The sequence below is a fragment of the Arvicola amphibius genome, chromosome 4 (assembly GCF_903992535.2).
Source record: "Arvicola amphibius chromosome 4, mArvAmp1.2, whole genome shotgun sequence".
NCBI lineage: Eukaryota > Metazoa > Chordata > Mammalia > Rodentia > Cricetidae > Arvicola > Arvicola amphibius.
This window is the reverse complement of record NC_052050.1, coordinates 107,920,729-107,992,817: the sequence shown is the minus strand read 5'-3', so window position 1 is coordinate 107,992,817 and position 72,089 is coordinate 107,920,729. Positions and strand designations below refer to the sequence as shown.

Sequence of the window (72,089 nt, the reverse complement as noted above, 5' to 3'; positions counted from 1 at the left end):
GAGCCTTCTGTAAAAAAAAATCCATACTGTTCTAGATGATGGCATAAACATGAAAGATAAATCATAAAATCCAATAGGAAATAGGAAATGTATATTCTGGAAGACTTCTATAAATGATCAATGACCAAAGCTAAGAGTGTGTATAAATGGCATTGTCATTGTGAGCTTGATAGACACGGGTGCATATGTGAGTATCGTTACTCCCGAATCTTGGCATCCAAACTGACCTCTTCAAGAGGCAGATGTTAAGTTACTAGGAATTGGACCCCTACCTCAAATGAAACAAAGCATGAGATGGGTCGAATGCATAGGGACAGAAGGACAAAGAGGAAAGCTGAGACCATATGTGGCTAATATTGCAGTGAGTTTAAGGGGTAATGATCTGCTGCAGCAGAATACCCAGATTAACATTCCCGTAGTTCCAGAAACTCATAATTTTAGGAAGGATTATTATAAGGTTCTATATACAAAAGTCACCAGCCATTCAGGCTGTACAAGAACACAAAACAACTAGCAAACTTTTAGAGGTACCAACAGCCCTGCCTTTAAAGTGATTAACTGAGAAACCAATATGGGTTCAACAGTGGCCATTAATAGAAGACAAACTGTAGGCTTTAGAGCAGCTGGTACAGGAGAAACTAGATGCTTGTCATATTGAAGAATCAACCAGCCCCTGGAATTCTCCTGTATTTGTTGTTAAAAAGAAATCTGGTAAATAGAAAATGTGACAGATCTATGAGCTGTCAACAACGTTATTCAACCTATGAGCCCTCTACAATCTGGAATTCCTCTGCCTTCTCTATTACCAAAAGGATGGCCTCTTATAGTTATTGACTTAACAGATTTGTTTTTCACTATACTTTTACAAGAAAAATTTTTAGAAAAAAATTTGCCTTACCAGTGACTACTTATAATAATTCACAACCTACTAAAAGATAACAGTGGACTATCCTTCCACAGGAAATGCTCAACAACCCCATCCTATTCCAATACTTTGTAAGTCAGCCACTGGAAATAATACATAAAATTTTTTCTAAATCTATCATTTACCATTACATTGATGGCATTTTGGTATCTAATTCAAACATAGATACTATAGAAAGAATGTTTGAAGAAGTAAAGAAAGTTTTGCCAAAATGGGGATTACAAATTGCTCCTGAACAAAATACAGAGAGGAGATTCTGTCAATTACCTAGGTTATAGAATAGGTTTACAGAAAATTAGAATTCAAAAGGCACAAATTAGGAGAGACATGTTGCAGACTCTTAATGACATTCAAAGATTGTTAGGAGACATTTCCTGTCTATAACCGGCTGTTGAGATAACATCTGACCTAATAATTCTTTTAAACAAAACCTTAGATAGTAACAAAGACTTAAACAGTCTCAGAGAAATAATGACTAAAGCAGAAAAGGAATTGATTGTTGTTGAAGAAAAATTACAGGAGGCACATATGGATAGGGTGAATCCAAATTTTAATTGCATTTTAGTCACATTGCCTTCCAGAATTTCCCCTACAGGTATTTTAATGCAGAGGGATATTAGCTTATAATGGATCTTTTAAACCATATAAACCAAGTAAAAATTAAAAACTTATGTGTAAAAAGTCTCTGAATTAATTATAAAAGGTAAATTGAGATTTTGTCAATTAGTAGGTATAGACCCAGCAGAGATTATAGTGTCTTTTACTACTGATGAAATAAAAAAGTTATGGAAATACAATGAACCATGGCAAAGTGCTTGTGCTAATTTTTTGAAAGAAATTAATAGCAATTATTCCAAAAGTGATAGACTTAACCTTATAAAGAGAACTTCTTGGCTTCTTCCCCAAATTGTATATGATTCTCCAATGACTGGAGCCTGTACATTTCATACTTATGCAAACAAATCAAGGAAAGCAGGTTATAAATTAGAAGATTTAAGAAAGGTGGAACAAGCCTGGTCTACAAGAGCTAGTTCCAGGACAGGCTCTAGAAACTACAGGGAAACCCTGTCTCGAAAAAACAAAATAAAAAAAAAAAAAAAGAAAGGTGGAACAAAGCCCTCATAATTCTGTTCAAAATGCAAAATTATATGCTATTTTCATGGTGCTAAGGGATTTTAAAGAACCTCTTAATATAGTTACTGATTCACAATATGTAGAAACATTTATCTTGCATATTGAAACAGCTGAATTTATACCTGATGATACAGAATTGACTTCATTATTATTATTCATACAGGTTCAACATATAATCAGGAATAGGCTTTGTCCCATATAGATAACACACATCCAATCTCATACAGGTCTTCTAGGTCCTCTAGCACAAGGTAATGCAGAAATTGATCATTTACTGATTGGAAATGTGTTGAAGGCCTCAGAATTCCATAAGAAACATAATGTCAATAGCAAAGATTTAAATAAAGAGTTTTCTATTACATGGCAACAAGCTAAGGAGAGTATAAAGAAGTATCCTACTTGCTCTTTTTATAACCAAACTCCACTATCTGCAGGGAACAACCCAAAGGGTACTCAAAGGAATGAAATCTGGCAGATGGATGTGTTCTACTTTGCAGAATTTGCAAAATTAAAATATGTACACCACACCATTGACACTTATTCAGGTTTTCAATGGGCAACTACTTTGAGCTCAGAAAAGGCTGATTCAGTAATCACACATTTATTAGAAGTTATGGCCATCATGGGTATACTTGCACAAATAAAGACAGATAGTAGCTCAGCAAATATATCTAAGAAAATGAAACAATTTTTTGCTTATTATAATATAAAGCATGTTACAGGTATACCACACAATCCTACAAGTCAAGCAGTTGTAGAAAGATCAAGTCAAACTATAAAGGATATGTTAAACAAAAAGAAAGGGATGTAAATTAATACCCCTAAGAAATAGATTACTCAATGCTTTATTAACCTTGAATTTTCTTAACGCTAATGAGAAAGGAACAACAGCAACAGAGGCATTGGATAATAGAAAAGTCTTCTGAATTAAATCAACCAGTGTATTTCAAGGATGTGTTGACCTCACAATGGAAGCCAGGAGATAAGCTATATTGGGGAAGGGGTTTTGCTCTTGTTTCCACAGGAGAAGAAAAACTATGGATACCATTGACATTAATAAGGATTCACTTTGAAAAATAGAAATCTCTTGATAAAGAAAAATTACAGCTCATCCACAATGGTGACAATCATACAGGTGGTAAGGAAACCATATAGGATTGGGACAGGGTTCTGCTCTTGTCTTTACAGGAAAATATACATCTTCAAAAATTCAAGAGACTGTGGATGTTTGGATGCTGACAGAAGGAAAAATAACTGTCCAATAAGGATCATCAAAAAAAAAGGATTATTACCTGTAAGGACAGGTAATCAAAACATATATATTCAAATATATATATATATATATATTTATATATACACACATATATATTTATATGAATATATAGAGTTGGCTTTGGAGTTGGACAACAGCTCTGTCCTCTAAATTGAAGCATGTTGTTAAAAGAAATATTCAGAGTTTTTGTATCATGTCAAGAACCATCTGGTATGGGACAGAAGAATTTAGAAAAAATTTTACTTTTCTTCATACCTAATTTTGTCTCTATCGTACATTTCATTGAATATATATGTTTGTATACTTCTATATAAATAATATTTAAGTTTTCCACAATGAACAATGAATTTTCCTGTGGGAATCTTTGAAGTTTCCAGGAAGAAAATGGGGCCCCAACCACAACTCCACCTGGTTGATATGACGTCATGATGCTGATAGCACTACTATAAGACCTGTTTTGGATACCAGATGCTCAAGATGGTTCTAACTTGGTTAGCTGAAATGGTGCACTTTTTTTTACAACGTTCTGGCCAGAACTCCACATAGGAACCTCAGAAAAACCCTACCAAATACTCAAAGACTATTTGCAATTATACTAGACAGTAATCTTGGAACTTAACCATCATTTTACTTTCACAGGATCCCATAGAAAGAACATCACCTCCATGACAGCTTAAAGTAATTTTGGAAGATGATGTCCCCTCTCCCAACAAAGTTTGTCCTCAGGGTTAGGGACATCATTTAGGGGATGATTATAATTGTTATAGGGTTAGGGGTTGGGGGAAAATTATGTAGGATCAGGCATCTCTTTGAAAAAAAAGAAAGGAAACAAGATGGGATAATAGATTAGTGTGAGCTTATTCACATTAATAATAATAGTGCGTAATGGAATGAATACTTGTGAGTTATTCTTTATAGACAATTTATATGGCATAGATTCTTGATACTGATACAAACTTAAATTATATTGAATATGTTTCTATTTTGTCTACAATATTTGTATAGCTAGGCAAAGTTATTTTGTCATATTGTATAAATGCATGCTTCTACCTCTGCCCTAGACATTTTTTATATTGATATAATTTTAGGATATATTTATCATATTGCAATATACATTTCTACCTCTGATAAAAAATACTTATACATTTTGAGATCATTGTCCTCATTTGTTGCATAGTTGTTTAAAGATTGTTTAATATTCCAATATGAAGTCTTAGTTTTTAAGTTACAAGGTATTAAGATTCATAGGTCAATAGTCATCCATGTTTGTCATACGTATAGTTAGACTAATCATGTTCTTTAGATACACAGAGATTATATTCTGCATGGATAGGTAATCTTCAACCACTTCAAAGAGCTGTAGAATATGACCTTTAAATAATTTAGGGTACCGTTGATGTGAGACATGGATTGCTCCTGGCCACACTGATCTATTCCTGAGAGAATGTTGAACAATAAAGACACTTCACTTGGAGCTTATTTTCTTCTTGGCAAAAAATGGCCTTTGGGCAAGGAACTGCCCACACCTCGACCACTGACAAAAAGCACAGTGTCCCGACAGGACAAGCAGGATACAAGAAAAAAAAACTGTCAAATCTTGCCAAGACAGGGATAGATGGTTTTGAAAAATGTCCTGCCTCTGAAAATGGTCTGTCAGTTACTCTAGGCCTTAGCCAAAGTTAGTTGCTCCAATGTTGCAAACGAGACTTTGGGTGATTGCCCAGGTAGCCAGTTGTCTGGCTGGTATATTCCCAAAAGTGGGATTGCTGGGTCCTGGGGTAGGTTGATCCCGAATTTCCTGAGAAACCGCCACACTGTTTCCAAAGTGGTTGTACAAGTGTGCATTCCCACCAGCAATGGATGAGTGTAGCCCTTACCCCACAACCTCTCCAGCACAGGCTATCAATGGTGTTTTTGATTTTAGCCAATCTGACAGGTGTAAGATGGTATCTCAAAGGTGTTTTGATTTGCATTTCCCTGATAGCTAAGAAGGTTGAGCATGACCTGAAGTGTCTTTTGGCCATTTGGATTACTTCTGTTGAGAATTCTCTGTTCAGTTCAGAGCCCGATTTTTTAAATGGGTTAATTAGCAGTTTGAAGTCTAGTCTCTTGAGTTCCTTATATATTTTAGAGATCAGACCTTTATCAGTTGCAGGGTTGGTGAAGATCTTTTCCCAGTCAGTAGGCTGCCTTTGTGTTTTAGTGACAGTGTCCTTTGCTTTACAGAAGCTGCTCAGCTTCAGGAGGTCCCATTTATTCAATGTTGCCCTTAATGTCTGTGCAGCTGGGGTTATACGTAGGAAACGGTCCCCTGTGCCCATTTGTTGTAGAGTACTTCCCACTTTCTCCTCTATCAAGCTCAGTGTGTTCAGATTAATATTGAGGTCTTTAATCCATTTGGACTTGAGTTTTGTGCATGGTGATAGATATGGATCTACTTTCATTCTTCTACAGGATGACATCCAGTTATGCCAGCACCATTTGTTGAAGATGCCCTCTTTCTTCCATTGTGTACTTTTGGCTCCTTTATCAAAAATCAGGTGTTCATAGGTTTGTGGGTTAAGATCCGGGTCTTCTATACGATTCCATTGGTCGACTTCTCTGTTTTTATGCCAATACCAAGCTGTTTTCAATACTGTAGCTCTGTAATAGAGTTTGAAGTCAGGGATGGTAATGACTCCAAAAGTTCCTTTATTGTATAAGATTGTTTTGGCTATCCTGGGTTTCTTGTTTTTCCATATAAAGTTGATTATTGTCCTCTCAATGTCTGTGAAGAATTTTGATGGGACCTTGATGGGGATTGCATTGAATCTATAGATTGCTTTTGGTAGAATTGCCATTTTTACTATGTTGATCCTCCCAATCCACGAGCAGGGGAGATCCTTCCATTTTCTGGTATCCTCTTCAATTTCTTTCTTCAAAGACTTAAAGTTCTTGTCAAATAAATCCTTTACTTCCTTGGTTAGAGTTACTCCCAGATATCTTATGCTATTTGTGGCTATTGTGAAAGGTGATACTTCTCTGATTTCCCTCTCTGCTTCCTTATCCTTTGTGTATAGGAGGGCGACTGATTTTTTGGAGTTGATCTTGTAGCCTGTCGTGTTACTGAAGGTGTTTATCAGCTGTAAGAGTTCTTTGGTGGAGTTTTTGGGGTCGCTTATGTACACTATCATATCATCTGCAAATAACAAAAGTTTGACTTCTTCCTTTCCAAATCGAATCCCCTTGATCCCCTTATGTTGTCTTATTGCTATTGCTAGAACTTCAAGCACTATATTGACGAGATAAGGAGAGAGTGGACAGCCTTGTCATGTTCCTGAATTTAGTGGGATAGCCTTGATTTTCTCTCCGTTTAGTTTTATGTTAGCTGTTGGCTTGCTGTAAATAGCCTTTATTATATTTAGGTTGACCCTTGTATCCCTATTCTCTCCAAGACCTTTATCATAAAGCGGTGCTGAATTTTGTCAACTGCTTTTTCAGCATCTAATGAGATGATCATATGTTTTTTTCCTTCAGTTTATTTATATGATGGATTACATTGATAGATTTTCATATGTTGAACCAGCCCTGCATCTCTGGGATGAAGCCTACTTGATCGTAGTGGATAATTTTTCTAATGTGTTCTTGGATTCGGTTTGCCAGTATTTTATTGAGAATTTTTGCGTCGATGTTTATGAGTGAGATTGGCCTGTAATTATCTTTCTTGGTTGAGTCTTTGTGTGGTTTAGGTATCAGGGTAACTGTAGCTTCATAGAAGGAATTTGGCAGTGACTCTTGTGTTTCTATATTATGAAATACCTTAAGGAGTATAGGTATTAGGTCTTCTTGGAAGTTCTGGTAGAATTCCGCATTGAAACCATCTGGTCCTGGGCTCTTTTTGGTAGGGAGGTTTCTGATAACAGTTTCTAATTCTTCGCGACTAACAGGACGATTTAGAGCATTTACCTGGTCCTGGTTTAACTTTGGTATATGGTATTTATCTAAAAAACTGTCCATTTCTTTTACATTTTCCAATTTTGTGGCATACAGGCTTTTGTAGTAAGATCTAATGATTTTCTGAATTTCCTCTGTGTCTGTGGTTATGTCCCCCTTTTCATTTCTGATCTTGTTAATTTGCGTGTTCTCCCTCTGCCATTCGATTAGTTTGGCTAAGGGTTTGTCAATCTTGTTGATTTTCTCCAAGAACCAGCTTCTTGTTTCATTGATTCTTTGGATTGTTTTCTGTGTTTCTATTTTGTTGATTTCTGCCCTCAGTTTGATTATTTCCAGTCTTCTACTTCTCCTAGGTGAGTCTGCTTCTTTTTTTTCCAGAGCTTTCAGGTGTGCTGTTAAGTCACCAATGAGTGCTTTCTCCGTTTTCTTTAAGTGGGCACTTAGTGCTATGAACTTTCCTCTTAGCACTGCTTTCATTGTGTCCCATAGGTTTGAGTATGTTGTGTCTTTGTTTTCATTAAATTCAAGAAAGACTTTAATTTCTTTCTTTATTTCTTCCTTGACCCAGGTGTGGGTCAGTAGTTGACTGTTCAGTTTCCATGAGTTTGTGGGCCTTCTGGGGGTAGCATTGTTGTTGAATTCTAATTTTAATCCATGGTGATCCGATAAGACACAGGTGGTTACTAATATTTTTTTGTAACTGTGGAAGTTTGCTTTGTTACCAAGTATATGGTCAATTTTCGAAAAGGTTCCATGAGCCGCAGAGAAGAAGGTATATTCTTTCCTATTTGGGTGGAATGTTCTATAGATGTCTGTTAAGTCCATTTGGTTCATTACCTCCATTAAGTCTTTCAATTCTCTGTTAGGTTTCTGTCTGATTGACCTGTCCATTGGTGAGAGAGGAGTGTTGAAGTCTCCAACTATTAGTGTGTGTGGTTTGATGGCTGCCTTGAGTTCTAGAAGTGTTTCTTTTACATAAGTGGGTGCTTTTATATTAGGGGCATAGATATTCAGGATTGAGACTTCATTCTGAAGGATTTTTCCTGTTATGAGTATAAAGTGTCCCTTTCCATCTCTTCTGTTTGATTTTAGTTTGAAGTCAACTTTGTTGGAAATTAGTATGGCCACACCCGCTTGTTTCTTAGGGCCATTTGCTTGATAAACCTTTTCCCAACCCTTTACTCTGAGTAGGTGCCTGTCTTTGTGGTTGAGGTGTGTTTCTTGTAAACAGCAAAATGTTGGATTCTGTTTTCGTATCCAGTCTCTTAGCCTGTGCCTTTTTATAGGTGAATTGAGTCCATTGATATTAAGTGATATTAATGACCAGTGGTTGTTAACTTCAGTCATTTTTAGTAGTAGAGTTTGTGTGTTTCCCTTCTTCTAGTTGTGCTGGTGAAGGGTCGCTAGATGCCTGAGTTATTGTCGGCGTTGTTGGACTCCTTGGTTTGTGATTTTCCTTCTATTACTTTCTGCAAGGCTGGATTTGTGGCTGCGTATTGTTTAAATCTGTTTTTGTCCTGGAATATCTTGTTTTCTCCATCAATGGTGAATGCAAGCTTTGCTGGGTATAATAGTCTAGGCTTGCATCCATGTTCCCTAAGTGTCTGTAGCACATCTATCCAAGCTCTTCTGGCTTTCATGGTTTCCATTGAGAAATCAGGTGTAATTCTGATAGGTTTCCCTTTATATGTTACTTGACCTTTTTCCTTTGCAGCTCTTAATATCTGTTCTTTATTCTGTATGTTTTGTGTTTTGATTATTATATGGCGTGGGGATGCTTTCTTTTGATCCAGTCTATTTGGTGTTCTGTAGGCTTCTTGTACCTTCATAGGAACATCCTTCTTTAGGTTGGGGAAGTTTTCTTCTATAATTTTGTTGAATATGTTTTCTGGGCCTTTGAGTTGTAATTCTTCTCCTTCTTCTACCCCAATTATTCTTAGGTTTGGTCTTTTCATGGTGTCCCAGATTTCCTGAATGTTTTGTGTTAAGAATTTGTTAGATTTGTTTAGTTCTTTAATGTGTGAGTTTATTTCCTCTATAGTATCTTCAGAGTCCGAGATTCTTTCTTCCATCTCTTGTATTCGGTTGGAAATACTTGTCTCTGAAGTTTCTGTTCGTTTACTCAGAGTTTCCATTTCCAGTCGTCCCTCAGATTGTGTTTTCTTCAAAACCTCCATTTCATTTATCAGGTCTTGTACTGTTTCCCTTACCTGTTTGATTGCTTTTTCTTGTTTTTCTTGTTTTTCTTGGGTATCTTTGAGAGATTTATTTATTTCGTCTACCTTTTTGTTTGTCATCTCCATTTCTTTATGGCAGTTTTTTACCTCCTGTTTAAGGTCCTCTATTATTTTCATAAAGTACTGTTTAATGTCGGTTTCTGGGGTAGGGTGTTCAATTCTTGTTGTTTCGGGATGTCTGGCTTGTGGTGATGTCATGTTGCCTTTCATGTTGTTGGAGGAGCTCCTGCATTGGCGCCTGCCCATCTCTTCCTTCAAAAGGAGCGCGGAGGTGTTTGGTGTCCCCAAAGAATGATGGATCCTCCTGCAGACTGTGAGGTCCCCTTGCAGGCCAAGCTGCTCTCAGACAAAGGCCTACCTTGCTCTGGGCAGTCAAATGAAGGAGGGGACCTCCCACTGGCCTGGGTGCACTCAATTCCAGGTCCCCAGAGCCCAAACAGGCTGAGCTGTGGGATTTTGTGGCCCCAAAGACGGGAGGATGAGGCAGGGGGAGGGGGGGAGGATTCTGGGTGCAAGCTGGGAAGGGACAGGAAGAGAGAGGCAGTATCCGGGGAGAATAACCCCTGCAGGAAGAGCAGGAAGTGTGCTGGTGGCAGGGGGAGTTGTGGAGAGTCGGTGGTCCCTCTCCGGGCAGCTGCCGCGGTTCGGGCACTCGCTCCTCACTCACCCCAAAGAATGATGGATCCTCCTGCAGACTGTGAGGTCCCCTTGCAGGCCAAGCAGCTCTCAGACAAAGGCCTACCTTGCCCCAGGCAGTCAAATGAAGGAGGGGACCTCCCACCGGCCTGGGTGCACTCAATTCCAGGTCCCCAGAGCCCAAACAGGCTGAGCTGTGGGATTTTGTGGCCCCAAAGACGGGAGGATGAGGCAGGGGGAGGGGGGGGAGGATTCTGGGTGCAAGCTGGGAAGGGACAGGAAGAGAGAGGCAGTATCCGGGGAGAATAACCCCTGCAGGAAGAGCAGGAAGTGTGCTGGTGGCAGGGGGAGTTGTGGAGAGTCGGTGGTCCCTCTCCGGGCAGCTGCCGCCGTTAGGGCACTCACTCCTCACTCACCCCAAAGAATGATGGATCCTTCTGCAGACTGTCAGGTCCCCTTGCAGGCCAAGCAGCTCTCAGACAAAGGCCTACCTTGCCCCGGGCAGTCAAATGAAGGAGGGGACCTCCCACCGGCCTGGGTGCACTCAATTCCGGGTCCCCAGAGCCCAAACAGGCTGAGCTGTGGGATTTTGTGGCCCCAAAGACGGGAGGATGAGGCAGGGGGAGGGGAGGAGGATTCTGGGTGCAAGCTGGGAAGGGAAAGGGAGAGAGAGGCGGTATCCGGGGAGACTAACTCCTGCAGGAAGAGCAGGAAGTGTGCTGGTGGCAGGGGGAGTTGTGGAGAGTCGGTGGTCCCTCTCCAGGCAGCTGCCGCGGTTCGGGCACTCACTCCTCACTCGCCCCAAAGAACGATGGATCCTCCTGCAGACTGTCAGGTCTCCTTGCAGGCCAAGCAGCTCTCAGACAAAGGCCTACCTTGCTCCGGGCAGTCAAATGAAGGAGGGGACCTCCCACCGGCCTGGGTGCACTCAATTCCAGGTCCCCAGAGCCCAAACAGGCTGAGCTGTGGGATTTTGTGGCCCCAAAGACGGGAGGATGAGGAAGGGGGAGGGGGGGAGGATTCTGGGTGCAAGCTGGGAAGGGACAGGGAGAGAGAGGCGGTATCCGGGGAGAATAACCCCTGCAGGAAGAGCAGGAAGTGTGCTGGTGGCAGGGGGAGTTGTGGAGAGTCGGTGGTCCCTCTCCGGGTAGCTGCCGCGGTTCGGGCACTCACTCCTCACTCACCCCAAAGAACGATGGATCCTCCTGCAGACTGTCAGGTCCCCTTGCAGGGCAAGCAGCTCTCAGACAAAGGCCTACCTTGCCCCAGGCAGTCAAATGAAGGAGGGGACCTCCCACCGGCCTGGGTGCACTCAATTCCAGGTCCCCAGAGCCCAAACAGGCTGAGCTGTGGGATTTTGTGGCCCCAAAGACGGGAGGATGAGGCAGGGGGAGGGGGGGGAGGATTCTGGGTGCAAGCTGGGAAGGGACAGGAAGAGAGAGGCAGTATCCGGGGAGAATAACCCCTGCAGGAAGAGCAGGAAGTGTGCTGGTGGCAGGGGGAGTTGTGGAGAGTCGGTGGTCCCTCTCCGGGCAGCTGCCGCGGTTCGGGCACTCGCTCCTCACTCACCCCAAAGAATGATGGATCCTCCTGCAGACTGTGAGGTCCCCTTGCAGGCCAAGCAGCTCTCAGACAAAGGCCTACCTTGCCCCAGGCAGTCAAATGAAGGAGGGGACCTCCCACCGGCCTGGGTGCACTCAATTCCGGGTCCCCAGAGCCCAAACAGGCTGAGCTGTGGGATTTTGTGGCCCCGAAGACGGGAGGATGAGGAAGGGGGAGGGGGGGAGGGTTCTGGGTGCAAGCTGGGAAGGGACAGGGAGAGAGAGAGGCGGTATCCTGGGAGAATAACCCCTGCAGGAAGAGCAGGAAGTGTGCTGGTGGCAGGGGGAGTTGTGGAGAGTCGGTGGTCCCTCTCTGGGCAGCTGCCGCGGTTAGGGCACTCACTCCTCACTCACCCCAAAGAACGATGGATCCTCCTGCAGACTGTCAGGTCCCCTTGCAGGCCAAGCAGCTCTCAGACAAAGGCCTACCTTGCCCCGGGCAGTCAAATGAAGGAGGGGACCTCCCACCGGCCTGGGTGCACTCAATTCCAGGTCCCCAGAGCCCAAACAGGCTGAGCTGTGGGATTTTGTGGCCCCAAAGACGGGAGGATGAGGCAGGGGGAGGGGGGGAGGATTCTGGGTGCAAGCTGGGAAGGGACAGGAAGAGAGAGGCAGTATCCGGGGAGAATAACCCCTGCAGGAAGAGCTCATCTCCATTTCTTTATGGCAGTTTTTTACCTCCTGTTTAAAGTCCTCTATCATTTTCATAAAGTACTGTTTAAGGCCGGTTTCTTCTATATCTTCTGGGGTAGGGTGTTCAATTCTTGTTGTTTCGGGATGTCTGGATTCTGGTGATGTCATGTTGCCTTTCATGTTGTTGGAGGAGTTCTTGCATTGGCGCCTGCCCATCTCTTCCTTCAAATGGAGCCTGGCGGCCCTTGGTGTCCTAGACCAATCTTTGCTGTAACTGAATCTGGTTGGATCTCCCCAGTGCCAGAGCAGGACCTATTCCTTGCAGCACAATCTGAAGAAGCCCGCATTCCCTTGCAGGAATCCTCAGACCTGCCTGGAGGCCAGAGTCTGACCCCTTTGGATGGATGGCCTTAGCACAGGAGCAGGACACCTGAAAACACTAGGGAAGGCTTGGGAGAGGCAGGGATGTGAGAAACAAAGACAAGCCTGCAGAGAGAGCTGGGGGAGGGGGTCTGTGCTCTCTTCCAGGGCATGTTGCCCCAGGGTCCGCACCCACTCACTAGTCCAGATGAACTCCAGGGCACAGGATCAGGGATTCCAGGCAGCCCAGGGATGCAGCCCTTACAAAAGGGCCAAGGTGGGGGCAGGGCGGGATGGAATATCACACAGTGAACCTAGCAGCACACTCTGAAGGAGCCCGCACTCCCTTGCAGGAATCCTCAGACCTGCCTGGAGACCAGAATCTGACCCCTTTGGGTGGATGGCCTTAGTACAGGAGCAGGACACCTGAAAACACTAGGGAAGGCTTGGGAGAGGCAGGGATGTGAGAAACAAAGACCAGCCTGCAGAGGGAGCTGGGGGAGGGTGTCTGTGCTCTCTTCCAGGGCAGGTTGCCCCAGGGTCCGCACCCACTCACCAGTTCAGATGCACTCATGAATATCTTGCATATCACCATAGAACCTTCAACTGGCAATGGATGGAGAAAATGACAGAGCCCCACATTGGAGTACCGGACTGAGCTCCCAAGGTCCTGATGAGGAGCAAAAGGAGGGAGAACATGAGCAAGGAAGTCAGGACCTTGAGGGGCACGTTCACCCATTGAGACGGTGGGACAGAACTAATGGGAGATCACCAAGTCCAGTTGGAATGGAACTGATGGAACAGGCGACCAAACTGGACTCTCTGAATGTGGCTGACGGTGGAGGAGGACTGAGAAACCAAGGACAGTGGAAGGGCTTGGACTCTACAGCATGGACGGGCTCACTGTGAGCCTTGTCAGTTTGGTTGCTCACCTTCCTGGTCTTAGGGGGAGTTGGGAGGACCTTGAACTTAACATAGTGAAGGGAACCCTGAGGGCTCTTTGGCCTGGAGAGGGAGCGAGTGGGGGTATGGGTGGAGGGGAGGGGAGGGAAGGGGGAGGAGAAGGGGAGGAAATGGAAATTTTTAATAAAAAAAATAAATAAAATGGCATCTTGAATTTTGCAGGCAAATGGATGGAAATAGAAAACACTATTCTAAATGAGGTAACCCAGACCCAAAAAGATGAACATGGGATGTACTCACTCATAATCGGTTTCTAGCCATAATTAAAGGACATCAAGCCTATAATTCGTGATCCTTGAGAAGACAGTAACTAGATGAACCCAAAGAAAAACATACAGTTATCCTCCTAGATATTGGAAGTAGATACGATTGCTGGGCATAAATTGGCAACTTGGGGGTGGGGTGGGATGGGAGCAAGGGGAGATGGGGAGAGAAAAGCGTGAAGGGGAGGATGGGGAGAGCTTGGGGGAATGGGATGCTTGGGATATAGGAAGGGTGGATATGTGAGCAGGGAAGCATATATCTTAATTAAGGGAGCCATCTTAGGGTTGTCAAGAGACTTGACTCTAGAGGAGTTCCCAGGTGTCCAGGGAGATGCCCCCAGCTAGTTCCTTGGGCCGCTGAGGAGAAGGAGCTGGAAAAGGCCAGATCCTATAGCCATACTGATGAATTTCTTGCATATCACCATAGAACCTTCACCTGGTGATGGATGGAGATAGAGACAGAGCCCCACATTGGAGCACCGGACTGAGCTCCCAAGGTCCTGATGAGGAGCAGAAGGAGGGAGAACATGAGAAAGAAAGTCAGAACCGTGAGGGGTACGTTCACCCACAGAGACGGAGGGACAGAACTAACGGGAGATCACCAAGTCCAGTTGGAATGGGACTGATGGAACATCTGACCACACCGGACTCTCTGAAAGTGGCTGACAGTGGAGGCTGACCGAGAAGCCAAGGACAATGGCGATGGGCTTGGTCTCTATGACAAGGATGGGCTCTGTGTGAGCCTTGTCAGTTTGGTTGCTCACCTTCCTGGACCTGGGGGGAGTTGGGAGGACCTTGAACTTAACATAATGTAGGAAACCCTGATGTCTCTTTGGCCTCGAGAGGGAGCGAGTGGGGGTATGGGTGGAGGGGAGGGGAGGGAAGGGGGAGGAGGAGGGGAAGAGATGGAAATTTTTAATAAAAAAAGAGAAAAAAGCAAAAAAAAAAAAAAACAAAAGGGGGCGGTGCTGTAGGAATTCCTACCCTTAGTAGCCTTTAAGTTACCCGCCCAAAACTTAAAAGCTTTTATACTATATATGATGATGTAAAGTGTGAGTCTGACCTCTTTACCAGCTGTGGAATTTAATTCAGTTGCTGTTCCTCGTTCCAGCAGAGGACTGTGATCTGTGAGTCTAGCCCTAAATAAATAACCTCTATTATACTCAACTCTGAGCTAGTATGGGATTTCTTTTAAGCATCCTTCTTTAGCTAATATATGCCAATTAAAACTTTTAGATGTTAAACGGTATTGCTGATATAATCACACATGCCTATGACAATGTAAGGACCTATTTATACTGTCTTCAATAATGAGTAGGAGCACACTGCCATTTTCATTCATACCTAAGCTTCTTTAAGGCTGCAGTGGGTTTTGTTTATTTTTTTAATTCTGGCCTTTTATTTTAAGTATCTTTCCAAGGAAACTGTAACATGAAATTATTTTAAACATGAGTTAACTACATTGTGGCCTATGCCTGTTTTCACCTCTTAAATGCTTAATTTTAAGCTGGGAGGTAGTGGCACACACCATTAATCCCAGCACTTGGGAGGCACAGATAGGTGGATCTCTGTGACTTCGAGGCCAGCCTGGTCTACAGAGTGAATTCTAGGACAGACTCCAAAAACTAGAGAAACCCTGTCTCAAAAAAGGAAAAAATGCTTAATTTTATTTTATTGTTTGCTAAATGAAAGAGGTCAGTTACCTTCCTCCTAGTCCCATCCCTTGTGCCAGCTCTGTGGTGATAAATACCTGGAGACTGGGGAGTCTCTACTTTGGAAGGCTGCAATGTTATAAAGTAGACAAACAGGAAATGACATATAAGGACAGAAGTCATAAATGAGGGCTGATAACACTCTCAGAAGGAACTTCAGTAAATTCCATGGGGAGGGACTTGGCAGTTGTCACACACTTACGTTCACTAATGGCCTCCTTGCTGTGGGGACAAGTGAGCTGCTCTACATTGCTCACAGTGCACGTGAGGACCAGCATTATTTAGACAGCCCACAAAACTAGATAACCCTAACTTACAAATGAGTCAACAAACGTAGTAATTTTTTATGATGATGGTGCTATAGGATAGACTACAATAGGACAGAAGAAGTGATGCATGTTTCAGTGTGTGCGCACCTTGGAAATATTTGGCCAAGTAAAATAAGCCAGTTAGAAACCCCACATATGTATAGATATAATCTTAGGTTTAACAGACAGATCTATGGGCAGAGTTGGCTAAGGCGTCTGGGTGGAAGAGTAGTAAGTGACTGGCAGCTGTTGGGTTTGGTGCTTCCTTGGAGTTGACTAAATTACTCATTCTAATGCCAAGGACAATTGCACATTGTCTTAGTTAGGGTCACTATTGCTATGATGACACGCCATGATCAGAAGAAACTTGGGGAGGAGAGGGTTTGTTTGGCTTATGCTTCCACAGCACTCTTCATCACTGATGGACATCAGGATGGGAACTCACACAAGGCAGGAACCTGGATGGGTGCTGCTTACTGGTTTGTTCCCCATGACTCAGCCTGCTTTCTTATAGAACCCAGGACCACCTGCCCAGGGATGGATCCACCTACAGTGGGCCCTCCTCCATCAATCACTAATTAAGAAAACGACCTAGAGGCTTGCTTATAGCCTAATCTTATTGAAATACCTTTTCAATTGAGGCTCCCTCCTCTCAAATGATTATAGTTTGTGTCAAGTTGACATAAAACTGGCCAGCACACACATCTCTATGAATACACTAAATGTCATTTAATTATCATAATCACCAATATATTTTTATTATTGAGACAGGGTCTTGCTAAGTTTCCCAGACTGATCTTGAGATCCTGAATAGCTGGGATTACAAATGTGTCCCATCACACACAGTTCCATAATTATATAGTTTAATATCTGTTTTTGTGCCTATGGGATGGGGATCTGTGTGTGGGTACACATGTCCACACATGTGTAAATGCACTGTGCATGACTGAGGGGATCTGTGTGTGGGCACACATGTTCACACATGTGTAAATGTACTGTGCATGACTGAGGGGGATCTGTGTGTGGGTACACATGTTCACACATGTGTGGGTGGCACTGTTTGTGCATGACTGAGGGGGATCTGTGTGTAGGTACACATGTGTGGGTGCACTGTCTGTGCATGATGAAGGGGGATCTGTGTGTGGGTACACATGCTCACACATGTGTGGGTGGCACTGTCTGTGCATAATGAAGGGGAATCTGTGTGTGGGTACACATGTGTGGGTGCACTGTCTGCGCATGATGAAGGGGGATCTGTGTGTGGGCACACATGTGTGGGTGCACTGTTATGTGGTTATGGAGGCCCAGGCCTGACACTGGGAATCTCCCTGGATCAGTGTCCACCGGATTCTCTGAGGCATCATCTCTTGCTTCCACCCAGAACTCACAAATACAGGGTAGTCTGGTTAACCACCTTGTCCCAAGGAGCCTCCCAGCCACGGAATTACAGGCAACCATCATGCCCACCTCAAAGTATGTGTTCTCGGGAGCGCTAAGCTTCAGTCATCACAGCTGCACGACAAACACTTTGTCCCCTGAGTTATTTCCACAGTCGCATAATCATACACTGTGAACAGCTGGCCTGTGTGAGAACAATCTCAGTGTATAGAGCTGCTGTGTATCATTAGTTCCTACATACAATGCTCTCAGAACAGTGTCTGACACACAATAACCGCTGCTCAAAGACTGGCTTGTTATCATTGATGTCAAATAACAACAAGAGAGCACTTTTCGCTTGCCAGATTAGAAAATATTAAAAGCTTCAGTATCACACAGTAATGGCTAGAATATCTGCAGTTGGAGTCTCCTTCACTGTACGTGGAAATGTAAATTTTGTTGTCTCATGGCTTTGCTTATCAAATAATAAATATTCATTTTTTGGTTAAATAATTTAAGAGAATGTCTCTCTGCTTCTTCTGGCAAGGCTTAAATTTCCAAAAAAGACCTAAAGAATTATTAATATGTGTCTGGTTAAATAAATGATTTACAGTCATATGAAGAAATGTTATGAGGCTGTAAAAAGGAAACAGGGAATTTGTTCAATGAATTTACCTTTAAGATATAGTACAAAGTAAGAAAAATTACAAGGCTTATGGTGGTTTGACATTACTGTAGAAAGTAATTTATGTATGTGATAATAGATGTTTACACACACATTTATATTCATATTTATGGTTACATTTATTTGCATGGAATTTATGAAAGAAAACAAAAGGGAACTAGTAGGTTTTGGAAATCTCAGGTCAAAGAAAGACTTCCATTTGGTGCTACTTGCTTTTGTATTGCTTGAAATTCTGGCTTTAGTAAAAACATACTTTTTCTTTTGTTGAGACAAATTGTCAGGTAGCTCAAGCTGATCTCAAACTCACCAAGTAGCTGAGGAGGATCTCGAACTCCTGATTCTCCTACCTTTACCTCTTGAGTGCTGAATTATAGGTATATGTCATCATACTTGGTTCATGTGGTGCTGAGGATGATACCCAAGGCTTTGTACTTGCTGGGTAAGCACCCTGCCAAGTAAGATACAGCCTCATAACCAACAAAACATCACTTTTCAAAAGGGAACATAAATTAGAAGAAAGAAGAAAGAGAACTCCAAAGCAAATGAAGTGGTGTCTGGTCACACTTTCCTCGGTGGCACTGACTCTCACATTGACGAGGGACTTCTCATGTTCCACATGCCCTTCAGCGCTATGAGAAGAACCTCACCAGGCATAGCTCCCTCCTCACCACTTATGAACTCACAACGGGAACACAAGCGCTCCATCAACAATACTAGAGCTCATGTACAGGAGTTGTGGGCCGTAGTGGTAACTTGACTGCAGCAAGAAGATCTCAAGCTTTAAGAGCAGACCGACAGAGTGTCCTCATGCTGCGGCTGCTGCTGGACAGTGCAGGATGCTTTCTGCTGTGGTAGCTGAAGAGCTCTCGGTTTGGAGCTAGATAATAGATCTTGAGACACAGAAGGTACTATTCCTTCCCATGCCTACTTAATTTATCCATTTTTCACTAGGGGTAAATCACTGGCAAGTTTATTGTTCGTTGAAATGCCCAAGAGAGTAATTGCATCCTTGGTTATAGCCTCTTAATGTTGAACATTATTAGCAGAATATATAGTCTTGTGATGACATAGGAAGACTAACTTTTTAACATGGGCCTCATGTTCAATGACACTCTACATGCATTGTTTCAAGGCCTGGCACAGTCTTTCTTTAATTGAGTGACCCAGTGCAGAGTTGTTGCCAAATGCATGGCGATGACGTGACGCTGACGGGAAGTGTGCTGTAGTTACCCAGACTGTCGTCATGGTGACGGCTGATGCCCTCACTTCATCCAGTCTCTTTGATGCATCATTTTTTCCCAAGACAGGGTTTCTCTGTAGCTTGGTGCCTGCCCTAGAATTTGCTCTATAGCCCAGGCTGGCCTCAAACTCAAAGAGATCCGCTTGTCTCTGCCTCCTGAGTGCTGGGATTAAAGACATGTGCCACCACCTCCCGGCCCGGATGTATCTTTGAAAACAAATCAATGTGTATACTAAGCAAAGAGGAAAATGCTGGGTGGATGTCGTGACCCTGCACTAGTCTTTTAGTAAGATCTATTTGTCATTGCCACAGCTCTTCAAACCCACCAGTGACGTCTATCTTCCATGCTTAACTCCTTCAGTTATACATAGGAACACTGGATTCTGCTCACCCTGTGGAAAACATCATCATCGTGCTGCAAGAAGATATAGATGTGGAGAGAAGCAAGTTTTGTTAAACCAAATACTGAATTATTATGGTTATATATTTCACTTTATTACTTTCTTGTAACACTAAGAATAATATAAATCATCTGTGCACACATGTACATGTGTGCAGATGCACTTGCCCAGGGCTGTGCAGTAAAGGGCTCACATAGAACAGAGCCATCTTTTCCTTTTGTTCTCCACCTTAGTGGTGTCTTTCACTGAATCTGGAGTCCCGTTTCATCTAGAACGGCTGGCCAGCTGCTCCCGGGTCACCCTGTTCCTTCCCCTTCTGTGCAGTCCTGGAGTTACGGGTGTGTATCATCACATGCAGACTTTTATATGATGCTGGAGAGCTGAACTCAGGCCCTTATGCCCACACCTCGGCCCACACAGCAAGCACCTCACCCACTAAGCCATCGCCCGAGCCCTATCTTAAGAATTTTAAGAGCACCCTCAAGTCTTCTAAATATACAGGGTTGATAAGATATATCCCATCTGGAAATTTGACTGTCTCTGTTTTCAGATAGCTGGAGTTGACTCTGCTATAGACAAAGCCCACAGGTACAGTCACCATCCTGGGTATCACAGGAGACACAGCCCACAGGTACAGTCACCATCCTGGGCATCACAGTAGATACAGCCCACAGGAACAGTGGCCGTCCTGGGCAGCACCGTGTAAGATGGAGCCATGCCACAGAATCTCAGGTGCTCGTTGTTACAGATTGCTGACGGAGCGCTGTACTCTGACAGCTTCACCAACTGTAAGAGTCCCTAGAATTAAACTTTAGGATGAATGTGTTCTAAGATACTGGAGGCAACTTTTACCTGTTTACTAGAAAATTTCTGTCAAGGCTTAAGTTACTTGAAGCAATCTTTTAAATTTAAGTTCTGATATGATAATGCGTAAATTTTAATCACAGAGCAAAAGCCTTGTTTGTTTGTTTTGTTTTTTTAATAAGGTTGTCATTTAAATGTGTTCCCCTTGACCTTCACGTGTATAGGAGTTTACACTTTGAATTGTGGCAATAAAACCCCATGTTCCTAAGGAGTCTTTATTTGGCATTCTACATACTGTGTTTTGTTTTACTTTCTGTAAAATTTACAAGGAAATGTTACATGTGTGTGTGTGTGTGTGTGTGTGTGTGTGTGAGAGAGAGAGAGAGAGAGAGAGAGAGAGAGAGAGAGAGAGATCTCAGTTCAAAACAACGAACTTTTGATATTTTTAGGAAAATAAATAGATGGAACTGGAAATCACTATGCTAAACAAAATAAGCCAGGCTTAGAAAGACAATCACTATGGTTTGTTTCATATACAGACTCTATCTTTAAATATACATCTCTCTCTGTGTGTGTGTGTGTGTGTGCGCGCGCATGTGCGTGTGCGTGCATGTGCACCATTAACTTATAAGGAGATCATTAGAGGGGAGGAAGAGATTTTTAAAAAAGGGAGAGAGGAAAAGAGAGGGTAATAGAATATATGAGACATGAAAGCAGAAGGGGGCACTGTTTGAGGGGGTAAGAGATCAATAAGAGACAAGAAGGCAAGAAAGATAGCAGCAGGGATGGAGAAAAATTGAAATAAATGATAATTTGCATTAAATCGCTATAATAAAATCTATTTGTATGCCAAATTGAAGATGTATAATAATCAAGTCAAATGTGTTCTAAACTTTTTTTGAGATGTGGTAGTGCAAACATCAAGTCAGCAGGGGGCGCCACAAACACCTCCTTTGCTGTGTGGGCCAAACTCTGCTGACCAGGGTTTTGGGTGGGGTCTAACTGTGACATCATTGTGGGAAGCATTTGTGACTTTGTGTATTCATGTTATTAAGTGAGCTTCCTTTACAGACTTTTTTAGAAAAAGGAAGGAATCTGATTATAAATGAACATGGGCTAGAAACTGTCGCTAGTGAGACAGCCTTTTCAGTTCTTATGAACTGTCTCCTAGGAAAGACTTATGGATGCTTGTGGGCCACTGTGTGGGTTTTGGGAATCCAGTTCAGGACCTCTGGAAGAGCCCCAGGGCTCTTAACCACTAGGTCAACACTCTGGCCCTAAAATACTGTCACATTTCTGAGTTTGTACTTACATTTTCTCTGTTATCCCTGCTTTCCCGTATGAAATGCCTGGTGAGCTGTGAGCGCAACCCCAGCACTGACGCTCTGCTAACTATTTTAGAATTTTCACCACATTTCAGCTTTAACAGGGAAAACACAGAATAAAACCCGACCTAAAGTATTCATCTACAAAAAGTGTACTTCCCTTGATGGTTTGCAATTAAAATATTAAAATTTAACATAGCAAATACATTACCTTTATCTCCTGGGACTGCCAAAGTAGAGGGAGTGCACTCTGTGACTTCAGGATATTGTTATTTAATCTTCGGGGAGTTTCATTTTCTTCTGTCTGTAGTATGGGGAAATTACTCAGCTCTGTTACAACTAAAATCATTAAATGCATAAGAGGGTGAAAATTTCCCAGTGTGCAAATAGCAAGCCATCAGTCAAAACCATGACAGCCAGACAGCCAGACAGACAGATAGACAGTGGCTCTTTAAATCTGGAACTGCAATGTTTTGTCAGCTATACATATTTATTTTTGGTTTTTACTTACATCACTTTTGACTATAGCAGGTGTCAAAGTGCTTTACCCTAAAGATATTACTTCATTAACATTTTAAAATGCTCAACTTTAAACACCTTTTTTAGTCTATGACAAAGCAAAAGTCAATTTTAGAAAAAGCTAAGCCTCAAGCTATGCATGGTCAAATAACTTTGTGGAGGTTTGGGCATCAGACTCAATGAATGCACACAGAATCCTCTCCTGGAGCTCATGTGAGCCTCTGCAGGGAGAACCGGGGCACCTGACCAAGGCCAGCACAACCAATCATGACGGAATGTGGCCGCCACACCCATCTGCCCACCACTTGTCCCCTGGAGAGGAGCCAGGCTGTCGTCTGCTTTCTTCTACCAGGCTGAATTCTGTGTTAGCTCTTCCTGGAAATTCCTGCGCTGGGTTAAGCAAAGTGACAATCCAGGCCAGTATAAACCAGATTCACACTTATCATCAACTCTGTGTGTGTGTGTGTGTGTGTGTGTGTGTATCAACAACTATATATATCAACAACTATATATATATACAATACATAATACCCATATGTAATATTCAACCACATATATGCAATATCCAACTCTTGAGTGTTTTTTGTGGTTAGTTAGCCAGAGAGATCATTTTGGAAATGCATTATAAGCATCAGATACCCCTTTATTAATCTTATAAAATCTTACAGTTCTCTGAAAGTCACATGCAGAGTTCGGTTTGGAGTCCTATCAAATCACATTCATATTTGACGTGTGGGTATTCTAAATAGAGTGGTAGGTGTTTCTGCACTTCTGTTTCTATGTCTTTTACTCCAATGCCATGTTTTAAAACCTGAGCTTCCTCTATACTTCTCTTGGAGATTGGCCACATTCTAGTTATGCGCCCTGGCATATCTTCTGCCATCTCCAAAGTTGTTCGGTGGGGTTTTTTAGTCTATGACAAAGCAAAAGTCAATTTTAGAAAAAGCCAAGCCTCAAGCTATGTATGGCCAAATAACTTTGTGGAGGTTTGGGCATCAGACTCAATGAATGCACACAGAATCCTCTCCTGGAGCTCATGTCAACTTTCAAGATTGGCTGGAAGCTTTGGAGCTGGTAATGACTGTTGACCACACACTGTTTAAGGATTGCAATGCAGGATGATACTGAGAAATGGGGACAAAACTCATCTACTGCATGTTTAGCTTGTATTTTATAGTTCTGAGAAAACTTGAAAAGTGGGCTTATATTAAAACTTAAGGTGTGTGTGTGTGAGTGTGTGTGTGTGTGTGTGTTACAGAGAGTCGAGATCAATAAAGGGAGCCTGTTGGAGGTTCTGATTTTTTGAGGTGGCTTCTCATCGTTAAGGTGGGGAGTTCAATGTTTATTTTCTTTCTAGTCAGCATCCTTTTCATTTAAAAAGATATATGTATTCCAAGTTTTGGGGCAGAGAGACATAGTATACGATGCAATTTTATCTTCTCGTTCTACATACATGTACTAATGCACTTTGCAAAAGCTCAGTGTTCACCTGTGCAGAGTACAACTCAGTATTAATGCATCTAAAAAGTTGTACAGTGGTAATCATAGTGGAATTCAGACTATTTCTGTCACCCCCTTTCCCCAACGCTCCCTATCCCTTGACCCTGGGCCATCACTAATTTGTTTCCTGTCTGTAGATAGGTTTGGAATGGTGCAATGCATGTCTTTTGGAATGGCTTCTTCCACTGAGAATACAGTATAGCTTACAATATTTGACCATGACCTTCTGCCTCTGAAGATAAAAGTTACTCTTGCGTTTCTTGCTGAATTAGAAAATAGAGTACAGTTTTCATAAAAGGCAAAAATTAGAAACTAGTTAACACAAGTGGGCCTGTTCTACCACAGAAGGAAATCCGTATTGCCAACGTTAAAAACCAGACTGTGAAAGCAGCAGGCGCCGAGCAGTGTACGTCACAAGGTCCCTTTGGGTAAGGGGGCAGAGGGTGCGGTGGAAAGGAACTCCGAATTTTAACAAAGATGATCTATCAAAAGTGGAAGGAAGGAATCAAAGTGTTGGGCAGCTATCTTTTAAGAGCAAAACTTCCTCCCCTCGAAAAACTGATCCTTGAATATTTAACGTAAATCAGCATAAACCCCTTCTCCGTGTCTATTGGGGTCCCTGGGGAGCGGGTTCCTCAAGGGTAAGCAAAGGAACTTAAATCACAAGCAAGCTTTCCCTCTTGCCCTTTCCCCTTCTTCTCGCTGGCACCGCCGAGCCTCGCTACAGTTTGCTCAAATATTTGGAAGTGAATTTAGAGTCCTCCCCCCAACTTATGATTTTATAGCCAATAGGTGATGAGGCTTATTTGCATATTTCCAGTCACTTAAGCAGCAGTGGAGTGGAAACCGTGTCAGACTAGATTCCTCCTCCTTCTCGGAGGAATTCTGCCCCTTCCAGCTGCCCTGCCCTCCTCTCCCTTTAAAGGTTGACTTGCCCGGCGGCGCTCTACTGCGCTCCAGCCCTCTGGCGCCTCTCGCTCACCCCCTTGCTACTCCGATCCTCTCCCGCCGGTCTGCTCGCGCCGCGCAGTTCCCACAGCAAAGCAGAAGGACGCGCCTGGAGATGGAGAGCAAAGCCCTGCTCCTGGTGGCTCTGGGAGTGTGGCTTCAGAGTTTGACCTCCTTCCCCGCAGGGGTGGCTGCAGCAGACGGTACGTTTTGCGCGCCAACACGCCTCCACCTGCAGACCCGGCGGGACCGCTTCCTCTCCATCTGAAGATGGGAAGGAGAAAGTTGGAAGTGGCGCGCACTGGGGCTCCTGGGCGCAGCAGGGAAAGGGAGTCCCGGGAAAGGTGCCTGGAGTGGAATTCAGGAGAGACTCAGCTCTGATCACCTGTGGCGACTCCGGGTTTCCCGCTTCTCTCTCTCTCTCTCCTCTCTCGTCTCTCCTCGTCTCATCCTCTCCTCCTCTCAAATCTCCTCTCCTCTCTCGACATCTCTCTCTCTCTCTCCTCTCTTCTCGCTCTCCTCCTCTCTCCTCTCTTCCTCTTCTCTCTCCATCGTCTCTCGCTCTCTCTCTCTCTCTCTCTCTCTCTCTCTTCTGATTCCCACTCTGTCTCTTGCTCTCTCCTGGCCTAGGCCATGGCAGGGAAGGGTCAGGGTTGTGACCGATGCGACTGGGGAGGCGTGGGGGTCGAGCGGTGCAGTAGCGACACAGCTGAAACCTCCCCCATAGGGAGTGGAGAGTTGAATGCAAGGCACGCGGGCCAAGGTGGCTCTAACTTGGCTGGGACCATGGGTCAGACTCCTTCGGAGACGGGAAGAGTAAGCCGAGTATGGTTTCATTAGGGGTACGGGTGGAAGGACGCGTTGTCTGCATCCCGGCTGCACAGGGCATTGTCTCTCTCAGCGCAGGGCTAGAGCAGGGAGTGGGAGTGTGCAGTGGTGCACACAAACGCGGGGCGCTGAGTCCCAGGACCCAGCGTCCTGCATGCATTTCTGCGCCGGGGAGCGCTCCGGTCTCCAAGCTCTTGCGCTCCGCTTAGCTCAGTATCCAAGAAAACCCTGCAAAGGGCGGATCCTTTGGTAAACTCTGGGGCTTCTGGCTTGGAGGTTGCCTGTTAAACACTCTATCCTTCAGCCTTCCAGGAAAGGCTCGCCCGAGGCGAGGCGTTCTGCTAGCTGAGAGAAAGCGTTTTTTTTTTTTAGATTTTAATTAATTAACTAATTAATTAATTAGTTAATTAATTAATTTTAGCGTCTCAGGCACAACTGCTGTCACAAAGCCCGTCACCTACAGGTGACAAGTTACAAGGCTTCTTTTTGCCTAGAGAAAAAGACTAGGGTCAGTTGCGATTTTCTTTATGGCCTTGAAGTCGAGACCTGCCCACAGCTGAGAAGCCTTGTAATTTGAACCTTGATTGAGCTAACAGAGCAGAGACTCAAAATGTAACTGAACCCAGTCATAAAAGGAGGTTGGTGTTTCCTTGTGTTGCTGCTGGTGGAATCGCCACAAGGGTGGTGTCCCCTGGAGGTGCTCTAAAGTGGCACGTCCACAGCCTAATTCCAGTCTTAGTGGAGTCTGGGACTGCAGCTAAAACCGAACTTTATTTCTGCATATAGTTGTAAATGTCTTTGCTGAGTTATCAAAGACAAGAGAACCCATCATGGGAGAACGGCAAGGAAGATAAGAATCTCGGGTGTTTGGGAGCACCTAGTTGTGCCTTTCCTGTGGCAGGTTGTCTTTCTGCATAGTTTGCCATTCTGCCTGAGAAACTAGGAGCAAACTTTCAATTCCTATTCCAGAAAGCACATCACAGTATAAAACTGGTTTTACTGTAAACTCCGTCGGGGTCTTCCACATCTTCAAGTTTTGCTAAGGTTTCCTTAGAAAGTCTGGACCCAGCTTCTCAGCTACTTAGTGTGTCATCCTTGGGGGGTCAGCTGCATGGGTTCTAACATTAGGAAAACTGGCAAGACTTAAAGTGCCTGAGGTCCTAAATTATACTTTAATTTAAAGGGACACCCAAGTAATTGTGCAATAATTTTGGACTTTAGCCAACCCCCGATTTTCCTGCAATAAATGTATTAGGGAATATTAGGCCGAAGCAGATGTAAAATTATTCTCTCTGATCATCTTTCTGTTACCTCTACCTCATCGTGTGCTTCTTCTTCTAGCCCCTTCTCTCGTAAATGGATCACCTAGGGGTAAGACCAGAAAGGCAAGGCGCAGTTTGGAGTGACCCCAACTTCCCTTTGGGCTCTGAGAGCTTCCTTGTTCCCCTCCCCTGCAAACAGTGTGTGTGTGTGTGTGTGTGTGTGAGAGAGAGAGAGAGAGAGAGGCATTGCCCTGGAGTGCCTTCTTCCTGGAGACTGCAGCCTCTCCTGGCCCGAGTCAGGAGAGTGGAGAGCTAAGAGAGTGCAGAGAGGAACCTGCTCCGAGCTGTCCTCTTTCAGAGTGCTCACTTGCAGGCTAATATCAGAGTTAAATAACTGGTAACAACAGCAGAGCAGCAAATGCCACTGGAAGAGAGATTGACAGGGGAGTGGTTGATTAATAGATGCATTGAGAGGTGGGGGAGTCAGTGGGGAGAAGAGTCGCAATGGAAAGACGTTCAGTTTCTTTCACCGAGTGTATTTTTAGCACAGCTTCCTTCTGCTGCTATGTTGTAGAGGAGACCGTGATACTCAGCTGGCTGTTTCTGTTCTGTTAGATTGTCCAACACGTGATGTTGGCCTTTCCTTTTTCGTCTGTTTCCACATTATTACCACCAAGGCTGCATCTTTTGGTTTGCTTGTTTTGTTTTGTTTAGTTTTTTGAGGCAGAGTTTCTCTGTGTAGCTCCAGCTGTCCTGGAACTTATTCTGTCAGCCAGGCTGGTCTCGAACTCATAGAGATCCACCTGCATCTGTGTCCTTATCCTGGGATTAAAAGCATGTGCCACCATCTCTCTGCTGGATGCATCCTTTTATCTGGGAAAATGTTCTGGCCGTCAGAATGGTGGATGGTGCTGGATCTGTGTCACATATTGTGAAGAAGAATTCAATATAAGCATCATTATTCTGCAGGTCAGGAAACATCATTTGATTATATTAATAACTTTCCCTGCCTTCCCTCTCCCTCCCTCCCTCCCTCCCTCCCTCCCTCCCTCCCTCCCTCCCTCTCTCTCTCTCTCTCTCTCTCTCTCTCTCTGTGTGTGTGTGTGTAGACTTTGTATCCTGATAGGAATTTGTCACAGGAGGTCCTTGTCACACCCACTCTTTGCATAGTTCAAACTTTTCCAGTTTCTGGAGGAGTAAATAATAGATTATAGCTTACTCTGAAACTAAGAGTTTATTTATTTTTTACAAACTGATCACGGTTTCTCCTCTCCTCCCAGTCTGTCCCCCACCTCCCCTTTGTGCCCCCCCATCAACTCCTCTTCTGTTTCTATTCAGAGAGGGGCAGACCCCCATGGATATGAACCAGACAGAGCATAAAGTAGAAGGCTGAATGAGGAAATTCATTGTGAGGTTATCCCAAAAGCCAGCACAAGAGTCAGAGGCAGCCCCTGCACTCACTGTTGGGAGTCCCACAAGACCAAGCCACAAAACTGTCATGTATATGCAGAGGGCTTAGGTCAGTCCCATGCAGGCTCCCTGGTTGTCAGTTCAGTCTCTGTAAGCCCTTATGAGTCCAGGTTAGTTGATTTTGCCGGCTTTATTGTGGTGTCCCTGACCCCCTGGCTCTTACAATCCCTCCTCCCCTTTTTCTGGAAGGTTCCCTGAGGTCTGCCTAATCTTTGACTGGGGGAATCTACCTCTGTGGAGCTTATAGTTTAAATGAAAGAATGGAACAGCCTTCTTTTGGCTTTGCTTTTGTTTTGAGGCAGGGTCTCACTATGTTATCCTGACTGACCAGATATTGGGCATGTAGACCAGAATAGCCCTAAACTCACTGAGATCCACCTGCCTCTGCTTCCAGAATAATGATATTAGATGTGTGAGCTCCCATTACCAGCTTAGAGTGCCATTCTTCATTTGGCCTTCCCTCAGACCAAATCTTGGTATGATAATTCAGTCAGACTGTTAGCATAGCAAGCATGGACTTTCGCGGTGTGAGCTTAAAATAACTGGACTTTTCTTTGTTGTCTCTATCCGCAAAGAAAAAGTAATTTCATATTAACTGTGCAAGAATTTTGAATTTCAGTTAAAAATCTTCATTTGAATACCTACAGGAGGACCCTCCACCCAGCTGTTCCTTACGCAGGCCACAGGGTCTCCTTGAGCAATGCCCATACTCACTGTTCACAGACGTTTGTTACCCTGCCTTTAGGTATTACGGGATTTTTGTCCTAATTTTGGAGCAAATTCAACATGACATTTAGGTAGTATTTCTTCTTATTACTCAATTTAAAATGTTCTTCTTTTCTGTCTATAAAAGGTGCAAACACCGATTTGTTAGGTGAGCCACAAACAGTGCCAGCACCGAGGTGTCTAAGCACACTCCTGGAGGCGGCCGGGACGCAAAGTTGGTGTTTGTCTTTCCCACACCAAAAATGACCGATTCATTCACGGAAATTATTTTCTTTCTTTTTCTTTTTGCAATCCCGCACCCTACAGTGCTGTGCCCATCTGAGAACAGGGGATTGATAGATGTCATGCTTCAGGAGAGAGGAGAGGCCAGGATGCATTGTGAATACGGCCGAGTTCTGACTCTGTGCACTTGCTGCTTCTTCACCTGCTAGCTTTGCTCTGTGGCCAGTGTCACCGGTCCCTTCCTCAGAGCTCAACACTGCTCCTTTTATGACAGTAGCAAGACCTCTCTACCGAACCTTATCCTTCTCTATGGCTTTTTGATGCAGCCTAATTTCATCTCTGTGATTATTATTCATATCAGGGTAAATGTGTCTTTGTTCTGTACTTCATTTGAGCTATTATCCTAGAAGTTTAGGAGCAAAGATCACAGAGTAAAGGAAACACAGATGCTTGTGATTTACCTACGTACACGCGTCACCCTGGTGTTTAACTCAGACACATCTGTGCGGTCCTGATGGTCAGGGTAGCGTTAATGTGCTGCATGCCTCTGCCTCCCCCTCCCCCCCCCCCCCCCCCCCATCCCCCCTCTCCCCATCCTTTTGCTACAGTGGTCTTAGTTTACCAGGGAACCTAGTAAAGGGCAGCAGAGTTGGATGGGTGCACACTCACTGATCACATTTCCCCGTTTCCTTAGCAACAGTCACCTCAGATTAGCTGCAGCGCATCTGCCACTGCAGCAGTCAGCCCAGGGAGCCCCTGGGTAATGAACACTCAGGGAGTCCATCATCTTCTTACCTGCCTCACAGGCTTCTCCGCCCATGCTTCGGGGACCACAGAGGGTGGGAAGCACATTGATCTTTAGGATAGTGAGACACTGTTCAAGAGCAGCAGACGCTAGCAATATGAAATAGTCCTGTGCATAGGCTAAGCAGTAGCAATATGAAATAGTCCTGTGCATAGGCTAAGCAGTAGCAATATGAAATAGTCCTGTGCATAGGCTAAGCAGTAGCAATATGAAATAGTCCTGTGCATAGGCTAAGCAGTAGAAAGATTTGTTTGTGACTTTGTAGCGAACATAGAACTGACACCATTGGGGAACTCAGTAAGCAGCAACGTCTTCATGTGAAAATGGTACACACACACACATAGAGACACTCATACACACACACACACACACACACACACACACACTTCTTCCATTAAAAGTAAAACAAAAGTTCCCACGAGCAATCTACGTGACGGTGTATGAGTTCCTGATTGTTTGTTTTCTCTAAATCAGCAATGGGTCCAGTGGATATGCTGGTTGTGGGGAATCCACTCTGAGCCTTGGATAGGCATCTTGACTGGTGTTAAACAGATTTTTTTTTCTCATGGAAATGTACAAAGTCAGCCTTAATAATTTCAAAAATACCCATGGCCATTTCAAAGTAAGCAGCAATAGCAGGACCACTAAACTGCCCGTTTCTAGGCGAAGGAGACCACGGAGAGCCGCACTTCAGGAGCTACACAAGTCATCTGATGTGGCAGCGCGAAGATGGGCGTTGAGGGAGCTTGTCCGCTGGGCTGTTCAGTGTCCCCTGCTTGAGAAGCACTGGTAATCAGGCTGGCACAGCAGACTAAGGCCATAGGCCAAGCCCGACCGCCTGAGTTTGATCCCCAATCCCCTATGGAAGGAGAGAACTGACTCTCCTTCTTTAACGGGTACACATGTGCTGCTCTATGCACGTGTGCGACACACACTGGATAGAAACATAGTGGAATAAAATTGACATAAAGACTGGTAATCAAACACAAAAGCCAGATTGTTGAAGGGGAGGATGAGCTATTGATGTGGAAAGAGGCGGAATCAAGCAAGGCTAGTTTACTTCTTTCTTCCTAAAATGCTTTCTAAAAATAAAGCAACTTCTTGGGCAGAATCAGATCAATAAAGTTAGACACTTGTAATATTCTTTTTTTTCACCAACTGGTAAGGTTAGCAGTGTTTTCCGGTTAGGCAGGAAGAAGCACATATTCTTGGTAGCAGGATGGACTCGGTGAGCTCCTAAGAGCTTTAAAGATCAGAGGTTTAGCAAAGACCCTTAGTCAGATAAAGGTTTACATCTGTTGTGAAACTCATTTCTCTCTATCAATTCAATCATTAAGAAATATCTCCTGTGCATAAGGTAGTAGAGATTTGCTGTGGGTGTGCACATGTATGCTTGAGTTACTGCTGGTGTTGAATCACTCAGCAACTAACCACAGCATTGAATAATAACATCTAGAAAGGGAAATGCTTCCAGCCCCCAGGTAATCGCATGACGAGCCCAATTTCCATGACTGTACTTTCTGTCTTAGTGTGTCCTTCTTGCTTTCCTTCTCGCCTTCACTTCTGAAATATCAGCTTGAAATGAAAGGTTTCAAAGGTTTAGTTGTAAAAAGGGAACAGCAACATCCTTAGACATCAGAGAAATGCAAATCAAAACAACTCTGAGATTCCATCTTAAACTTGTAAGAATGGCCAAGATCAAAAACACTGAGGACAACTTATGCTGGAGAGATTGTGGGGAAAGGGGAACACTCTGCATTGCTGGTAGGAATGCAAACTGGTACAGCCCCTTTGGAAATCAGTAAGGTGATTTCTCAGAAAATTAGGAAAAACCTTCCTCAAGACCCAATAATATCATTTTTGGGTATATACCCAAAGGAAGCTAAGTCATACCATAAGGACATGTGCACAACTATGTTCCTAGCAGCATTGTTTATCATAGCCAGAGTCTGGAAACAACCTAAATGCCCCTCAACTGAAGAATGGATAAGGAAAATGTGGTACATTTACACAATGGAGTACTACACAGTGGGAAAAAATGACATCTTGAAATTGTTGTAAGGAGGGGCTGCTTGTTCATCCCGGCTGCCCTGCTAGTTTAGCCGTGAAATAACCACACAGATACTGTACTAATTAAATCACTGCTTGTCCCATTAACTCTAGTTTCTTATTGGCTAATTCTTACATCTTAATTTAACCCATTTCTATTAATCTGTGTATCACCATGTGGCAGTGGCTTACCAGGTAAAATTCCCAGCATCTGTCTCTGGAGGATCCATGGTGTAACTCTGACTCTGCCCTTCTTTTAGCATTCAGCTCTGTCTTCCCTGCCTACGTAAGTTCTGCCCTATCAACAGGCCCAAAGCTGTTTCTTTATTAACCAATGTAAGCAACACAAAGATAGAAGAACCTTCTACACCATTTCCCCTTTTCTGTCTAAACAAAAAGGAAGGCTTTAACATAGTAAAATTACATATAATGAAAGTTATCAAACAAGAATTACAGTTACAATATTCATTAAGATGACTCTCTAATAACCTATATTTCTTAATTATACATTACAGTTTTAAATGAGCTGGCCTCAAACTCAGAGATCCACCTAACTCTGCCTCCCAAGTCCCAAGCGCTAAGATTAAAGGTGTGCCCCGCCACCAATCAGCTAAGATTTGCTGTAATTTAAAAAGGTTTGATTTTGTGTGGAAGATTCTAAGGACAAAAGGAAGAGGAAAGCTACCTAGGCAACACATGCCAGGGTGTCTTCGAACATTCCATGCTCTTGAAATGGCTTGAGACAGCTCATGTTGTCATTAGGAGGGGAAAGGCTTCCTTGGGCTCTCAACTTTTGTTCTTTTAAAATTCTGATGGGGGGAGTCCCTTCTTCAAATGATTCTAATTGTGTTGCTTAGGTTCTGGGTTCCAGGTTCAAATGAGTCTAAATGTTACGTTATGATTGTGTTGTAACCAGATATTTAAAGAAAGTAGAATAGCTCACAGCATAATGAGAACCGTGCCACACAAGTGCAGGTTCCTCCAAGATCATGGACCTTGAACTTGAAGTCCTGGGTGCCAGTCCACATTCTCTTTCCCATCTTGGCCAAGTCACTTGAGACGATGAAAAGAAGGAATTTCCACACAGTAGCTCACTTGTGTGAATTAAACACATCTCCACATACTCCCTAACTGGATGTGGGCTGAAAAAAAGGCTGGCAGTCTCAGAGTGCTTAACTCACAGTTAAGGTCATCTCTGTCCTCTTTGTCACTACTGGGACATCAGTCATTCTCTTGCAATCCACATCCCCCCTTTAAAAAAATATATACATAATATATACACATATATATTGGTTTTTTGAGACATGATTTCTCTGTAGTTTTGGAGCCTGTCCTGGAACTAACTCTTGTAGACCAGGCTGGTCTTGAACTCACAGAGATTTTCCTGCTTCTGCTTTCCGAGTGCTGGGATTAAAGGTGTGCACCACCACTGCCCAGCATATTTTAAAAATATTTTTACGTGTGTGTGTGTGTGTGTGTGTGTGTGTTGAATGTATGGTGCTTGCATATGTTCAAATGTGCATATGTGCATGTGAATATGGAGGCCTGAGGTCGATGGAAGGTGTCATTCTTGGCCACTCTTTCACCTTATTCTCTGAGGCAGGGTCTTACAATCAAACCCAAAGCTCACTGATATGGTTATTACTGCCACTTGCTCTGAAGACCTCTCCTCTGCCTTGTGAGGCTGGAAATCAACAGGTTCCCACTCCCACCGAGCAGTTACGTGAGCCCTGGGATTCTGGACTTAAGTCTTAATGCTCACACAGACCTGTATTCATTTTTTGAAAATATCCTCTAGAAAAACTAAGGGCATTGTTGGCATTGGCTGTTTGCGAACCTAAAACCTCTACGTCCCAAGTAAAACAAAATAACACCCAACCATGATTAATCTCTCCAACTTCCTTTCCTGTAGCCAGAGGAGACTTTACAGACATCGAAAGTAAATTTGCCCTAAGGACCCCTGAAGACACAGCTGAGGACAATTGTCACCTCATTCCTGGAGTAGCAGAATCTGTGTCCAACTGCCACTTCAACCACAGCAGCAAGACCTTCGTGGTGATCCACGGCTGGACGGTAAGAGGGGTTGTGGAGGGGGTTAAGGTCAAGCAGATCCCAGTTCTTGGAAGCCTGTATCTGTCTGCTCTCTGACAGCTTTGTTCTGAGCTTGAGTTGAGGCAATCTTGGATCAAAGTAGTCCCGACAGTCCCAGCCAGGTTCATGAACTCTTTCCCTGGCTGACTCCCACCTTTGGTTCGGCACAGTGCCTGGCTGGGGCCCTTGAATCCTCTGTGGAGGTGGGAAGAAGATGTTTATCATCAGGAGATTGTCACGGGAGAAGGCTGCAGAAAAGCCTTAGGAAGATAGTTCAGTCTATAAAGCATTTGTCTTGCGAGCACAGGACCTGAGTTCTATTCCACCACTTAAAGAAGTCAGTAAATGAAAAGCAGGGCACAGAGTCACACTCGTACAATTTCAGGGAGGCAGAAACAGGGAGATCTTTGGGGCTCACTCGCAGGGGAGCCTAATTGGGTGAACGCTAGGTTGAGATCCCCATCTTAAAAAGCAAGATGGACAGTTCCTGAAACCAACCCCTCAGACTGTCTCACACGCACCCATGCAGACGCATGCACACACTTAAAAGAAGACAGGAAGAAAAGTACAAGCTATGGTTAAAGCTACTTATTTAAAATATTCATAAATGGCCCCTCCCAAATATGCCAAATAGTTGCTTTATATGATGCTGATCTTATGTAAATATTTAAGTTATTTTTGCAATTTTCAATTTCTAGTGAGCCAATTGCATTATTTACTAAAAATAATTTATACTATATGCATGGTTAAAGATGGGTTATCTTCTTGTTAGATACAACTTTTGAATGCTATAACTGGATACTGAATTCCAGTGAGGGAAATTAGGTAAAAATTATGTGTATACAATGATGTATACCAGCTATCTCTTCCCACATACTGAAGTGATCTTTTTATTGAAACCATAGGGCAAATACTATTGTTTCCATGGATAATGTCAGCCACAGGACTCATACAGATGTATATTTCAACATGTACCCATTTACTAGTGAACATAGCACAGCATACAGCATACGATGAAAGTCTCAGTCCCTAACATAGCCGTAAGTAGGACAAAGATCTTTGAGGTGTTTAGAGACATTTTGGATGTGCACAGCATGAGTCTTAATGATTTCCGAGAAGTTTAAGCTCAGTGAGCAGCTTCTTCATGGGAAGCAACTGTGCATCTCAAGTCTTAAGCATCTCAATCTCATGCTGATAGAATTTGGGGCTTTAGGAAGTTGCCAGAGGGTGGGGAGAGTTTCCCTTCCTTGCTAAGATGTCGTGACTAAAGCAACTCCTGGACGTAGTGTCAGATGCTGCCCCTGGCCCTGCTGCCTCACTAAACCCACCTGTGCTCTTCAGGTCATGGATCCTATCGTTCTGAGTTCTAGACTCAGGCTTGGTTGCTTGCCAAACAGCCAGCGTTTCCCTGTCACACGGGCTTGCCTCGTCTGGAATCATAATAAAGCCAGCTGATCATGGCTTATCAAAGCAAACACAGACCAGGTTCAGTCAAACCACCTGCTGCCGGGAGCAGAGTGGGCTCTGGTTTGGAGACTTGTCTGTCGTAGGCTCGTAAGAAGAGAAATCGAGAAAAAGAGACCTTTCCCGAGTAGATGACAGTGCTCAGCTTCCTCAGCCTCTTTTGTTTCTTCTATCTGCATTTATGTTGAAGCAAAAAGAAAGGATTAGATCAGTTGCTACTGAGTTACTAAAACACCCAGCAGTAGAGGTAAGTCGGTCACCTGCCCTTTGCCAGACAGCCTGACTTGAAAATGCCGATAGAGGAAAAGGTACAACAGAACCCAGACAAACAGCTTACCAGAGATAAGCTTCCAGGCCACTCAAGGGCACAGACTCTGGGAAGTCAAGACCTTCTCTGCCACAGCATGGGAGCTGCATACTCCCTGGAGCTTTGTGCTTGCTGGTTCTCCTGGTGCGGTGGGGAAGGTGACAGTCAGTGTAGTTAGCATTACATTCTGGAGAAAGGCCACTGTTTTCCCATGGCCTTGCTTTGGAGCTGCAAAAGGCAGTCAGTGTAGCAGTCAGGAAGGGAGGTAGCTAGCATACACTCTGAACCTGGACTTGAAGCATCCTGTCTGAGACACGTCCAAAGAGGCTTAACTGGATTCCGGGTGGGCTGACGTCACCTTTATACCTTGTCTTCTTAGTTTTCTCCCTGTGCTTAAATTAGTTGCAGTGCTGCCCCTAGGTCCGCAAGGAGACTGCAAGCAGACTGGCCGCAGTGGAAGTGTGTGGGGAACTTTGCGGCCTCCTGGGCCAGCCGTGTGGTGCAGGTGTCCCAGAAAGACCGCAGTTAGTTTACAGAACTGATAAATAAGCGAAGTAGAACCACAGACCATATCTCTAGGGCTGGCCTTGCCCCAACACAGGGCACAGAAACTAGGTGAAAAGTTGTGCACTTTGTCTAGGGCACTGAGTGAAGTGAGCTTCATGGCTTCATAGTTTAGTCTAGTAAACGCGTAAACAAAAAAATGGAGTCTAAAAGAGCTCATATCCTAAGTGTAAAACTCCAAGTGGAGCCAGTAGATCCGCATCTCCGAGGTTCCCATTTCTCTGCTGGTTTTTGTAGGTCTCCATTAAGGTACCTTAAACACATGTATCATAATATTCTAAGTTCAGGGCGACTCAGAGGTTAAGAGCACTGGCTGCTCTTCCAGGGGTCCTAAGTTCAATTCCCAGCACCCACATAGTGGATCACAACCATCTATAATGAGATCTGGTGCCCCCTTCTGTCATGCAGGCAGAACACTGTATATATAATAAGTAAATAAATCTCCCAGGAAAAAGTTCAGCAAATAACTGATAGCCTTTACTTTGGCTGCAGTGTGACCTGACCCTAACCTCCTTAGCAAACTATTCTTTCTTTATAATAAAGTAGTGCATTGCATCCTTTAAAAACATCTACCTTTCTTATTTTGCAGTTTTGAATGTTGAGCCTTGGGCTCTGTACACACAAGCCAAGCACTTAGCCACAGTACAATGGCCCTGCCCTCCTCCCACTTTTATTTTTGAGCCGACCTCACTAAAGTTCCCAGTGCTGACTTTGAAGTCATTCTGTGACTGAGGCAGACTTTTGCTTTACCCTCCAGAGTTGTTAGAATTACAGACGTGCTTGATGGGTCTGGCCTTTAAGTCAGTTCTTCTGGGAAACATTTCCTGGCTTAATTGAAAGTAATTAAACAATATTTCTTTTCTAAAAGTGTGTAATTTGACTGTAAACTTTTAATACATTGGCCCTGACCTTTTTTTAAATAGGGTAAGTTGCTGATGTCTCAGTAATTGATAAAACATATTTTTTTAAAGCGATCTTATCCCCAGTCTGCTGTTCCCGAGGCCAGCATCTCCCCGGTGTGCTCACAGTTGCCCTGGGAGGGGAAGGAGTAGGAAAGAGTTAGAGTTCCCCTTGGGTTTGAGTTTTCACGCTGAGTCAATGGGCTTCCATGCAAGCTTGTATCTCTAATTTCATGGTGTCATGTTTACAATGAATTATGTCTAGAATCACATATCATCTTTTTTCAGGTGACAGGAATGTATGAGAGTTGGGTGCCCAAACTTGTGGCTGCCCTGTACAAGAGAGAACCTGACTCCAACGTCATTGTGGTGGACTGGCTGTATCGGGCCCAGCAACATTATCCAGTGTCTGCTGGCTACACCAAGTTGGTGGGAAACGATGTGGCCAGGTTTATCAACTGGATGGAGGTAAGTCTGAGAAAGGGGAGCCTTCTGTGTTTAGGAAAAAACACTTGACGAGAGCTAGAGAGTTGGCTGATTCCACCCCCTCCCTTCACCAAGATCTGAGGTGTTTTCTAAAACATTTCAAATTTTCAGAAGGGCATTTTACATTGTGGTAAGTATGATAGATTATACAGCCAATAAATGGTCCAATCCTGCCTAATCCTTTCATTAAAGAAATCTCAACACCATAGGATATTTGTCTCTTTTAACTAGAACATGAAATCAGTAAAACTAACTTACAGTAGCGCCACTACTTTAAAACCAATATTTATTTTCATTTTGCTACATCAAGACTTTTCTAATTTGTTCTCCCCCAGGAAGAATTTAACTACCCACTGGACAATGTCCACCTCTTGGGATACAGTCTTGGAGCCCACGCTGCTGGGGTGGCAGGAAGTCTGACCAACAAGAAGGTTAACAGAATCACTGGTAAGAGGCATGTTTTGTTTATTTATCACAAGAGCCAGTGTGACCATCATTCTGAAAGAGAATTAGAGCTACTTCCATTAGGTACCCAAATGCATGTACCCAATGTTCATCATCTCTTGTCTCAGCTCTAACTTTCCATCCACAGGTCATGGCATTGGAATAGATAGAAGCATTAAGTACAGAGTCCCACACACTCCTCTGAGAAAGAATTTTCACCTTCCTCTGCTCCAACTGAGCTAACAGATTGCATATATGCCATCTCCTCTTGCATCAGTACCAGGGAGACTGGCAAGACTGAGTCTAGAGAGCATCAGGAATAAGAAAGGCATCTAGGAAGTGGCTATAAATGGCGTGGTGTAGAGAGAGGGAGAAAAGAATTAATCATGGATTAAAGGTCTTCCCGGACTCAGAAAGAACCTTCAAGAAGAAATCAGGCCATTAGGTGTGAAAAATCACTGTGGACTGGCCAGTTTCAAAGATCCGTGTTAGACCTGATGATGCAGGCCTGTGATACTAACACTCGGAATGGGGAGGTAGGAAGTTCAAAGCCACTGCCAGCTACTGTGTGTTGAAAGCCATATAGTAACAGGAGCATCTGGAGAAAGGTGGAAAGTATGGGGAAGCTCAGATATGCGGGTTACAGTAGCGTACATATGTAATCACAGCATTATGGAACTTCCGGCAGGAGGATCAAGAGTTTGAGGCTAGCCTGGGAGAGTGAGACAGCAAGGAAGTGATTGAATAAGATTCCGTTTTCGAAGAGCTATGCCTATTTTTTTGACTAATAAGTCACTGGAAGAGCCAGCTCCTAAGACAAGGAGCGATGAGAAGTCAAGAGCCTTCCGATTCCATTACAGCAGGATGCTGATATAAGGACTGAGCTTGCAGTAGACCTTAAAACTTATGGACCTCTTCTTTCCCACCAAGGCTTGGATCCGGCTGGCCCTAACTTTGAGTATGCAGAGGCCCCCAGTCGCCTTTCTCCTGATGATGCAGATTTCGTAGATGTCTTACATACATTCACCAGAGGGTCACCTGGCCGAAGTATTGGGATCCAGAAACCAGTAGGCCATGTTGACATTTATCCCAATGGAGGCACTTTCCAGCCAGGATGTAACCTTGGGGAAGCCATTCGTGTGATTGCAGAGAGAGGCCTTGGGGGTGAGTAAATGGGAAATCACGTAAATGTGAGTTTTGTGGTTTAGGTCTCAATGCCACTGTGTCCTGTTCACTGTCTCCACAGTGTGGGGCTTCAGTGTACACACTTGTTGGGGGGGGGGAGAAGGATGGCTCAGTGGGTGAAGCACTTGCTGAGCATGTGTGAGACTCTGAATTTAGATCACAGAACCCACATAAAAGTCAGATGCAATAGTGCCTGTTTGTAACCCTGGATGTCCTCCAGTGACACAGGAGGTAGACAGAAGAATGCCAGACAGGTTGCAGGCCAGCTAGCCTGGGTACTCAGTGGCAAACAAGAAACTTTGTCCTGAACAAGGTAAAAGACAAGGACCAAGTTTGTCCTCTGACCTCTTTCTGCTATTAATTTTATGCCCTTTATGATGTGGTTTCTAGAACTGTGCTTTTGGAACCACCTAGATGTGGTAGACATTTTCAATAAGGCAATGGTTGTGTTATGCTGGAGGGAATAACTTCTGCCTCGGGTGTCGCCTATTATTGGCATAATAGGCATTCAGAAAGGCAAGATGGCAAGAGGTGAAAGTTCCTTGTCAAACTTTAACAATCAACCTGACAGTTATGGAGGGAGGTGAGGACACATCCCAAGGGGGATCCTGACACCAAGTCTACCTGGTGCAAGGTCTCTGGAAAATGACTCTTCCCATGTCTCTGTGTGCAGACGTGGACCAGCTGGTGAAGTGCTCCCATGAGTGCTCCATTCATCTCTTCATTGATGACCCTTTCCTGTGTCTCTGCAGACGTGGACCAGCTGGTGAAGTGTTCTCATGAGCGCTCCATTCATCTCTTTATTGACTCCCTGCTGAATGAAGAAAACCCAAGCAAGGCTTACAGGTGCAACTCCAAGGAAGCCTTTGAGAAAGGGCTCTGCCTGAGTTGCAGAAAGAATCGCTGCAACAATGTGGGCTATGAGATCAACAAGGTCAGAGCCAAAAGGAGCAGCAAGATGTACCTGAAGACTCGTTCCCAGATGCCCTACAAAGGTAGGCTGGGAGCTGTGGGAAGAAGCAAAGTTGGTCAGTGCCATCTCAATCATCACGGGCTGATTCTGTCTACTGGAACAGAGTCAATGAAGTGATGTTATTAAGTCTTGAACCCTCACTTGTACCTCTGTTAATATAAAAAGATCTTCTCTAGTCCATTTATCTAGCTCTTGATTCCCATATCGGAAAGACCCCAATGCTCAGCCTTGAGTATGCAGCCAATCTTCTCTGTAGCTGTGACCAGCTATTAGTACTGGATTTCTAGCTAATCTGAAACCATCACTTTGGAATTATAAAATCTAGCCCTTTGGCCCAATTCAGTCTATCACTTGCTTTTGTAAATAAAGTTTTATTCGAACATGGGCAGACACATTCCTTTCCATATTATCTAACACTGTCTTCCTGGCACAAAGGCAGACTCAAGGAATTGTGACAAAGCCCACATAGCTCACCAAGACTAAATTACTCTCTAGAACTTCACAGAACACGTGTCACATTTAAAGTTTGTTTTACACGAAGATATCTCAAGAGTCAGGGTTGCTGTGATGAATACCGTGACCAAAGCAACTTGGGGAGGAGAGGCTTTGTTTGGCTTCACCTTCCACCTCACTGTTCATCATCAAAGAAAGCCAGGACAAGGATGGAACCCAAAGGCAGGAGCTGATGCAAAGGCCATGGAGGGTCTTCTTAATGGCTTGCTCCCCATGGCTTTCCCATCTTGCTTTCGTATAGAATCCAAGACCTCTCACTAAGGAGGGACACAGCCCACAATGTGCTGGGCACTCCACATCAATCACTAATTAAGAAAATGCCCTACAGGTTTGTCTACAATCTGATCTTATGGAGACACTTTCTCAATTGAGATGCCCTCCTCTCAGACGACTGCAGCTGTGTCTAGTTGACTAAAGGTAGTCAGCACTCTAGGGAAGCAAGAACGTGCCAAGGCATATGTCCATCTCGCCATGAACTCATTTCCAACTTGGGCATAAAGCCTGACCTCTTTCTTAAAATGAGACTTGAAGATATACAGGGGGAAGCAAGCAAGGGGGTTGTATTGTGAGGTGCATCTGGTGACAGGGACTGATTTTGGACAAACTGCCTTTGGTAAACTCTGGGTAGAAGCCTGAAGTAAGGGCCCTTATTAAGGAAGTTTCCTCAGATAAAGCGTCTGCTTCAGCAGTATGTTTCGGTTGTGCAAGGTGGCCCAGATGTTGGAGCACGTGTTATTCAAAGAAATATTATAGGCTATGAGAGAACTCTCATTTTCTCCAACTCTAGAACCAGGTGTAGGTATGTAGGTACCTCTAAAAACAGGGTAGCCTTACACAGGGTCATCCAGAGCTCTGTCGGGCCTTCCTAGAGACACATGGCACTCCCCACCTCCAGCCTCTTCTGCTGTGACCTAGAACACTGCCTTAGACCAGGATGATTTGTCTTTACTCTTGAATAGTCCTGGGTTTGGTTGTTTTGTTTTTATGTTTTTACTTGTCTTATTTTCATTATAAAATGAGGTATAAGGTTGACATAGTTGTGCATGTCTGTAATCCCATCCCTTGGGAGGTAGAGGCAGGAGGATCAGGAATTCAAGGTCATCTTCAACTTCATAGTGAGTCTGAGGCCAGTTGGACTTATGTGAGATTCTGTCTTAACACACACACACACACACACACACACACACACGTACACAATATACTTAAAACAAACAGCAAAACTATAACAAAGTGTACTAAAATGTTTTTCAGGAATATAAATATCCAAAGTAACATCAAAATTCAATTTTGCCACACTCTATATCACTAGAGTTAAGGATGTTGGATCCCATAGTCTATAAGATTTCTTTGATCCAACTTAACAGAAATTGCATTTAACAGACAGCAGTATAATAAAAATATGCTTAAGAATCCTGGGTTGCAGGAGATAAGCATCAGGGTGACCCCTATTATATCCACAATAGCAATGTTTCAGGCTCATGGTTTTAGTGAATAAGTGGGGAAGAACCAGGAAGAGACACAGAGGTTCAAGGTCCTGCTTCCAGACGGACTTCTTAAGTCAGGATAGTTTGGGACCTGGCTCTGTAAGACAGACCTCAGGAGTTTGTGCTGGTCCACAGGAATGCACTGTGCAGATAGGTGGTGGAGGAACAGAATGAGACCAGAGTTGGGCGAGTACAATGTACCCACAAAATGGGAAGAAGCATGGCCATACACTGTAATAAAGCAGCAAATGCCAAATATTGTTGGTACAGATGTAGAAATATAAGGTGACCAAGGCAAGCAGAGGTCACAAAGGGCCTTCTGAAGGTGTTGGGCTATTAATTCGATATCCCTGGTAGTCCCCTCCAGGTGGGCAATTAGATACAATTAGATGCAACCACTGTAGTGATGGGAGAGGCCGGCTGCATCCCGCCACCCAGCACTCGGCCGCCTGGCTAGCTTATGCCCCGAAATAACAACACACAAACTGAATTCATTTAAACACTGCCTGGCCCATTAGTTCCAGCCTCTTATTAACATCTTGATTAACCCATATCTAATAATCTGTGTAGCACCACGAAGTGGTGCCTTACCGGGAAGATTCTAGCCTACGTCCATCTTGGGCTGGGGCTTCATTGCGTCTGACCTGGTGGCTGGCTTCATGACATCTGACTCAGAGAGGAGAGGCATGGCGATTGCCCCAGGCATCTGCCTCACTTCCTTCCCAGCATTCTGTTCTGTCCACTCCACCCACCTATATTCTAACCTATTAGGCCAAGCAGTTTCCTTATTAATTAACGAATGAAATCATCAGATAGATAGAAGACACACCTACATCAAGCCACCTTGGAAAGCGCGCCAGGCCTGCACTTCCAATGGAAAGTGTTTCCAAGCCACTTATACAATTCAATGTGTGCACGTCCTGTGGGGGCCTCGGAAGATATTTGCTCCACAAGTAGGAAGTACTCGATTGCTTAGGGACTATGATGTTTCCATGAAGGTTAATGTTCCTTCCCTTATTCCAATGTTCTCCCCTCCCATACAGTCTTCCATTACCAAGTCAAGATTCACTTCTCCGGGACTGAGGGTAACAAGCAGCACAACCAGGCCTTTGAGATTTCTCTGTATGGCACAGTGGCCGAGAGTGAGAACATCCCCTTCACTCTGTAAGTAGCTCCGGGGACACCTCCAGTCTGTAGCTCCTTGCCAGAGCCCTTGATCTGTGAAACAGAAGTGCACCCCCCCACTCCCCCAAAAATCTCCAGTTTTGCTGGGCAGTGGTGGCACACGTCTTTTATCCCAGCATTCGGGAGGCAGAAGCAGGCGGATCTCTGTGAGTTCGAGGCCAGCCTGGTCTATAAGAGCTAGTTCCAGGACAGGCTCTAAAAGCTACAGCAAAACCCTGTATCAAAAGACAAACAAAAACAAGAAACTCCAGTTTAAGAAATTGGAATTTAGCTATGTGTGGTGGACCATGCCTTCAAATTCCAACACTCAGGCAGAGGCAGGTAGACCTCTGTGAAGTTCAAGGCTAGTCTGTTCCATACAGTGAGTTTCAAGACAGCCAGGACTATACAAAAAAATCTGTCTCAAAATACCAAAAAAAAAAAAAACAGAAATTAGGATTAAAAAATGAAATCTTGTACCACTTCATATGAGCAAATACTGTTTTCTAGTCTCTTTATACTTTTAGTTACTCTCTACTTCATGTTTTCTTTTAACATTTCAAATCTTCATTTCTTTTGTTAAAAAAATAAGCAATGACAAAATAGTTACATTCCCTGGGAGGTGGTGTGCTCTCCAAACACCAGTGTGTGGTCCCAGCATCCCCAAGAAAGATAGACAGGGAGAGAGAGAGAGAGAGAGAGAGAGAGAGAGAGAGAGAGAGAGAGAGAGAGAGAGAGAGAGAGAGAGAGAGGGGGAGGAAGGGAGGGGGAGGAAGGAAGGAGTGAACAATTGTAATGGAAGCTACTTTACAACATAGACAGATAAATAGATGATAGATAGATAGATGATTGAAAGATAATAGATAGATGATAGATAGATAGATGATAGATAGATAGATGATAGATAGGTGATAGATAGATAGATGATAGATAGATAGATAGATAGATAGATAGATAGATAGATAGATAGATAGATAGATGGTAGATAGATAGATAATAGATAGGTAGATGATTGATAGGCTGGTAAATATAGACAATGTTATAGATAAAAAACCCATGACAAAGCATTACTCCTTATACTTAGGGAAAATTTCAAGCTATCCTTTACTAATTCCTAAATGAACACATCTTCTAAACTGCACAGTGACTGGGAAGTGACTGAACAGGACACGTACACTGGGTGTATTGTTGGCTGCTAGAACTTTCCACACCAGGAAGGCAGAGTGGACATAATTTTCCATAGCTATAGTTACAAGGATTAGGAGGGATTCTTTTACAATGCATCCTGAAGATATACTCAATAGAAGATTTTTCTAACATTTAAGTGTGGCAGATTTATTATCATGCAACACTTAGTACCACAAACGGAGTCAAGGGTCATGGGAGTTATGGCTCCTCATGTCAGTAAAATCAATATAGCCTCTAAAAATCAGAATTCTTGAAAAGTAGGTAAAACATGTGGAAAATAGAGAGAGCCGAGTGGAGAACTGGAGATGTACTTTGGAATTGTGTGAACATATGTTCGCACATGTATAAATTAAAGAGGAATATGTGGGAATAAAATTGGCTAACAGGCATTTTCCCCTAAGAACTGTACTAGATAGTTTACTGTGTTAGGAGGAATTCTGGAACACCGGAGAGTGGTGTGGGATCTTACGATTGGCCAAATGCTGCTGACATTCATCTTGGGCATGTTACACATTTTTAAAATAGCACCCAGACAATGAAACCATTTACATCTAGTGAGGAGAAAAGGCTGATTTTTGAAAGTAACCAAACTCATGAAATTTTCACTCAGGCCTGAGGTCGCCACAAATAAAACCTACTCCTTCTTGATTTATACGGAGGTGGACATCGGAGAATTGCTGATGATGAAGCTGAAGTGGAAGAGCGATTCCTACTTCAGCTGGCCGGACTGGTGGAGCAGCCCCAGCTTTGTCGTCGAGCGGATCCGAGTGAAAGCAGGGGAGACACAAAAAAAGTAATTGAGCGCAATGCTTCCCTGCACACATTGCCCAGGCCCTGTGGTTGAGCGGGATGCTTCCCTGCACACATTGCCCAGGCCCTGTGGTTGAGCGGGATGCTTCCCTGCACACATTGCCCAGGCCCTGTGGTTGAGCGGGATGCTTCCCTGCACACATTGCCCAGCCCCCTGTCATTAAAAAACCTTCTTGGAGCCTTCAGCATACAGGTGGAACTTTAGAAAACGGCTTCAGTCCTGTAGGACCTAGTTAATTATTCCAGAAATGATTCCAGAATAGTCTTTTGTGGCCACACAGAGGAAGAAGGACAGGCTGAGCATCGATCATGCTTGGGACTGGAAAGGTCTGGACTTGCATTGTTTTTTATTTTCAGATCTTGGAGTAGCTGCCTATGAGATACGGAGAGGGGACCAACTTGTGTTTCACACTGGTCTTGCACACACAGTCTGCGGGTAGTTTGTACATTTTCAGTGACTGTGTGTTCTGACCCCTGTGTGCTACATGAGATCAGGTGTGCAATTTCCCGCTTGGTATTCAAAAACTCATAGATTTTGGAACATTTGGGAATTTTTCGGGTTGGGGTTGCTTAGCCTACAGTGTTTCTGTATTTCAAGTAGGGAACATGTAAACCCTGAGCTGACCAAAGTTATTTGGAATGACAGCTGGGATCAGAAGCAGGCAATCTCAGTATTCGTCCAACACGAATTTCCTGCATATAGTTACAAAACATGGGAAAAAAATCTTAGAGATGGTATCTTCAAAGGGCTAAAAGTAACTCTTTAAGAAACAGGGGATTCTCAGTCTACACCACACATATCTATAAAATAATTTGCATAAAAGTCCCCATACAATTGAAATCCTCACAAACATGTTCAGGGATTTTGCAAGCATACCATTGATAGAAACAACTCTTTAAAGTAGAATTGAGAAGTTATTTCTTCTTTTTGCTGTTGTTGTTTACAAAAACTGTTAAGACATGCTACGGATAGAGAAATTCTGCAGAGCCCTTGTTCCCAAAGCAGTTGAAGACTGACGTCCTAATTTTCTGACACAATGCTCAGAGGTGGTTCTGTGATTCCCCTTCTGGTCAGACCTCCTGAGTGATACATGACCCCTGTGTCACACTTAACTATCAGAAATGTCACCACAGTTAATGTGATCATGAAAGATTTAGATGATCTTGACCAATCACCCATTTTGAACAGTTGTTCTTATTGTTCTTATTGCTCCATGCTCTGTCTACTTTCTTCCACAGGGTCATCTTCTGTGCGAGGGAGAAGGTGTCGAAGCTGCAGAAGGGAAAGGACTCCGCGGTGTTTGTGAAATGCCATGACAAGTCTCTGAAGAAGTCTGGCTGGTGAGCATCTTGACCCCCAGCTCTCTAAGCCTTCTCTCCAAGTGGCCTCTGCCCAGCTCTTTGCCTGGAAGTTCTTGCGGTCCCTGTCTTTAGGGGTCTCTCTTAGCCCTTCTTTCTTATCTTATGGTCACTTCCTTCCTTCCTTCCTTCCTTCCTTTCTTTCTTTCTTTCTTTCTTTCTTTCTTTCTTTCTTTCTTCCTTCCTTCCTTCCTTCCTTCCTTCCTTTCTTTCTTTCTTTTTTCTTTCTTTCTTTCAACTCCTTAATATTCTTTTTTTTTTCCCTTTCTTACCTTGCTGACCTTCATCCCAGATATACAAGTTAAATTTTACAATACCTCTTGAACTACCCACAGGTCTTCACTTCTGCATTTCCCATTGCTGCAAGTCTGTTAGCTGCACAGATGCTGTCTGAAGTAGGGAGCATGTGACAGTGGGTTCAGTTCCTCCTGCGAGTTATCCAGGGGTGAGAGTGTCTTATGTCAGCTGTAGCCACATAGTGACATTCTCTCTCCTGTTGCCACAGACTCTAGGACATAGGACCACAGGGGAGACCTAAACTGTATCAAAACCTCAAAAATGGGAGAAAGTGGAATAAGTATACAGGAAACGGTTCTCCCATCTCAACACAACTGCTGGCTTGTCCTCCATGACCTCTAGGGCTAATCCACATGGCAGCTGGCTGAAGAATCTTTCCAACACGTCAGTGCTAAGTGGAGACCGAGCATGTGACCTTCCATCTCCTCTCCCAAGTTCTCGGGATATGCTGTTTTCATCCCACCCCTCGCGCCCCTGGCAGACTCCAAGTGCGAATGGGTTACACTATTAAAGGAAGAATATTAGATAGTGTCACAAAGCAGTGCCACGGAACCAACAACAAAGGCTGGCCACAGAGTCACTGGGAAATAGGAAAAGCACTTGCTTTTGCTTTATCCTGATTCCTAGATTATTATAGACAAAGGCTCCAAGTAAAAATTGCCTCTTCAGAAAAAGAATATTAAAGGACCCATGCGGAACACCTCCTTTAAAATGTCTACTTAAATATAAATTATATATGTTCACACGGTAGATAAATGAGGAAAAACAGACATCAATAAAGTACAACCAATAAGGCCTTATAGGTAACATTTGACATGTGAGTAACAATTTGATTTATATCCTTTGCCACTATATATATGTGACATCTGTGTATTTTCATATCACAAACATAGAATTATGACAATGAATGAAAAATGAGACCATGTGGATCTGAATGATAAGGAGAATAGCTGCCAGTATTAAGCTGGCAAAATGACTCTCAACTAAGGGCAGAAATTTCCACCACGCCATAAGTGCTTTGCCACTTACAGATCGCAGATCCAAGGCATCATCACCCTTGCCTCCTCTCTAAAAATGGGGACTCCAGTAGAAAATTTAGCTATGTGCATGAATTCCCTTATACTCATCTACCCTCCTCCCGAACAATCTGTAACTTTATACGTAGATATGTGAAATAAAAACAAAATTCCCACTTATAAATATAAACCCAACCCTCATAAAAATAACCTCAACTGTTTATGAAACACCTAAGAAGGTCTAATGACACATCTTTGGTCAGCTCATAGGATTTCCAAACAACGAATGCATAGGTAGCCATTTCTTGCAATGCATTTTATATGTAGGAGAGAATTATGAATCGGACCAACAGTAGTCGTCAGGGTTTCCCCTCATAGGATCGCAGTCAACCACCCCCTGTTCACTCTTCAGAAGGCTTACATTCCAAGAGAAGAATGACAGGCTTCTCAGTATGCTTAGCATACTTTGTGACTTTAGCCACACGTGACAGCCTTCTAAAGATGATGCTCAAGCAGGAGGCTATCTATAAATACATCAAGTGTGCCCACTGCTCCGGGCACCCTGCTTTCCCAGAGTCATCATCTCCAGCTCACAAGCTTTGCTCTGAGTGTTACTTGGACACTTCTTCATCATGACGGTGGTGGGGTGGGCCAAAGGTTTGCAAGCAACAAAGCAGATGACAAATTACCTTTTTTCTGTGTTTCCTCAGAAACTGGAGAGACCAACAAGAGAAGAAAGCACATGAGTTCTTTGAAGATAGAAGTAAACAAAGTAAATTTTATAAAAAAGAAAAAGATACCCTTGTTTGGGTGTTTGAAAGTGGATTTTCCTGAGTATTAATCCCATTTCAATTTTGTTAGTTAAATTAGAAGACAGGCTCAAAGACTAAAACGTGACAAATACAAGGTGAGGTAGTCTTGTGGCCAACAGCATGTCTTCCAGCATCAGAGGACAGCAGATAGGAGAAACATGGTGTCTTTTGTCCCTTAAAAAGGAATCATTTGTTCCCAATAAATAAGACTCCTTTGTATGACCCGTTTGGTCATGGTCAAAAATTAGTGAGGGCTTCTTATTTTGTTAGAATTCTGGGGCTTTATACTGAGACCCTTTCCAGAGTTTTCTCCAAGTCTAATATAGATAATATTTTTGTGGCATGAGTCAAATCTATTTCTTTAGCAGTTGAAACACCTGTCCTTTGTAACTAGTTCTTTTACTATTGGGATGAAGCACACCCACTTCCCCCCCAAAAATAATCAACAATGTGTGACTTAGCAAAATCAGTGGAGGCCAGAGATCATGAAGTCCTGAGCCTTGGTCTCAAAATGAAAAAGTACAAGTCAACAGATATACAGAATTAGATTGAGTAATTCTTAATAGACTTGAATTTTTATGGCTTACCCCCTCCATTTTTCAAAAGTTTGTCTTGTATTTTAACAATGTTCTCTGGGTAGAGAAAATGAGTTTATAGTCCAGGTGACACATAAATTGAACTGAAAGAAAATAATGCCTACTCTGATTTTACTTTTATCTTTTGCTTTTTTGAGAAAAAGTCTCATTTGTCACACTCTGTAGCCTAGCCTGACTTGAGTGCTGGGATTGTTAGCATGAGCCACACCCGGCTTAATACCATTATTTTATTATCAGAATTCTTCCTATTTGTCTTCGTCAACTTGAACACATTCAATAGCCAAGAGTTAGCATTTAGTTTGGGACTCTCCTCAGTTATGCCTCTGCCACACCTCGAACATATCACGTTCATTTCTAGTTTAGATGGGATTAAGTTCAAATTCTGCATCATGCAAAGTACAGACTTTAGATCAGGACCATTTTACTACATAAATGGTGAAATGACTAGGAAATATGCTTATCAAAGCTTGTAAATTGTTGTGTACAAAGAAGGGAGTGGTCACCTGCAGTAGCCACAGAAAGTGCCCGGCTAATCAAGAGTGAGCAAACAATTATTTATGAACTAGATCTCCTATTTTCAGAAGGTTTTTACTATATATTAGTATAAAATAATAAAGGAATCCCATGCCAGAGGCTGTTTCTGGGAACACAACTGTGAACCTGTGGGCGTCTGAACACCTACCTACATGCAAAGCCCCACAAATGTAGTAGTCATTCAGTGTAATTTGGAAAGGAGAGAGTCATGGGATGTACTGGAAAACGTCAGAGAAGTAGTTCCAGATAAGTTAGAATGCTAGCGCTTGCTAGGGGAAGGATGGCTGTACCTATGTAATATAGGACAAAGTGACTGATTTCATCAGGCTTGGAGTCATTGTAACAATAAAATGATGTACAAGTTGTCACTGGCATCCCCTTTATTACTAACTCATTGACTCTGTACATTTGGGTTTGGATCAAGGGCTCACAAATTTAAAAGATCCAGCCAACCTGTACATAGCACTGAACATTCTGGCTTCTAAAGACAATATATGCGTACGTGTGTGTATATACACATACATATGTATCTCGATGATGCTTTGGCTTTAAATTTTATTTATTAGCTGTAAATATATGTGTGGGTGTGTAAGAGAGCTTGTAAACACTGGAAAGCTTGTGGGTACCTGCAGTGTAGAGTTGTGGTGCTAGCTGTGCGTCCGTCCCCATCAGTGATGGGCTGTCTCACTGAGCTAACTTACTCTGCTGCAATAGTACAATGAAACAGGCTTTTAAAAGAGGAAAAGAAACTCAGCTATGTGAAGAAATGGAATCTGCTTTTAATAAACTTGACAACATTTTATCTTGATCCTAAGTCCTCATTTTGTATCATTTTAGCCCTTCTAGAGTCGAGGCAAATTAGATTTACTTTCAGGGCAGAATCAGTACAGAAATTTTGACTGAGTAAGCACAGTACTCGCTAAAGCATAGAAGTAATGCAAGTTTCTCATTAGATGTGTGCCGATCATCTACTAAAATCAAATGAATCAAATCTATCTCAGCTCCTCTTCCCTACCACAGCGCACATGTCCAGACTTCTTAGTAAGTTATTGCTACACTGTGGATGCCAAGAAGTTCCCACATCGCCGATCTCCCTTCTCATCTCACACTGCTCTAGACAGGGCTCGCCATCTGTGGACTAAGCGTGCACGCAGACACACAGAGCAGTACAGACAGTGCAGGAATCAGTTTCCAGAGCTGCTGACGTTTGGTATTAACACACCTGCATCGTCTCTGCCTGAAAGAGCACACTCATTTAACACTCAGGTTATTAAGAACTTCGGCTTCCAGTGGGCTCCCTCTTTCATGTTGACTGTCCTGGAGCACTCTAGAGAGGACCACAAGGCACCACCTGCATCTCAGAACTCACTCTGAGCTTGCGAGTAATTTGAGATCGCTCCTTCACAACCAGTCAGGCTTCCTAGGCAGAAGCTGGTGACCAACAGCTTAGTTACAACTTCAGGTGGGACCCTGATCCTGCCCAATGCTCCCTGATTTTTTGCACACAGAGACTGTAAATAAATGTTTTCACCTGTCAATTTGGAGGCTAGATTTTTATGCAGACATAAATGACTAAGATACATAATTCACTTTATCTGGCTAATTTATTCCTTGTAAGTCATACACTTACAAGTCCATATCTCAGAAGAAACAGGGAAGGTCATGCTTTGAAGATTACGCTTATCTCTAAGCCTTTCATTAGTATTCTGACAAACAATAACTGTCAGCATCATGAGTTTGATTTTCATCACTTTCTTTTCCTTCCTTCCTTTTCTTGTTCATATAGAATATGTTCTATATTGTATTTATTACAGAGTAAAGTGGGATATTCTCAAGGAGGTGGGAGTAGAGAGTAGCAGAAGAGCCCATGTTGTGATATAGACTTCTGTTGGGGAGGTATGGTTGCTCCAGATAGGAGCTAAACACAGACCAAAGCCGTGAACTACAAACCAACTTAAACCAATGAGTTTAGTGCAGCTCCATGCAGGAGTGTGGGTGAGGGCTTGCTTACTGGAGCTTAGACGGCTCACAGGCAGCTACATCACTGAAAATCCACTCCAGGAGAGATGATCATTCATCAAAGCTGCAGCCCGGGGACTCTGAATGACTTACAGACAGCTTCTCAGGTTGAAGGGTCTCTTTCCTCCCCAGTCCTTACTACTTATATTAGCCTTGGGAGGAAGAGGCCTTGCAAGTCTGCTAAGTTTTAGGGTGTTCTTGATTCTTGTGAGATTGTACTTCCTGAATCTTAAGAAGCCTTTAGATTCTTGAGCCATATCAAGTTTCCCTCCAGGATGGAATGTGCTATGTCGAAGGGAATTGCTACTCAGTGGAACATCACCATAATGTTGTTTTTACTACACTTTTTTGTAGACCAGGCTGGCCTCGAACTCCTCTGCCTCCTGAGTGCTAGGATCAAAGGCGTGCAACACCATTGTCCAGCAATGACAACATTCTTCAATGAGATCTGGAACTAAAAATAGCCAACTGAATTACAATCCTTTTCCCATAGCATTCCCCTCCAGGAAATTGGTTCCACACACAAAATCTCATGAAATTCTTGTGGTTTGGGAATTCCATGACTATTAGCTGGCCTCCTTCCCCTGCCTTTCCAGTAGCATAATTGCAAGTTGGTGAGTGGTTTTGTTTTTGTTTTGTTTTGTTTCTAGCATTAAGGACCTTCGGCACAGGGGCTAAAGAGTGGAGTCTTTAAGGTGGAGTCTTCCTGGAACAAACAAATTCTAGGTGAAGGGACAAAAAAGCTGGCTGTTATTGCGTCCCAGGGCTAGCCAAGCTTACTGAATGTGTCCCCGTGGTCAGTCATACACTGGTGTGATAAATAAGCTGTCTCATTTAGCCTAGATGACTCAGCACTGGGACATTCTAGAGGAAGACAACTGAACTCTCTCCCTAGAAGCCTGGAGGATGTGGTACAAGGAAGGAAACAGAGAAGAGAGATTGCCTTCAAACTCACTGCACTGCCATGGGTTTCCTTTGTGATGCTCATTAGCACATAATACACAAGAAGGCCTCTGTGCTCCAAGACAAATCATAGCAAATGCCACTTGCCAAGTGTGAAGGAGGAGACTGAGTCCTGCACCAGTTTCTAGCCCAGTGATCCTCCAAGGATGCAGAAGCCTTTACTGTTTGATTCTATAACTATACCTCCCTGACCTTAAGTGTTGTTGGCAGTATATTATTTTCCTCTTTCTTCCTTCTTTTATATTTTCCCCTTGGTGCTGCTGTTCAAACTGGAGGCCTTCTACATGCTAGACAAACACCTGCCACAACCATAATGCTCTTTTTTTGAGGGGGGCCATTCAAGACAGAGTTTCTCTGTGTAGCCCTGGCTGTCCTGGAACTCACTCTGTAGAGCAGACTGGCCCTAAATTCATAGAGATCCATCTGCTTCTGCCTCCAAAGTGCTGGAATTAAAGGTGTGTGCCACCACTGCTGGTATGATAGAACTCTAAAATAACTCTAAAGCCATTTCTGACAACTCTGAGGCCAATTTTGAGGCTTCTCAGCAGTGGTGCTCCCCCCTCCCTGGGAACCAAGGACCTAACAGCTACACATGCATGCACTGAGATGTTGGGAACTTTCCATCTCCCTGAGTCCTTATGAGTGTTCTCCAAATAGAGCTCCGTTCCTGGAATTGGGACAAAATAACCCACAAATGTCCACAGATGTTTTGACTCAGTCCCTGGGAAGGGACAAAGTGACCCTCAGATGTTCCCTCTTACCTCACCTGATCTGGCAACCACTCTCTAGTCAATTATTGGTAATCGCCCTTTGAATAAGCCAATCATAATAGTTAATGAACAACCCCCAGACTCCCCCCTTGTTTCTGTGGCTTTTTGCTTTAAAAGTGGCCTGTACCAGCTATTCGGGGTCTTTCTGGCTTCTCAGATGCTGAAAGACCCTGTCGTGACAGAATTAATAAAATCCTCATGCTTTTACATCAACTGTGGTGTAAGAGATGGTCTCTTGGGGAGACTCCTCCTCAGTGATTGGACTCTAGGGTCCAACAGTATCACAATGATCATTTTGTGCTTTAAATTTGTAATTTTGTTTGGGGCTCAACCAAGCTGTCTGTCCTCAAACTCATGTTCCTCCTGTCTTTCTGTCCTCTAAACTGAGATTCTCAGTATGTGACACCATGTGCAGACTTTCTCCAAGGTCATATCAAGCACACACTCATATCAAGCACATGCTTTCCAACAGTGCTACGCCCAAATCTTATCAAATTTTGCTTCCTTCTTGCCTTAAATCTGAACATGGTCTTAAAAAGTCTCTCCTGAGTTCTTAAGATGTTTAGCAATAACTAAGTCACTAAAATTTTAGACGAGGCATCTATTTTGTTCATTAATCACACAATCCTTCAAGTTATTCATGTTCCACACTTCCAGGAGGACCTTAATCTCGTCAGCACTAAACCTGAAGGCTGGACAGAAGAAATGCATTGGCAGTGATTGACTGCCTTGCTGCCCCTCTGCAAACAATCCATTATGGCCAAAAATACTTGGACTTCGCTTTGCAAATGTTTTCCCACAGCAGAGTACATCTAAGGAAGTAAAAATCCTCCACTTGATTTCTTAGAGTCTTCTTATTAGAGATTCTGTTACAACAAGGCTGAGGGGAAAGCCCCACAAACATAGATTTAGGAAAAAAAGTTATATATAGAAAGAGCCATAGAAAAGGCTATATGCCCAAGCTTGAAACGCAAGTTGTGTGACTTTTGCTTTTTAGAACATGTCAAAACAAGCAAAGAGATGGGCAGGAAAACAGAGGTGTGGCCAAAACAGCTTTACATACTTGCATTAGTTTTGAACTTGGGAACATCTAAGTAGAGCTCCCCTAGACTTCATTTTGGTCTTTCATGAATGAATCTATCAACCTCTTTACCATGAGGAAGAAAAACAGACCTCAGACTACTATAAGCCCAGGAAGGAGCCTGTTGAGTACTATGGAGAACAGCATCCTTCCTGAAAAAGAGAAGAGACTTACATCTTCATGCACAACACAGCCTTTAGAGATGAAAAGAGAAGCAAATGATAGCTTTTTCTTCTAAGGGCACAGGAGAGTTGTTGGTCGGGAGAGGAAGAAATTACCCCAAGAACTGAAAGAACAATCATTGACAATAGAATTCACCAGTCTAGAGTCAAAAAATAAATTCTGTATTGATTCAGATGAAAATTTGATTCTCTTCAGATTCTCATTTGTTTTGGAAAACTCCTTTCATGACCTGAATCTTCACCATTTGGAAGATGCGGGATTTGTCTGAACATATGTGGGTAAGAGGGATGTTCTATTAAGAAATGTAACAATCTACATTGTCAGATTATGGGTCAGGTGGCCAAAAAGGGGACAGGGACTACACAGACATGCAAATAAGTGAGACAGCTTGAAGGCTGCTAGAAATGCTATCCATGAGGGGCTAGGGTGCTGGTTTCATAAATAAAGTGCTTCTGATGCATGTGTAAGGACCTGTTTGGGTACCAAGTCCCAGCATTTGTCCAGTAAGATGGAAGTGGAGGCTGGAGAATACCTAGAAGCTCCCAGGCCAGCTAGCCTGGAGGACGGAGGTGAAGACTGACACCCAGAGTTGTCCCCTGACTTCCATATGCATACAGCAGCAGAAGCACACCTGAACTCATGGACAGGGACACAGAGTCCTATGTGAACACAGACCCACACACACAGAGACTCACATACACACAGACTCACACACACACACACACACACACACACACACACACACACACACTTTTAATTAAGAAGAGAAATACTACTGATATCTATGCTGGAATTGTGGTTATAGATGGCCATGTTGCTTGGTTCTGGAGTCGGAGAATGGCAATGGACACAGAGGAAGCCCTAACCCAATGTGACGTCAGCATAAGGGAGTTTTCGGGTCTGAGCATTCACTGGCACATTATTTATTGTTCCCAAGATTCCTACTAACACTGACTTTGACCTTCAAAGCTCAAACAAAACAGGCGGAATCAGGTCAAGCTGTAGGTGCGGACTTGAACATAGACCAGGCAAGGGTGGTAGCTGAATGGGCATTGAGTTCATCGCTGGGCAGAGAAAGCCTCCTTGTTCCTGTGCTGTGATAGCTACACACACGGCCCTGGCTGATGGGTCATGAGGATGGAATGTCTTCTTACAACACTGCACTGAGGCCTCCCTGGGCCATTTGAGTCACAATGCCAGTGTAGAGTGTCCTCGTTGTCACGGCAATGGAAAGTATGTTCACACTTCAAGTGTCTGTCAAACATTTGTACTTAAGATTCTGATTGTTTCAGAGATTAACTACACTGTTTTCAAAATCGCACAGGAATGTGTTCACATGACAAAATACACATTTACTTAACAGGCTGACATTTTGACCAGCCACAAGTATAAAAAGTTATGTTAGAGAAGCATAATTATCTTTCTCATTATTAAATATTTAATTGAAATCCAGATGTAAATAGTTTAACTATCTGACAGTTGAAAGAGTTTTGCTAAATCCTTTTCCAGGAAGAGTGGCATGTCGGCTGCCCAAATGGCATGGTGGGAAAGGGGCGTGTCAGCTGCTGAAAGGGAAGGTGGGAAAGGGGCTTGTAGGCTGTCGAAAGGCAAAGTCATTGAAAAGAACCACAAGTGCAAATTGAAGAATTCAAGAGAAGGCTGAAGTGAAAAGTCGGCTAATGGCGACTGGATGGGGACTCCTGAAACCTCTGCCTACAATAAGAGAGTCATCCCAAATGCCAGGGGGTCATGTTCTTCCCATCGAAATTACTGTTTTCTGTACACAGCTGTTAATTTCTCAACTGTGCTAGTCCTGGGAGGTAAAGTTGTAAGTTACTAAGTTTTGTAGAAGGGAACGGTGGGCTGTGTCCCGCCACCCGGCTAGCTTTGCCCAAAATAATTACACGGAAACTGTATTCTTTTAAACACTGCCTGGCCCATTATCTGTAGCCTCTCATTGGTTAATTCTCACATCTTTCTTTAACCCATATTTAGTAATCTGTGTAGCACCACGAGGTGTGACTTACCAGGAGAGATCTTAACCTGCGTCCATCTCAGAGAGGAGAATCATGGTGACTCACTATGGCGACTGCCTGAAGCGTCTCCCCAACTCTCCCAGAATTCTGTTCTGTCTATTCCGCCTACCTAATTTTCTGTTCTCTTAAAGGGCCAAGGCAGTATCTTTATTAATAATGAAAGTAACACATAGACACTCCTCCATCATTTCCCCTTTTTCTGTTTAAACAAAAAAGAAAGGCTTTAACTTTAACATAGTAAAATTACATGTAACAAGAGTTATCAAGCAAGAATTACAGTTACAATATTTATATCTATTTTTTATCATAACTAAGGAAAACTATAATTACCTTATTCTTTAACTCTATCAAAGACTCCAGAAGGATATAATATTACCTAAGTAAACAAGTCATATGCAGCTTTCAAACTCTAGAAATGAGAGACAACTTGCTGCCTGGACAGTCACCCAAAGTTCCTCTGTACCATTGGGGCATCCATCTTCAGCCTTCAGGCCTATAGTGTATCCAGCAGACATTTCCATGAAGCAGGAAATTTCAAAGACAGTTCAGTCACTTTCTGCTGTGTCCTGCAGAATATCTCGCAGACTCTTTAATGAATCAGGAACCCCAAAAGACCATCTCACCTTTAGGCAAGTTCAGCAGTCCTCTTTCTGTGAGTTTCTTGTGTCCAGTTTATGCAACAGGCCAGGCAAGAGCAGTTTCTTGCCCAAATGGCTAACAAACTCCATAAGTAGCCTCTTCAATGCCCATCTTCCTCTTGAAGTAGATTGGTGCTGCCAGGAGCAGATGTGTCTCATTGTCATGAAAAACCCTAAGTTATTAAAACATTAAATGCCATATTCTGCAGTCTTTGAAAGATATGAAGAATGTCTATCTAACTGAAATATATCTCTACATATCTAGAAAATCTAATAACATGACTACAAGCTTAACTATTATCAATGATTATCCATTAACAACCTATATTTCCTAATTATACATTACATTTTTAAATGAACTACACAATTACAATACCTTAATCAAGATCAGAAATACATATACATATAACAAATTGACCTTAAAATCCATACCAATGCAAATTATTCATATCTATATCACCTCCCCCTTTAAATGTAAAAGAACATTTATAAACAATATTTGGGAAAATGGGCGCAGTTATTTTTCTCCAAACTGCTTCCTGCTGAATGGGGGCGTTGTTATTTAGGTCTTTCATGGTATAACCTGTCTGCCAGGTTCATCTCAGTCGGCAGTTGAGTGAAGTAATTTTTAGAGGGTGTTCACAGCAACCTTTCAGGAGGGCGTGGTCTATCATACCATATTGGAATAGAAGCAATCCACAGAGTCTCATCCTCTGTGAAAACAAAAGAAGAAACTCTTTTCAGCTTTTTCTCTGTTGCTATTGCCGAAACAGGAAATCTCTCTACAGCAGTCCTAGCAAACAGCAAAAAGCTGTGTTAAACTCTCTCTCTCCTTTATTTAAAGCCCTCTCAGGTTTTTAAGTGGATTTAGTCACCACGTTGGAGCGCCAATCTGTAGAAGGAAGCGGCGGGGCTGCGTCCCTCCACCCGGCCGCCCAAAATAATTACACAGAAACTGTATTCTTTTAAACACTGCCTGGCCCATTATCTGTAGCCTCTCATTGGTTAATTCTCACATCTTTCTTTAACCCATATTTAGTAATCCGTGTAGCACCACGAGGTGTGGCTTACCAGGAGAGATCTTAACCTGCGTCTATCTCAGAGAGGAGAATCATGGTGACTCACTATGGCGACTGCCTGAAGCGTCTCCCCAACTCTCCCAGAATTCTGTTCTGTCTATTCCGCCTACCTAATTTTCTGTTCTCTTAAAGGGCCAAGGCAGTATCTTTATTAATAATGAAAGTAACACATAGACACTCCTCCATCAAAGTTTTATGCTTCGAAGCTTACCAGGTAATGTGCAGTAGTAAATGGTAACATGGAGAAGCAGAGGTGGGGAGGAGGGGGAGAGAGGAGAGAGAGAAGAGAGGAAGAAAAAGGAGGTGAATGAAGAGAAGAGAGTGAAGGAAGAGAGGGAGGGAAGAAAAGTGGGATGGATAGGAATATTACATATATCATTATGTAATATTATATATTATATGTTATATACTATATATAACATATATTATATATAATATTATAATTACATATAATATTATATATAATATACTGTAATTATATATTATATATAATATGTAATTATAATATTATATATAATATACTGTTAATTTGAAAAAAGTATAGTTAATAATTCCCATGTATTAAACATTAGTGAAGAGAAATGAGAAATATAATATATATTTTTATATGTGTAATATTACATATATATATTATATATCTTGAGAGAGAGAGAGTTCAAGAGCATATAAGCCAACAGTGAACCAGAGAAGAGGAGACAAATCGAAGCCTTCCAAGACCGAAGGGGTCTTATGCAGCAGGAGAAAGTATCTGGCCCCGTTAGAGCAAAGACTGTGATAAAAGTTTAAGTGAAAGATGGTTTAGAAATTAAATAATGTTCTGGAAGATAAAATGAAGGAATAAAATATACACAATTTAAAAAGCAGAAAAGGGGAAGGAAAACAATATACAAATAACACAAATTAAAAATAAATTACAACACACTATGCCTGATCTAATCATGTCCATTGTGTTAATGTGTTTATAATTAAGCCCAAATGAGATATATAGATCACTGAATAGCTTAATGATAATGATGAGTATCTGGAATGCTTGCCTATTGGAGACAAGGATGTGGAACAATACACAAACACTTTAAAATAACACCTACAAACCATATAGTCCCCCATTCCCATGTATTAAACATTAGTGAAGAGAAATGAGAGCTTTTACCCACATAAGCTGTGTGAATGGTCACAGCACCTGTATCTGGAACAGTTATAGACCTGACACAAGCTCATCTCACTCAACAAGGATGTAAACACATTGATCTGTATTACTCTGAAATACAATGGAATGAATTATTAACGTTCAACAGCACTAACAAACCTCCAAATAGTCATACTATGTAAAAGAAACCAAACGCGTAGTCCACACTGTGTCCCTCTGTGTATTTAGGGTTCTAGTAACTGCAAATTAACCCATAGAGCCAGGAAGCAGGTTGGCGACTGCCTGAGGATGAATTGGGAAAAGAAACAGAAGCAGGAATTACGAAAGACTCACGAAGTCATGGATATGTTCATGTTCTTGACTGAACTGAGGGTTGCACCACCGCCTACTTACTGGGCTGTAAAAGCTGGGGTTAGAGACATGACTCAAGGGTTGAGAGATGCTGCACAACCCTGAAGACCTTCTTCAAGTCCCTGTGACCCACATAAAGAGCTGGGTGTGGCACTGTGCGCCTGTTGCTCCAGTGCTATAAGGTTTGAAATGGGAGAATCACTGGGTTTGCTGGCTGCCAGGCTAGCCAATATATAAATATGAGTTCCAGCCTTAGAAGGAGAGTGACCTTCAAGGGGTAAGGTTCAATGGAGAACTAGGCGTAGATTGGAGAAAGACACCTGACACCCTCCTATGAGCCCATGTGCAGACCCTTACACACACACACAGAGAGAGAGAGAGAGAGAGAGGAGAGAGAGAGAGAGAGAGAGAGAGAGAGAGAGAGAGAGAGAGAGAGAGAGGAGAGAGAGAGAGAGAGAGAGAGAGAGAGAGAGAGAGAGAGAGAGAGAGAGAGAGAGAGAGAGAGAGAGAGAGAGAATGCACCACACGTACATGTGTGTAACGCTATTGTGTAGCAATTGCCTCAGGGATAAAACTCCCCAGTATGGAGTGAAGCTTGCTAAGACTTGGCATATTAAAAGGGAGGTGAAGCAACAAAACCTTCTAAGGAAAGTGAAATATTCCATTCTTCTGAGACACTAGTTATGTGTATAGGAACAACCCAGTTGCTTCAGGAAATCCCTGAAATTGACCAAATTCACTAGGCCTCCATTCCCAGGTATAGCATATATAAATGGCAAAGATGCTAAGAGCTACTCTCAGTCAACCTGAGTTGCCAAGAAGCAGCCTAGGAAAGTTTCAGACCAGCCTAGGCACTCCCACGAAACAGATCAGTCAAGATTCTTGCAAAAAAACTGAGACCCAAGCTGCCTGGAAGAGGCTCAGATCAACTGAGCTATCTGGGAAGGACAGTCTCCAACATGTTGATCTGCCTGCAAATTGGGCAGGCCACTCCAGGTCTCCGGCTTTTTGGTGCTGTCACCCATGCTGGGATAGGCTTTGGTCATGTGACCATCTTTGAGTTCTTTTCAGTCCTATAACCTTTCCTCTACACTTCTTTAAGTAACTCCAATAAAATTCATTGGTCCCACAAGTTGGAATTTGGTGGCATCCTTACTTTGATCTGTAGTGGGGTTCCTATCCAGGATGAGTAGACATTTATTCAAATCTCCTCAGGAATTGTGTCAAACAACAACATGCACAGATGAGAAAAGCAGTTTCTTTAAAAGTTAGAGAAAAATATAAAAAGTAGAGATGTAGTTCGCAATGGGTCAGTTATAGCTCAATAATATTCTAAAAACAAAACCAAGAGGAAGGCAGCTATATAATATTTATGCCCAGAAATAATAGAGATGAATTTATTTCTTATAGAAATCCCCCAGCTCCTGGAGCCCAAGTCTCTAAAACAGAAAAGGGGTCTCACAGTTTCTCTCTCCTCCAGAGTAAATACGATGCCTAATACTTGTAGCTTTGGTGCAGAAGTTTGTCTAAGAAATTATCACACCTTAATCCCACAGTGCTCATCAGGAAGACTGCAAGTCCCAAACCACCTCCATCTTCTAGAGAATGTGTGTACTACTCAATTGGATGGCACTGTATACCCTTCAACCCCCTCATCCTTCCACAGTTCTCTCTGAAATTGTGTTTGTCCTTAGAAAAGGCCACCACTACCCCCTTCCGTCTCTTGTCTGAACACAAGCTTGGCCTTCTTGCTCTGAGACTTGGCCACTTCCAGAGTACACTCTTTTCCTGAAGTTTGTAACATGAGGGGACCAGGCCTGCTTGTTTGGGTTTCTGTCCCGCCCAGTACCCCACAGCTGGCAAGCCCAAAGAAATAACACAGAGATCTCTGTAAGTTATAAAGCTGATGATTGGCCCATTAGCTCTAGCCTCTCACTAACTAACTCTCACATCTTGATTAACCCATATTTTGATCTATTTTAGCCATGTGGCTCAATACCTTTTTTCAGTGGGGCAGATCACATCCTGCCGCTTCGGTGGTCTGAGCAGGAGTGGGAGGAATCAACTTCCTCCTTCCCAGAGTTCTCCTGTTCTCATTACATCACTTCTACTTCCTGTCTGGTTTTCCCACCTTTACCTCCTGCCTGGCCAATCCGCGTTTTATTTAAAACATGATTGACAGATTACAGACAATTCTCCCACACCAGAAGTTCTCCCACAAACTCGTTATTTCTCATCATGTTGCTCGGCCTTAGAGTGGTCTTTTTCATTCCATTTTGCCACTTCAAGGCAGAAGGCTTTTCCTTCTCCCTTCAATAAAGTTTATGTTAGCAAGGGGCCTGGTTAGTTTTTGTCAACTCCACACAAACTTTGACATGTCTGTGAAGAGGAAATCACAAAGGCCTTCAAAATTCTGAGGAATTGCCTCCATCAAGACTGGCCTATGTGCAAGCTGTGGGGTATTTTCTTCTTAGAGATTGATGGGAAGGGCCCAGTTGATGGTGCAAGGTGATACCCCCAGGCAGGTAGTCCTGGGCTGTATAAAAAGGCAGGCTAAGCAAGTGATGGGAAGCAAGTCAGAAGCACCGTTACTCCATGGCCTCTGCTTCTGTAACTGCCTGTAGGTTGCTATCCTGACTTCCCTCAATGATGGGCTGTAATTGGGATGTGTAAACCGAGTAAACCCTTTCTTTCCCAAGTTGCTTTGGTAGTGGTTGTTTGTTACAACAAGAGGAAGCAAACTAACACAACAAACTTACTGCCTTCTATTTTTCCTGGCTGCAGGCTTTTACAATTGTGTTTTCTCTCTAATATCATTTTAGCAACTTGCTCGCTCTCTCTCCAGCTCTGGTCCTGTCATCATCCCTACTGGTTTAAATACCCATGCTTTGGAGGACTAACGAGACGGCTCAGTGATTCAGACTGCGTCCTGCCCTTCCAGAGGACTCAAGTTCGGTTCTTACACCCAAGTTGGGTATCTTACTACAGTCCATGACTCCAGCCCCAGGAGATCTGACACACTCTTTCAGCCTCTACAGGAACCCACACTCATGTAACATGTACTTATACATACATCACATGAAGAAAATGAAAAGTAAGCCCCTCCTTTTTGAGACAGGGTTCTCTGTGTAACAGTCCTAACTGTCCTGGAACTCACTCTATAGATCAGGCTGGCCTCGAACTCAGAGACATAACAGCCTCTGTCTCCCAAGTGCTTGGATTAATGGGATGCGCTACTACCACCTGGCGAAAATGGAAGTCTTTAAGTACCCATGTAGTGACAGATTTTGTTCCCAGACATGGTCCCCGCAGCGTCTTTCATTCCTGATGTGCTTGTAGTATTCTCTCATCAATACCATTAAGAGTTGGAGTCTATCTTCCCACCCCTCCAACTTAGTGGGCACAGGAGTTGTTTCTGCTGATAGAAAGTGACATAAATGACTGCCAGTGTGGGTCCTGCCCTTCACTAGCTCTAGCTTCTTCACTCTGCATCTTAGAATATCATGCTTAGGGAAATTCCCCTTGAAACTCAGCTCTCAGAATGTAGACACTCCAAGTGACATCAAAGAGGGCATGTTGGTACTCTGCGCCAAAGCCTTGCTGAACTCCTAGCCAATAGCCAGTGTCATCTGTCAGGCTGAGCCACCTTGGACTTCTAACCAGGTAGGTATTCAGAAGGTGACCATTCCAGCTGGCATCCAGACGCCACTACAGGAGGGACACCAAAAGAGAAATGCCTAGCTAAGTCCAGAAAAGCTACAGCACTTAGAGAATAATAAATCTGGCCTGATTGGGTTTGTACTAACTCAGTTGGTAGACTTCTCGCCTAGCATGTATGGGATCCTGGATTTGGTCCAGAGCATTTCATACCCCCCCCCACACACACACATCTATCATCCTAGCACTTGGGAGATAGAGGAAGTATGATCAGAAGTTCAGGGTTACCCTCAGTTACAAAGCAAGTTTGAGGATATGTATTTAAGATACTTCCTTAAAAATATCCTTTAAACTAGACTTTGACGGGCTACATTACACCACGGAGAGTTGGAATACATGCCCACGATACGTAAACACTCCAGCCCTAGAATCTTTTCTTCTGCTCTCCTCCCATGATCCTACCTTCTAATCTACCTTTGCCCAGGATCCTCCACACATATCCTACAACTTGTTGTTCCTAACTCCTAACTTTAGCTTCATCTCTTCTTTGACTATCCTACTTCAGTCAAGCTAGTCTTTCCACAACTTCCAGGGAACTCCAGTTTGTCTGTAGCCTTCTCTGCTGGCTTTCATAGCCTCATTTTGGTCCTTAGTCAGTTTTAAGCCTGTTTGAACGTATCTGGGCTACTTGCAAATTATCTATTGAAGATCTTTTGTTAACCAAGTTTTCTTCTAGGGAAAACGATCAAGAGTACATGGAAGTGTCTGTTTCCACTATGGTCTTGCAGCCCATCCCCTAGGGAAAAATGTATCAGGCTTGGACAGAGCAAACTATGACAACCAGAAGGTAATTTGGTAGCCATGGCCCAGGGCACAGTGGTCCAGGATCTTTCCAGCAAGGTTGCAGTGGTTTTGGATCTTAACTTGTCCTCAAAGCTCAGCTATTGAAGGCTTAGTTCACAGGGCAGCAATGCTCAGAGATGAGGGCTTTGAGAGCTTCTCTGGCCTCATGGATGAATTAATTCAATTATAGATTCATGGCTCAATATATTTAGGGAAAGGAATTTTGTTAAAAACACAAGTTCTTGTTTAGCTTTCCAGATATCATGAGGTGAGCAGCTCTGTTTTACCATGTACTTCCTGCCACAGTCCACTGCCTCAAGTCCAGAAACAGAGCAGAGGCAAGAGTGTGGACTAAACCTTCTCAAGCCATGACCCACAACAAAGCTTTTCTCCTGGACGCTGATTTTCTAGAGCTCTTTGTGACAGTGACAGAAAGAAGACAAATGGAAAGGTTTTTATTCTTTTGCATGTACGTGCATACGAATGTGTATATGTAGTAGTATATGCATGTTTGTGTGTGTGAAGGTGAAAGTGAGTGGTGTGTGGTGTGTGGTGTGTGTGTGTGTGTGTGTATGTGTGTACCCAAAGTTGACACCAGATGTCTTCCCCAATAGTTCTGTATTTATTGAGGCAGGGATTCTTGCCTGTCAAATGTCACCATACCTGGTTGACTTTGCTATGAGTGCTGGGAAATCCAAACTCCATCCTTACAGCTTCATGACAGCTACATCCACTAAGCCATCTCTTCTCTAACGGGCATTTACATGACTCACTGGCTTGAGTGAAGAGTCAGTCAGTAATCCTTTACCCTTCTGGAACATGGGCTACCCATTGGTAGCGGGCTGCATGAGTGAAGCGAGCACCTTGAGTGAAGAGCAGGATCAACTCCAGTTGAGAGACAGTTACCAGACGCCCTCTATATCAGGCGGCTGTAGGGTGCTAGTGTCTCCGTACTTCCTGAAGCTTTGCACCAACACAGGGAAGTCTAGGGGAACTGGCCTAGCGCAGGTCTTCACATGTATCATGTACTCAAAAGGAAATGTCTTTCAGCAATATGTTCATCTGCCCAGTGTGGTGTCTTTTGTTAATTCACACAACGCCACACATGCCGAAACTAGACTTAATTGCTGACCTGGGCCTCATGTAAATTACTAATGAAAGACTTTAAAATGCTGAAGGCTCCCAGAAAACTGGAAGAATAAAACTATGCTGTTATTTCAGCCTGGTGTTGTTGGCGGCTGGAGAAATGGCTCAGCAGTTAAGAGCATTGTCTGCTCTTTCAAAGGTCCTGAGTTCAATTCCCAGCAACCACAAGGTGGCTCTCAACCATCTGTAATGAGATCTGGTGCCCTCTTGAGGAAGAGATCTGGTTGGTCCTCCGTATCTTAGACCATGAAACCCAATATGGCTTCAACAGAGTTGCCATATAGGGGCTGCCCATGCATTCTTCAGCATGGCCAGGGCATAAATTTTGTTCATTCATTCACTTGCTGTCACCACTCTGCTTTCAGAGATGGATGTTTGTCTCGGTCTCACTTCCTCAGGTGAGCAGCAAGTCACCTTGATGGCAGGGACTCTGTCACTCATCTACTTATTTATTTTTAAAGAGACTTGGGCCAGCAAGGTGGCTTGATGGTAAAGGCTCTTGCTGCCAATCCTAGAACCTTCATTGTAGCAAAAGACAACTGACTCCCACATGTTGTCTTCTGAGATCTACAAATGTGCTATGGTGTGCACATGAGCACACACACATTATTGATCTAAATCTTTCTAGTTCTCCTTTGTTTCAATTCTCTGTTCCAGTTCTTTCTTGATTCTTTGTTCACCTAGCTTAAATACATTTCTACAGGAGGCTTGAGGCAATAAGGAAAAAGTTACAAGAATTACATCTCATTGGTCACAGCACATTCCTTGGGGAAGTGATAGGACAGAGCTGTTTACCATGGCAACACATGGTTTCCAGGCTTCTGGTGTAAGACTGACCAGAGACTGGGGGCACAATGCCCAGTGAGACATGCTGCAAGACATAGGTCTTTATCAGCCAGTCGTGGCAAGCAAAGAATTGGCATGATTTTCTAGGTTGCTTTGTGTTAATAGCCTTGGTTACAATCTGCAACTCTCATCTTGTGCATATCTGCAAGGTTTTTAACTTATGATTCATTTAAAGAAACATTCAATCTAGTTTGAACTTGATCTGTGGTAAAAATGAGCTAATTACATGTAGTTTGAATAATAGGAACAAAGTAGGCTTTTAAGTGTCCTTACAGTCCCAATGGGGCAGTAGATCTAGTTATGAAGCATATCCTAGTATATTTTCTATATATCAAAATAATACATCTTAATGAAAAGTCATCTTCCTGACCATCCACAGATATATGTGCTCATATACTGAGATACAGTCATGAGATTGCACATACATAACATATGGAATTACATACTACAGTGCAGGCATTCGGGAGACACCATAGTTGCTTTAGCAAATGTAAAACTACAGATAGTAATTACAGATAGCAACAGTTTCCAGAGTTGATAATCCCATTGGCCCTGCCTGGAAAGGATTTTTTTCCTCATCAGAGAATCATTCCTCTGGTGGGTGACATCTGAATACTGGATGTCACCTGCTGCAACTCCTATGGCTTCCAAGAATACATAAATAAACATCTTAAATAGTCTCAAAGAGTAAAAAAACACATGTATTTACATTTTTACTACTATCTGTTCAATGAACCAGTATATAAAAGAACAATGACTATCACGATAAGTACTTTTTGAACTCTGACCAACATACACAAATGAAATTTTCACTTCACAAGGTCCTACTCATATTGGGAGCAACTGAAACTGACCTGTGTACTCATTCTTCCTGGGAACAAGAAATATAATATGTTCTAAAAATACATTGCTTGATTCATTAGAGTGAATTTCTCAAGAATGTAACAACCATAAGTATTATTAGCAATAGGAAGCATTTCTGCTATATGTTCTAAAAAAGGAAGGAACAAACAGGAACTGAGATATTGTGTCTTCCCTCAGAAAAGCCATTTGAAAAAAGTGCGTTGCCGATCTGGGGTTAAAAAAAGATAAAACAATGGAAAACATAAGTTAGAAAGAAGGAAGAGAGGCATTTCTGTTGTATTATTTCAGTATCTTAATAATTTTTTTAAAAAAACATTTTTAGCTTCTGCACATACCAACATCATGTGAGGCTGTGTCACACACTGAGGACACGCATCCTGCAGGGCAGATAAAGGCTCTCTGTAGTATTTACATGACATTGTAGGCTCAGCACTTTGTAATCCAAATAAGGACTAGGGAATTAGAAATTAAACTCTCAGAGGTCTCCAGGATGACTAACACACCAATGATGTAGAACATTTTATCTGAGATGTGGAATCAATTATCTTAAATGATTTTAAATCCAAGGGTGCGTTGTAACACGATAGTGAACACATGAGGCCATGGGACTCCTTTGCCCTCAATGTTCCATCTAGACTTGAGAAAATGACATGAGAGTCTTGGTGGGATATTTTATTTTATTTTATATTTATTTATTTATTTTTATTACAATCATGATAGAAAAAACATTTCTGTTATATGGTATATTCTGTGAGAAGGATTAACATGAACTGACACAGTTTATCTATCAAGTTCAACGGCTGAGCACATCTTTCCACAAGCAGATTGTCAGCAAAATTGATAAAACCCAAAACCATTTTCTTGAATTGTTTTTTAAGTCACCTTCTTTAAATTTTTATCAGAAATACCAAATGAAAAATGTGACCATTAAGTATAAATACTATATAAACTTTTTAAAAAAGATTTATTTATTTATTATGCATACAACATTCTGCCTCCATGTATGCCCACATGCCAGAGGAGGGCACCAGATCTCATTACAGATGGTTGTGAGCCACCATGTGGTTGCTGGGAATTGAACTCAGGACCTCTGGAAGAGCAGTCAGTGCTCTTAACCACTGAGCCATCTCTCCAGCCCCTATATAAACTTTTACCCACATCAAAAATAAAAAAGAAACACAAAGGACTTATATCTCTTAAACTATGAGAAGAATACACCCTCTCCTCTTAAGCTGATTTCTTGACAGATATTTGATCATAGCTATGAGAAAAGTAATGAATTCATATTGAAACTATAAGGCATTGTTAAAAGAAATTTAAAGGACTCAATAGTATTTAAATGAAAAACTTCTGGTTTATAAATTTGAAAATTTAACAGGTAGTAAAATGGAAATATTTTTTAATTTCCATGTGCAGACATGATGAAATTCCTAACAGGACCCCCATCTGTCTTCTTAGTAGATATTCATAAGCTGGTTCTAAAATTCATATGAAATTATAAAAGTCCTAAATTGTCATAACTATCTTTAAAAAGAGAATAAAGTAGCAAGTTCACATTTCCTGATTTTGGAATGTACTACAAGACAAAGGTAATATAGAGAGCATGGTGTTGATGGCAGAGGGAAAATATAGGATAAATAGAATTCAGAGCCCATGAGAGAGCCACATGTATGTGGGCGGCTAATTTTCACCAAGAATTACAAAGCCATTCGTTGGAAGGAAACACAGTCCTTTGTAGCACAGCAGAATGGGTTCACCCAGCGGTGAGAACACAACTGACAAGAGAAACAGGAGCTAAGAGTGAAGGAAAGCTCAGACGCACCAGGCAGACCTGATTATTCCATTCCCAAAGCCAGCATCTCCCTGGACACAGAAAGAAAGCACGGGGCTTTCATTGGGAGACTCATCAACTTGTGTGGAGGTGGGGACAGGCCTGAACACATTTAGTGTGAGGTTATATCTCTTCACACGTCACATGTTCATAAAAAGAAAAAGTGGAAACCCCCAGGATTGAGACCATGGAGCAATCGTGAGCAAAGTTCCCTTTAGGTCACCCAGAGTGGGAGCAACAGAATGACTGGGCAATTCTAGCAGTTTCTTGGAAGTTTCTCATCTCTGAAACAAAAGGCATTGAAAATTGAAAAGCCGTTAGAGATGTAATAACGTCTCCGCTCCTTCAGGAGCACAGGTGATATCCCTAAAAACAAAATACACCTGCCCAGCAGCTCCTGAGGTTGGGGTAACCGGGGTAAAGCAAAAGAACAAAGAATGAAGCTAATGGGCAACAGAAGCGTGCCTTAGAGAACGTATTACACTTACTGAGGTGCTGAGTGTGGTTTCCAGCACCCACATCAAGGGAATCGGGAGCTCCTGTAACTCCAGCTCCCCAGGATCTGCTTTTTGTAGGCACTCACACTCAAGTGCACTTGTTGAGACACAGACACACACAGACACAGACACACACAGACACAGACACACACAGACACACACAGACATAGACACACACAGACACACACAGACACAGACACACACAGACACACACAGACACAGACACACACAGACATAGACACACACAGACACAGACACACACAGACACAGACACACACAGACACACACAGACATAGACACACACAGACATAGACACACACACAGACACAGACACACAAAGACATAGACACACAAAGACATAGACACACACAGACACAGACACACACAGACACAGACACACACAGACACAGACACACATAGACACACAGGCAGACACACACATACATTTTAAATAAAAAAAATGCTTTAAAAATGAGCCTTTCTCTATATCAAATACAAAACTAATTTGGTATATTAAAACAACAACAACAAAAACCAAAGGATTCCTAGATAATGAACTTATACAAACAAAAAATAGCACCAACAAAAAATATAGATAAATTGAAGTGTATGGAAAGTAAAACCTTTCCTGCTTAAGTAATTATTAGGAAAGTGGAAACCAGCTGGGCAGTGGTGGCGCAGTGGGGCTGCAGACAGGCGGATCTCCGTGAATTCGAGGACAGCCTGGTCTACAGAGTGAGTTCCAAGACAGCCAGAGCAACACAGAGAAACCCTGTCTCAAAAAACAAAAATAAATAAAAGGAAGGAAGAAAAGAAGGAAGGGAGGGAAGGAGGAAGGGAGAGAGGGAAAAACCAAACTCACACAACAGAATAGTTACCTAATAAGAGAATTAGATCTAAAATGAATCAAAAAACTAACACAATCTGTGAGGGCTAGTTTTATGTCAACTAGACAACAAGCTATAGCTATCCGAAAGGAAAAAAACCACAATTGAGAAAAAGCCTTTATAAGATCTAACTGCCAGCAAACCTGTAGGACATTTTCTTAATTAGTGTCTGATGAAGGAGGGCCCAGCACATTATGGGTGGTACCATCCCTGGGTCTGTGGTCCTCGGTTCTATAAGAATGTGGGCTGAGCAAGCCATGGAAAGCATGCACGTGTGTCATTATACTATGTTCTTCACACACGTGTGTCATTATACTATGTTCTTCACACACACGTGTCATTATACTATGTTCTTCACACACGTGTGTCATTATACTATGTTCTTCACACACACTTGTCATTATACTATGTTCTTCACGCACGTGTGTCATTATACTATGTTCTTCACACACATGTGTCATTATACTATGTTCTTCATGCACGTGTGCCATTATACTATGTTCTTCATGCACGTGTGTCATCATACTATATTCTAGAGAAAAGATAGACAACTAACCAATAAATACCTGAAAAGGTGCTTCACATCTTCAGTCATGAGGAAGGGTGTGCACTTTGCCCTCAAGAGAACAGCTGCAACCATGGAAAAAGAATAACAAGAGCTAGCCAGGGTCTAGTGGTAGCAGAATCCTCGTGCATTATGGTGGGAAAGAAAAAGTCAAGCCAGCCACGTTTGAAAGCAGACAGTTGCTAAGCAACTTAACAAGGAATTACCATACACCCCAACAATCCCCCTCTGGTTATACATCCTAGGGAAACGAAAATAAGTTGTCAACACAGACATTTACTGCGCCCTTCTCCACAACACGGAAAAGGTGAAACAATTCAAATGTCTACGAGGAGAGAGAAAAATGTGGTATAAATAGCAA

The 72,089-nt window shown here is 43.0% G+C and overlaps 1 protein-coding gene across 1 annotated transcript; it reads left to right on the top strand.

The window, feature by feature from the left end:
* Positions 1-24,701: 24,701 nt before the first annotated feature.
* On the top strand, positions 24,702-50,693 carry Lpl (lipoprotein lipase). The gene is made up of 10 exons (XM_038327142.1): positions 24,702-24,980; positions 34,052-34,212; positions 37,753-37,932; positions 38,286-38,397; positions 39,325-39,558; positions 40,332-40,574; positions 43,593-43,713; positions 45,512-45,694; positions 46,951-47,052; positions 49,094-50,693. Coding segments are annotated over exons 1-10 (1,425 nt in total). The 5' UTR covers positions 24,702-24,892; the 3' UTR covers positions 49,095-50,693.
* Positions 50,694-72,089: the final 21,396 nt, after the last annotated feature.

What these genes read in the sequence shown, in the direction of transcription:
- Lpl (XM_038327142.1), top strand. Translation starts at nt 24,893, where the DNA reads ATGGAGAGCAAAGCCCTGCTCCTGGTGGCTCTGGGAGTGTGGCTTCAG. An exon ending in GAAGGTTAACAGAATCACTG is followed by an intron (nt 38,398 to 39,324) that starts GTAAGAGGCATG and finishes TTTCCCACCAAG; the next exon opens with GCTTGGATCCGGCTGGCCCT. An exon ending in TGCAGAGAGAGGCCTTGGGG is followed by an intron (nt 39,559 to 40,331) that starts GTGAGTAAATGG and finishes GTGTCTCTGCAG; the next exon opens with ACGTGGACCAGCTGGTGAAG.